The 71,509-nt window shown below is 41.7% G+C and overlaps 2 protein-coding genes and 1 non-coding gene across 11 annotated transcripts; all 3 read left to right on the forward strand.

Moving 5' to 3' along the window:
* The first annotated feature begins 7,270 nt into the window (after positions 1-7,270).
* On the forward strand, positions 7,271-41,940 carry HEMGN (hemogen). Of its 3 annotated transcripts, none has more exons than XM_044264276.1 (6): positions 7,271-7,293; positions 19,973-20,052; positions 29,605-29,730; positions 31,547-31,640; positions 36,699-38,050; positions 41,439-41,940. In XM_044264276.1, exons 3-6 carry the CDS (start codon positions 29,652-29,654, stop codon positions 41,543-41,545), a joined length of 1,632 nt encoding a protein of 543 aa, XP_044120211.1. In that variant the 5' UTR covers positions 7,271-7,293; positions 19,973-20,052; positions 29,605-29,651; the 3' UTR covers positions 41,546-41,940. The 3 variants fall into 3 exon arrangements, with proteins under 3 accessions (XP_044120211.1, XP_044120212.1, XP_044120210.1); XM_044264275.1 differs by lacking the exon at positions 7,271-7,293 and adding an exon at positions 7,993-8,048; XM_044264277.1 differs by lacking the exon at positions 19,973-20,052 and having other exon boundaries at positions 7,276-7,293.
* A 5,226-nt stretch (positions 41,941-47,166) lies between these two features.
* TRMO (tRNA methyltransferase O) lies at positions 47,167-63,854 on the forward strand. Of its 7 annotated transcripts, none has more exons than XM_044265285.1 (5): positions 47,167-47,276; positions 52,752-52,926; positions 55,968-56,125; positions 60,203-60,856; positions 63,402-63,854. In XM_044265285.1, exons 1-5 carry the CDS (start codon positions 47,201-47,203, stop codon positions 63,659-63,661), a joined length of 1,323 nt encoding a protein of 440 aa, XP_044121220.1. In that variant the 5' UTR covers positions 47,167-47,200; the 3' UTR covers positions 63,662-63,854. The 7 variants fall into 7 exon arrangements, with proteins under 7 accessions (XP_044121220.1, XP_044121221.1, XP_044121222.1 ...); XM_044265286.1 differs by lacking the exon at positions 63,402-63,854 and adding an exon at positions 62,958-63,062; XM_044265288.1 differs by lacking the exon at positions 52,752-52,926 and having other exon boundaries at positions 47,196-47,276.
* Positions 58,077-58,183, forward strand: LOC122917862. Its single transcript, XR_006386489.1, has one exon. It is a non-coding gene; the product is annotated as a U6 spliceosomal RNA (small nuclear RNA).
* Positions 63,855-71,509: the final 7,655 nt, after the last annotated feature.

Below are 71,509 nucleotides of genomic sequence, written 5' to 3' on the forward strand. Positions count from 1 at the left end.
AAAACAGCTCGGCAGTTCCTCAAAAAGTGAAACAAAGCCAACAATTTCATTCCTAGCATATACCCAAGATAATGAAAATATATGTGTACACAAAATGTGCACATGAATGTTTATGGTAGCGTTATTCATAATAGCTATAAATTGTAAACAATGCAGATGTCCATAAACTGATGACTGGGTAAACGAAACATGGCATAGCCATACAATGAACTTTTGTTCAGCCATAGGAAGGAATGTGGTACTGCTAGATGCTACAACATGGATGAACCTTAAAAAAATTATGCTAAATGATAAAGCCAAATGCAAAGGCCACGTATGATTCTGTTTATGTGAAATATACAAAACAGACAACTCCACAGAGGCCAAAAGTAGATTCGTGGTTGCCAAGGGCTGGGAGTAATGGGGAGTGAGGGCTAATGAGTATGAGGTTTCTTTTGAAGTAACAGAAATGCTCTGTAATTTGATAATGGTGATGGATTTAATTCATATGCTCCTCGCCATCCCCTCCCAAATCCTTAAAAGGATTTTAAACTAAGGTTGGGGAGGGGCACCTGGGTGGCTCAGCCAGTTAAGCATCTGCCTTAGGCTTAGGTCAAGATCCCAGGTCAAGATCCCAGAGTCCTGGGATCCAGCCACACATTGGGCTCCCTGCTTGGTGGGGAGTCTGCCTCTCCCCAACTTGTGCTCTTGCTCACTCTGAAATAAATAAATAAAATCTTTAAAAAGACAAAGGTGAGGAAATTTTCCCAGAAAGCAGAGCAAAAAGATAAATAGGAAAGAAGGAAAACTAAAATTAAAGGACAACCCAGGTGGTCCCATATTAAATTAATCAGAATTCAAGAAAGAGAGAAGACTAAAATGAAGGGAATTAGTGGAAGTCTACATCCCAAATGGTGAGATACCATTCCAATTCCCCTTCTAGAAGGCTACCAGCTAATCTCCAAAGGCAGGAGATTGGAGAATTCTTTTCAGACGAAGTGACTGATTTAAGAGAAAATATTTTAAATAAGCAGATTTATTTTTCCTTGGCTATATTTCTAATTTCCAAGGGCTTTTTCTTGTTCATTTTTCATCATAGCACTCTGTTTTTATTTCATTGTAACATCTTTTCCTTCTTTTAGGATTTTTTTTAAATTTAAAGATTATTTCACTTGAGAGAGAGAGAATGGGGGGTGCTGGGGGGGAAACAGCAGAGGGAGAAGGAGAAAAATCTCGGGCAGACTCCGGCTGAGCGCAGAGCCCTCCTGGGGTTCAATCCCATAACCCTGAGACTATGACCTGAGCCAAAATCAAGAGTCCGATGCTCAACCAACCGAGACACCCAGGTGCCTTGAAGATTTTTATTTTTAAATAATCTCTACACCCAACAGGACTGAACCTCACAACCCCAAGATCAAGAGTCGCATGTTCCATCACTGAGTCAGCCAGTCGCTCTACTGTAACATCTTTCTATCTTTGAAGAGATAAAGTTGCATTCTCATATCTGAAATGGGTTCATTTTCTCCAAGTTCCTTTTCACTAACTCAGATTTTTGGCTCCTGTGTTAAGAGTCTTTCCTGAGTATCCGATCATTCTTGACTATTCATTCATATTTACAAGAGAGGCACTAAAATGTTGAGTGGAGGGGCTCCTGCATGGCTCAGTCGTTTGGGCGGCTGACTTCAGCTCCTGTAGTAATCCCAGGGTCCTGGAAGTGAGTCCTACATCGGGCTCCTTGCTCCGTGGGGAGCCTGCTTCTCTCTCCCTTCGCCTGCCTGCCTGTCGGCCTCTCCCCCTGCTTGTGCTCTCTCTCTCTTTATCCCTCTCTGTATCAAATAAATAAATAAATAAAAATCTAAAAAATAATAAAATAAAATAAATAAAAAGGTGAGCGGAAACTGTGTGTACCAGTAGGTCTTAAAGACTAATGGGCATCACGCCACGGTGCTCAGGAAGCAAGCTGGCACTTCCACTGCAAGACCCTCAAATGTCAGTATTTTCATTTTCTACAGCTATAAAGGATGAACTTATTGAGCAATAATACAACAGACTGAAAATTTCCAGACTGAAATGGCCCGTGAAGTCACACTGTAACGAGATTTCAGAAAACCAGAAATCCTAAATGTGTCCTAGGAGGAAAAAAAAAGTCATAATGAAAGGATCAAAAGTCAAATGGCATGAGACTTCTCAAGAGAACATGGGAAACCAGAAGACAGTGGAGCAATTGATCCCTTCTGAGGAGAAGTATCCTCTGCTGAGAAGGTAACACACAGCCAAATGATCCCTCAAGATGAGAGAAGACTACACATGTTTTCAGACATTCAAAATCTCAAAATAGTAACCCTTCAGGCACCCTTTCTTAGGAAACTACTGGAGAATCCCCCCCACTGGGGTAGCTGGACAGCACGTATGGAGAGCAACCCAGGATGGATGGAGCAAGAGGTCAGAGGGTTCCAGAAGGGATGCTGGAAAATAAAAGTGAGGATTACCTCCCATGTAACCACACTGAGAGGTCATTTTACAGGCTTCACTGAGAAAGGGAACCAACAAAAAGGGGTCATTCTTAACCCCAGGAAAAAGAAAAAAATTGTATGACAAATACCGGTACGTGGCTGGTCGGAAGCCACGCTAATATAAATAACCAGGACTGAAAGGAGGGGTAGTCAAAACTGGGCAAGAGTGACGGTAGAAGAGAAGGAAATTCCCCTTTCTCATGGTAGGAAGTCAATAGTTAGTGGTCAGGGCACCTGGATGGATCAGCTGATTAAGGATCTGTCTTCAGCTCAGGTCATGAGCCCAGGGTCTTGGGAACCAGCTCCCCACCCACCACCTTCCAGTCAGGCTCCCTGCTCAGGGGGGAACCCACTTCTCCCTCTGCCTCTCCCTCTGTCTCTCCCCGCTGCTCCTGCTCTCTCTCCCTCTCTCAAATAAATAAAGATCCTTAACAAAAAAAAAGTTTAATACAAAAATAGTAATGGTAACAGTTAATGTCTCAAATTAAAAAAATAATAACCTAAAGAGTACTATAACCATATTATTTATGTAAAAGGAGGCCAACACCAGAGGCAACAGCTGAAAAGAACTGGAAAGACTCTCTGGGAAGAATGGGAAGTGAGGTGGGAAGTGTGGGACAGGAGCCCCTGTTTGGGTAAGAGCTCTGTAGTCCTATCTAGAGTTAAAAATCTCTGTCCATGTTTTAACTCTGAAACAAATGAAATTTAAACAGCAAGCAAGCTGGCAGAGATAGCTCCTGGCAGTAGCTGTGGATGCTGAGAAAAGGTGTTCTGGCTGCCTCAGATCTGTTCCCAAAGGGCTGGATGTCCCCAGAGTGGCCAAGAGGACAGACGGTGTGGGAGGCGCTGAGGGGCTAAGGGACTTCATACCATTTCCCAAGTGTCTGTTCAGGGAATGAAAGTGGTAGGATATGAGCTCAGTTTGGGTCAGATTTTCTTAATCCAGCGGCAACATGCACTTTATATTTTTTTAACTTTTTAAAAAAGATTTTATTTATTTATTTGATAGAGATCTCAAGTAGGGGGAAAGGCAGGCAGAGAGAGAGAGGAGGAAGCAGGCTCCCGCTGAGCAGAGAGCCCAATGCGGGGCTCAATCCCAGGATCCTGGGATCGTGGCCTCAGTTGAGGGCAGAGGCTTTAACCCACTGAACCACCCAGGCGCCCCAATACTTTATTATTTTATTTATTTGACAGATAGCAAGACAGAGAACAGAAGGGGGGGTGGGAGAGGGAGAAGCAGGCTCCCCGCTGAGCAGGGAACCCAATGTGGGGCTTGATCCCAGGACACCAAGATCTTGACCCAAGCGGAAGGCAGACGCCTTACAACTGAGCCACCCAGGAGCCTGCAACATGGACTTTAAAAGAAAAGAAATAGGCACTATTGGATGGCTCAGTGGGTTAAGCCTCAGGTCATGATCTCAGGGTCCTGGAATCGAGTCCCACATCGGGGTCTCTGCTAGACAGGGAGCCTGCTTCCCCCTCTCTCTCTGCCTGTCTCTGCCTACTTGTGATCTCTCTGTCAAATAAATAAATAAAATCTTTAAAAAAAAGGAGGGGGGGATGATGCTGAGACCATAGAATTGTTTTTCTGTCCGGTTTGGCATGGTGTTGGGAGATTCCTAATTTCTCCAATTCTTCAGATGTTCTTTACTGAGAAGCTGAGAGAGGGCTGGGACCTCCTAGGAAGCCACTGTTTTCCACCAGACATCCTGGTTCTTCTTGCCACAACAGCCTGAGCAGGTAGGTTTCTCTCACTTGCTCACTTACATTGAAGAATAGTTCCATAGGGTAAAATGGGGAGATGTTAAGCGTACAGTTGGTGAATTTTGACAAAGGTATATATGTGTAAAACCGATACCCCAAAGAAGTTAGAAAGTATGGCTATCCCATTCCCCTGTAACCCCTCCAGTGCCCTATCGGAGGCAACCCTCATCCCAAATTACATTCCCAAGAGATGGTTTTGCCTGTTCTTGAACTTCGTATGAATGAAATCATCTCTCGTGTCTGACTTCTTTCACTCAACATGGTATTTTTGAGATTTATCTGGGTTGCTGGGCGTTCACTTCTTCTAATTAATGAGTCCTATACTAATGTATAAAAATAATAATGCAACTTGTTTACCCATTTTCCGAGAAGTTTCTTCTCTCTGGTGACCAGCCTTGTTCCTGACCTGGAGCATGTTTTTTTATGGCACTTAACAGTGTTTTTTCCACTACGTGGAGTTGAAGGGTAAACAGCTAGCCTTTTTTAAAGACCGGCATAATTTACACACATGCTATTAATGAAACCAGGTGAAAGACATGTTCATTTAGGTTAAGGCTATTTCTGTACCTGGAGGAGGTCAGTTAAAAGCCTGTGACAATAACCTCCGTGTGAGGTAACTCAAGTCCAGATCAAGTTTTTTCGCTGTGAGGGGAGAGAAGGAGGGACAGGCAAGCTGCATATTTCACAGGAAGATTCGACCAGGCTTTGTGTCAGATTAGATGTATGGGATGAAGGAGTGGGATGAAACAAGTCGTATTTCAAGGTGATCATTTATCTGCCCGTTGAGTCCCTCTTTTCTTTACAGGTCGGGCCGATTGGTCCCTCTGCAGGCTCGTCCTATTCGAGAATTTAAGGAACCCTGGTTCAGTGGCTCTTCGCCCCCCAGACCCACTGTACCTTTCATCCTGCTTCTCACAACTAAGTTCTTACCATATACCGTGGCATTTTTTTTCAAGGCATAGTGAGATTGAGAAAAGAACACCGAATTTGGAACCATGTGAACATAATGCTTTTAAAACAAGTAATCTCTAAATGTAATCAAAGAAACTATCTCTATAAATGGTTTTGTACTCTAGGCTCCTGAAAGGGAATGGGTGTAGAGACTGGCTTGCTCCTAGAACCCTGAAGTCCATTAGCCCATTAATCCTGTCACTCTGGGATAGCTGGATGATAGGAAACTATTTCAGCCTAATGACCAAAAGAAAAAAAAAATCACTTGGGTTGCAGTGGGAAGAACTCTGCTCCAAGAGTAAAGAATTCTGGACCCCGATCTTGTCTTTACTGTGTAAGTTAAGTTCTTTCCCCTCTCTGTGTCTTCTGTTGAATGAAGGAACAGGACTGCGTGATCTTTGAGATGCTTCCAGTTCTGACATGCTAGAATATAATGCTAATTTCTAAGCAACAGAGGTTATCAGGATATTTATAAAGGGTTTTCTAGGGGCATCTTTATATCTAAGACAAGATACCTTTTTCCCTTTGATAAACTTAAGTAGATATCCAGAAGTGATGAGTCAAGTGGGGTGTATTCCAGGAAAAGGAAACTGAGTCGTGTTTCAGTAGTACTACTGGTGTAATCCCAATGCTGTTGGCTGTTAAGATCAGGATAAGGGTGTATCGATGATATTTTGTAAAGGTAGGGCACTTTATATGGGTATCAATGAACAGGATCTCAAAGATCATAGCATTCAAATTCTAGGGTGACTCAAACATGAACTTTGGTGCTAAGGAACTCACCTCCTCCTTAGATACTTCATTCCATTTTTATATCACTCAGATCATTAGGAAACTATTCTTTAGATGAGCTGAAATCTTGATTTCACGTAGCTATCAGTCCTAACTTTGCTCTCTGGAGCTACAAACTACACTTGCTTTTTTCTGGCTAAGGTTGCCAACTGCTGAAATGTGGGCCAGTATTGGACTATGTCTTGTGGGCTCTCCATGGCATTTAAAAATACCTCAATTCGTTTCCAATGTGGAAACATCACGAGATTTTTTTTTTTTTTTTTTACATAAACTGCTTCTGGCTCTCTTGAAGGATCAAAATATCTGTAGCATTTCCTTCTCAGGATGATTCTTCCCTTTTTTATCAACAATTCAAAGTTTTGTTCCAGTCCCTATCTTCCCTGCCTCAGCCTATATGCTTTGGGAGAAGCTGATCCCACCCTGGTTCTATAATAGGGCATGCAAATTAGTCCTAATTCATCAGCATAGCCTCACCTCTTGTTACCTTTGTTGATCCAGAAGTGAGGACTGTCTTAGATTGGGTTCCCTGGAAATGGATTTGAGATGGAGAGTAACATGCACAAGGTTTATTAAGGGGTGTTCTTAGGGCATACATCTGTGGGGACGTGAAGACAACAGGACAGATGTGGACAGAGCTGATCAGCTAACTGCAATGTAGTTACAACCGAGGCCTCAGATGATCCCACCAAGGACTTGAGAATGGGGAGGACCCTTCAGAATCGTTCCAAATTGAAGCGTAGGGCCCAGGCTCATCAGCCAGTGGCTAGCCTCAGACAGCACCTTGTGGTCGGGGGGGAGGTATAAAACCTTGGGGGAACTGATTTCCTGAGACCTGGGACTGACTGCAAGAATATTCTCAGCATCTGAGATACTACTATGTCCAGCCTGATGAGGGAAACTGAGCAGAGCTTCACGGTACCCACTTACAGGCTCATGACCCAATCTAGACTAACGGAGGTTTGCTGAGGTCTTTGAGAAAGAGGCTTCCAGAAATGACCTTTCTCTGTCTGGATGTGGGTGAGGACCCCGGGGACTGTCGGTGGCCATCTCACACGGAAATTAGCATCGATGACACAGGTGTTCTGCTAAATCAAACCAACCTTGAAGCTTGAATGACCCGGGACCCTTAGTGTGAGCTTCATGGTTAAGTCCCCGTTTTTCAGCTGTGTTTGGGTGACTTGCAAAAAAAATACTCTTTTTTTTTTCCTGGCCTATAGAAACAAAAACACATACCGCCAATCTGGAGCTGAGTTCCTGGTGGTAACCTGCTAAGTAGCAACTGTCTCCCCCTCAGGTGGGTCACTTGGTTTCCAGTTGTCTGATGCACACCCAGTTCTTCGCGGAGGTAGCAGAAAGCTAAATCCTCATCTTCGAATGGTAGGAGGTCAATATGTAACAGCTAAGGTGGAGAGATGAAGAAATATCAAGGGAAACTGTTTATAAATATGGGGTACACCTCAGAAGCTGGAAGAGTTGGCAGTAGCTGCCTCTGGGCAGATCTATCAGGGCGGTGTGGGACAAGAGCTACAGCTGGTTTTTGAAGGAAGCCTTGACTTGCTCTTTGATTTGAGACTTTATCCCCTGGGGGGCATGCATGCTCTGGGCCATCTTGCATTGCTCCGTGGCTCTCCCCATGTCTTAGTTCTCCGGCCTTCTGCCACCTTTCTCCTGGGTATGGGGCTTTACTTAGTGCTGGTCGAATAATCATCTTGAGCTCCCCTCCCCACTCTTTCTCAGCTTATTCGCTCTCTCACCTTCTGGGAGATCTCTTTCCCTGCTCCTGATCTCTCCCTTTCCGCTCCAGCTCCAGGCTCCACAGGACTGCCTGGCACCTCCCCTGTTCTATCCCTAACTTGCACGGGGAGATAGCCAAGGTCCCCTCCCAGCTCTAACACTGTGAAGTCTGAAAGAGATATGGGAACCTTTTATTTACCTAATACTATTAGCTTTTCCTTCTCTTGTCAGAACAGGCATTTACTGATGAACAACCATGTGCCAAGTTTGAGAGAAGATGCTGTCCTGAGGTTTTACTGTCACATGGCTTTGATTGTGTGTGTGTGTAAGATTTTATTTATTTATTTGACAGAGAAAGAGAGCACAAACAAGGGGGTGTGGCAGGCAGAGGGAGAAGGAAAGGAGAAGGAGAAGCAGGCTCCCTGGTCAACAGGGAGCCTGATATGTGGCTCAATCCCAGGACCCTGGGATCATGACCTGAGATGAAGGCAGATGCTTAACCGACAGCCAGGTGCCCATGACTTTGCTGTTTTAACACCTCTTCATGCCCTAAAGTTTTTGTTACCTCAGGTGAACCATCTATAAAATGTATATAAGGCTAGAAGGATTAAACGAGTCTATGTTTGTAAAGCCTTTTAAAAACTACTTACTATAAAGTTATTAATCAGCACAGCATTTGGAGAACTACAGGGGTGTGGGGTGAGGGGTATGTGTATGTACTGGGCTTTTCGGGTAATGAGAATTACTCCCACTCTTAAGACTCACCCTTTAAGAGAGACAGACATATTAACAAAAAGTGATGTATTGTGAGTAACTGTGATACAGTTCTTTATATCAGGAATATGACCAAAGTACTATAAGAACCCAGACTGGCCATTTCTTCCTGGGGTTGGGGTGCAGGTCCAGGAAGATTTCACCAAGGGAATGTCATTTTAAATAATTTTTAAAAACCCTTTTTTTAAGATTTTATTTATTTGAGAGACAGAGATCACAAGTAGGCAGAGACGCAGGCAGAGAGAGAGGGGGAAGCAGGCTCCCTGCTGAGTGGAGAGCCCAATGCGGGGCTCGATCCCAGGACTCCGAGATCATGACCTGAGCCAAAGGCAGAGACTTTAATCCACTGAGCCACCCAGGCACCCCTCATTTTAGATGGACTTTAAAGAACAAGTACTAACTTTCCAGGTCAACAGAAAAGATAAGGCAAAAGGATAAAGCATTGGGTAAAGTCCAAAGAGATGGTTTAAAAGAGGCTAGCATGTTCAGGGAATAAGAAAAATGTTTCTTTACTTTAAGAATTGTAGCTATTGGGGCACCTGGTCAATTAAGCATCTGACTCTTGATTTCAGCCCAAGTCATGATTTTATGGGTCATGATCTCACAGGTTGTGAGAATAAATACGTAAGTAAATCTTTTTTTTTTTTTAAGATTTTTTAAAGATTTTATTTATTTATTTGACAGAGAGTAGGCAGAGGCAGACAGAGGGAGAGGGAGAAGCAGGATCCCCGCTGAGCAGAGAGCCCGATGTGGGGCTTGATCCCAGGACCTTGAGATCATGATCTGAGCCGAAGGCAGAGGCTTTAACCTACTGAACCACCCAGCAGCCCCTACATAAGTAAATCTTAAAAAAAAAAAAAAAAAAAGAATTGTAGCTATTGAGGCCTTGCAAAGAGGAAAACTTTCAGGACTAGAAACCCCTCAAGTTTCAAAATTCTGGAGAGGAAGAATTTCTCATGTGGTACAATGTGCAAACTTTACTCTCTCTTACTCTATCTCTCTTTTTTTGGTCTTTTAAAAAAATTGTGGTAAAATTCACATAACATAAAGTTCACTATTCTAACTATTTTCAGTGACATAGGACATTCATCACCAGTACTGCTACCTAGTTCCAGAACATTTTCCTCACCCCAAAAGGAAACCCTGTACCCATTAGGCTCTCCCTTTTGACCTCTCATGGTCCCTGGCAACTGCTTATCTGCGTTCTGTCTCCACAGATTTTCTTGTTTGGGACATTTCATAGAAAAGAATCATATAGTATATAGTTGTTCCATACTGTGGAAAAGACAAATAATATCTTATTATTATTATACAAATAATTTGGTCTTATGGACCCCTTGAAAGAGTAGCAGGATCGCAGCGAGGTCTGCAGACCAGACTTTGAGAACTGCCCTCTTAGGTTGTCCAAGGCATGGGGTACTGGGTCATCATTACAGCTTCTATTGTATTTTTTTTAAAAAAAGATTTTATTTATTTATTTGTCAGAGAGAGCGCGAGCGAGTGCGAGCCCAGGCAGAGGGAGAGGCAGGCAGAGAGAGAACCAGCTCCCTGCTGAGCAAGGAGCTCCATGCAGGACTCGATCCCAGAACCCTGGGATCATGACATGAGCTGAAGGCAGCCGCTTAACTGACTGAGGCGCCCGGGTGTCCCTACAGCTTCTCTTCTAGCACAAGGTGGTTATCATGGCCCCATGTCCAACCGGAGACCTTCCCCTCCCAGGTCCTCATCTCCCTTGTAAACTGCCAGCCGTTTTCTGCGCACTTGAGATGAGCAATACAGTAAGAGGTTCACACCTAAACTGCTCAAAGGAACGAAACCACCAGACAGAAACACATTTTTATTAGTAATAAATCTGAGTGTGGTAAACGACGACGACAACAACAACAGCTATACCCCATACTTCCTTCCAATAAAATTCCAATCACTTCCTGCCACTCTCATCACGGTGTATAATCCCAGTAATTTTATCTTTTACCTGTGATGAGAGCTGTCGTGTATTTTTGAATATCAAGCAGCAGCCATCCTATCCGTGGCTAGCCGCTTTCTCCTCCAATGATCACAGCTTATTTTATTCTTCAAGTATTCTTCTCAGAGTAATTAACAGGCTTATTATACAGCATATTCAAATGTTAATGCACATGCCGCACTGATGCTATTGTGAGACCCATTTTGCTTCGGAGCTAAAATTATGTTGCCATTCTGCTTGGTGCTAGAGGTTCTGTGCCTGAAACCTGTTTGCCACATGCAAGGAGCCACAGTTATTTAATTAGAATGCTGAGCTAGAATGAGAAGAGTCTGACACTTAATATAGAACCTGCCAGCTCAACGGGGTCAGCAAGGATGGGGCTTACAGATTTGAATGAGCCACCCGTCACTGGAGAGGCAATCAATATTTGAGCAGACTAGCTCTGGGGCATGTTTAACATCGTTCCTTCGGGGGCTCTACCAAATTCTGCCTCTGCAGGTTACAATGCCAAAAATCACAGTTCAGTTGGGAACATTTTCATCACACTGAGCTGAAGTCGGCTTGAATTTTCACTCTGTTTTTTGCTCTGCCCTCGGGAGCCCCTGAGAATGTGTCTGCTCTCTGTCCTGTGAACGCCCTGCAGAGACTGAGGGTGGTGATCCCATCCCCATGGTCTGTTCTTCTAAGCCTCAGGTGGCTCAGTTCTCATATGATGGGTTACCAGTCCCTTTACCCCTGTGGCTGGTTAATCAATGTTCCCCCCACCATTTTTTTTTTTAAAGTGAGATGCTCAGAACCTGAAACAATGATCCAGTTATGTTCTGATTGCTGTGGAAATGCACAGATCTCTCATAGATATGATTCTGTAGTGCTTTCCTGGAGTATATTACCTTTTTTATTATCCACCACTGATTCATAATCAGCAAAACCCACCAAGCCTTCTGAGCCATGTATTGACATATAAACAATTAGCCATTTAGATCCATTAAATATAGGATCTGAGACTTGTCATCATTCCATTTAATCATGTTAAATTTGGCCTATCAAAAGCTTTTTTTTGAAAATTTTAAAAGACTTTATTTATTTATTTGACAGAGAGAGAAAGATATCGAGAGAGAGAGAGAGAGAGAGAGCACAAGCAGGGGGAGCAGTTGGCAGAGGGAGAGGGAGAAGCAGACTCTCCACCGAGCAATGAGCCCAATATGGGACTTGATTCCAGGACTCTGGGATCATGACCTGAGCCAAAGGTACAGGCTTTAACCAACAGAGCCACCCATGCACCCCGACCTGTTTTTTGAATCTATCCTGAGTCTATCCCTTTCCTCCACAAAGGTAAACAATCTATCAATATTGCTATCTTTACCCAAATCAAAGTTAAAAACGACAGAGAAGGCCTCCGGATGGAGCTCTTGACCTATTACCAGAGACCTTAGATCAAAGTAGTCATTCAATCTATTATAACCCTCCCTCCCACCTTCCTTTTCTTTCAACTGTCCCATCCTCTATCTCAGCTTGTCAGGGAGGGAGAACATCAAAGAATATTCCACATCACTAACTGGCTGGTTCAAGGGACCTGGAAAAGAAACCAAGGAAAAGGAGGAAATGAGACCTGTTGAAGGGCCCAATGTGGCAGGAGAGGATTCTCTGAATCCTACTTTAGCTAGGTCCACACACGTGGTGGGACGAACCGGGGAGGTATTAAGGCGCCAGTCAAATGGAAAATAGTCCAGGGTTCTGTTTTGGTGAGAGAGAGAGGAAATCAATAACCAGGAAGTAGAACCAGTGTTCGAAGCTGGAAGATAGCCAGTTGGTAATCAAAATGGAAGGACTAGGCAAAAGAGAGCAGGGACAGAGGAGGGTCACAAGGAGAATGAAGCTAAGAATGAACATCTCAAAAAGAATCCGAGCTTGTTAAATGCACTCCAGAGCTGTGCTATCCAGGATGGTAGCCACTAGCTACAGGGAATGGTTTACATTTAATGTAATACAAATTAAGTAAAAAATTCAGTTCCTCAGTCACATTAGTCACATTTCAAGGGTTCAATAGCCACATGCTACCATATTGGACAGTTCATCCCTAGAGCACTCTAGGTGCCAAACCAAGAAAGATATGATTTTAGCGCATTTGTGTTTCCTTTGCTTTCCTTCCAGACCCAGCCCAAATATCGATTCTTCTGGAAAATTTCCCCCTGCTTGGTCTGTAACTGTATGCTAGAGACAGTAGAGCATTTTGAGCTATGCGGTTCTTGGTGATTATGCCTAGATCTAGATGGGACTTAGCATGGAGATCCTACACAGTTATTTGCCAATCCTTAATTCAAATGAGGCTCTTTTTCTATTTGGGGAAGGCAACCTCCTTGACAAAGCAATCAGTTTCAGGACTGAGATGTGTGGAGCAGGAGAGAAGAAGGAAGGGAATACTGGCTCAGTCAGCCAGATCTGCCGAATCCTTCTCTGCAGCTAGGAAAAATCATTTATAAAAAAGCTTTTGACCTCCTGTCCGCAAACATTACCTAGGCCATCTTGGCCAGGCAGTCAAGAAGTTGAAGTCAAGTTGATGTAAGATATCTTGTCATCTTACCTGTGGGCCCTCACTAAATTTTCAGTGTGCCTTCTTTCTTTTTTAATTTCCTGTGCCAGAAGCTCTTAGGCTTTTTCATAATAAGGTCTATCAATCCTACCTCCTCAATCTCTCTAGGATCTGTCCCTTCCTTTCAGTACCCTCAGTTAATTTATCTTCTCTCTCCTTTCCCACCCAGCCCCCACACTGTCACCTAAATGCTCTAAGAACCTTACCTGAACATGACATTTCCTCCCTAAAATCCTTTAGTGGCTGCCATGACATCATAAAGCCCTGCTCCTTGGACCCTCACAAGCCTTCTTGTTTCAGGTCTTCCCACTCCCTGATGGGAGCACACACTCCGGCCTTCCCATTACCCAGAACCCATGTGTCCTCCCATAGCTCTGTGCCTTTATACTAGGAGCTTCCCCTGCTTGCAATGCCTCTTCTTTTCCCCTGGGGAATTTCTACACCCCTGTTAAGGTTCTGTTTGAACCTCATCTCCTCTGAGAAGTTGAACCAGAGCCTCAGACAGACTGAAGTGATCCATCGGCTAAGCCCAAGCACCGTTCAGGCTTTGGTCATAACTTGTCTTGTGTATGACACTCATGAGTCTATTTCTCCCACTAATCTGTGAGGTCTCTGGGGAAGGCAGTGCATCTGACTCATCTCTTATCCCCAGTGGCAAGCACGGGCCCTGACGCATCACAAACACTTACTAAATGCCTCTTTTTTTTTTTTAATTTTTTCAATTTATTTATTTTCAGAAAAACAGTATTCATTATTATTTTTTTTTCCCAATTTATTTATTTTCAGAAAAACAGTATTCATTATTTTTTCACCACACCCAGTGCTCCATGCAAGCTGTGCCCTCTATAATACCCACCACCTGGTACCCCAACCTCCCACATTCCCGCCACTTCAAACCCCTCAGATTGTTACTAAATGCCTCTTTTTTTTTTTTTTTAAGATTTTATTTATTTGACACAGAGAGAGAAGTCACAAGTAGGCAGAGAGGCAGGCAGAGAGAGAGAGGGGAGGAAGAAGGCTCCCTGCGGAGCAGAGAGCCCGACGACGTGGGGCTTGATCCCAGGATGTGGGGCTCGATCCCAGGGTCCTGGGATCATGACCTGAGCCGAAGGCAGAGGCTTTAACCCACTGAGCCACCCAGGCGCCCCATTACTAAATGCCTCTTAAAGGGAACAACAGTCTGGGCCATTAGGAGGCTCCACTGTGACTGAAAACCCAGGACTACAAGGCTCCTCTGGGTGGGCTGCTACTGCTGGGTTCTTCAGGGGTCCATAGAGGCCTGCGGACAGGTGGCCCTGGTAGTCGATGTGGGGAGGAGCCAGAAGACCACTGCTAGCCTCCCTGCACACTACCCCTCCCCCATCCCCATCCCAGGCAGCCAGCGCTGTGACCAGCACAAGCCTGTTCCTTGTTTTTTGTGCAAAAGCCCAGGATCCCTGGGTGAATGCTCTTACAGCGTCTGTGGGTCACTCTATGAAAAGAATGAAGAGCAAGGGTGAGAAGCTTCTTGGTAGAACAGAGAGGGATGGAACACTGCCCCTCTTGCACAGCATGGGGGATGTCATTGGTGAGGGATATAGGAGGGAAAGCAACACTCGTCATGTTTTTAAAAGTGCACCATACCTAAGGGTTACCAAGACACTCCCATTTCTCCCATCTTCTTTTGCCTGTTCTCCACGCGGAGAGGCAGGCAGGAGAGATCTGGGGTGGTTATTTATAGACACAGAAACTAATAGCCAGAGAGGTCACACTTTTGAGCAGAGGCCCCTAAATAGGAAATGGCTTTCCCAGGGTCGTGAAGTAACAATCAGAACTATAGCAAATGGGGGTTACTTAAAAAGAACCTACTGGTTTCCTTAACAAAGTGCTTAAAAACAGAAACATTTTCTAGTAAACTGAGTCTATAGAGGGTTTCCAGGCATTTCTTGGGAAATGGGACCAGATGACTTTAAAGATTTCTTCCAGCTATGAGATTCTGTGAAATTTAGTGTTTACTGTGTTCCAGGTTCATGTAACTTCATTAAGCACAATTCTGAGCTCCCTCGTAAATCCCAAAATAAATAGCTCGTCCTCCCAGCCTTGCATCCCTGTCTGACTTACCCAGAAGTCTCACCCTGGTACTTATTTATTCCACCCCCCCAGCCATCAATCTCTTCTTTCCACTCCTTTTACTCCCTACAACATAACAACTCTATTACTCGATCAATGCTTCACTTCCTCTGTCAGAGATAACTAGGATTTAGAGCTAGAGGTGTAGTTTCTATATAAGACTAGAAAGCAGAACTGTCATCATGTATTATTGAGATCTTAATTTAGTTCCCATTAAAGGGGAATTAAACTGACTGGATTAGTGCAGTTCCACTCTATTCTTTCCTCTCAGAGAGATGACTAAATCCATTTCGGTGTCATATTTGGTAGTGGGATATGGGAATGGAGGTTTCCATAAGTCAGAGTAGGTGTGTGGTTTTCTAGAAAGTAAAGTCTGCCTTCATGGGATGGACCAATGAAGTTATTTATGTTCTGTCTGCCAAGGTTCTCCCCAGTCTCCCTGTATGAGAAAGAAGTATTATACACCCATCTGGACTGGGTAAAAACAGCAGCTAATAGCAGTTCTGTGCAAATAGATACCCTATTTATCTTCTGATCCAAGAGCCCAGGCTCTACCCACTGTACCACATGCTGTTCAGGGTGGTAGTGGTTCCTTTGAGTTAATGTTTCCTGAGAGGTGAAGTGCAATGTCCAACTTTAATGATAAAGGCTATATCAATAGTAACACATGACCTCCTATTTCAGATAGAAGAATTATGGGCCATTCTGGGTGTCGCTGGTGGTCTTAGAGGATGGCTCTTCTGTCTGGGTTTGTTTTAGTGTCTCTCTTGATTACCAAGAACGTTCTGCCACTTACTTTAAGAATAAATAGTGCTTCTTGCTGATGGGGGAGGTTGGAAGGTTCACTACAAAGGCTGGGACAGGACTGCCACCATCTTCTATCCCCATGGAGTGTCAGACATTGTTATGTGACTCCCACACGGGAATCTCTCATGGCTGACCAAGGCTGGTTTCCTTAAAATGAGGAGAGAGTACTAACAAGAAAGGGTGACAAGACAACACATATAGAAGCACAAAGGAAGTCTTCATCCTCCAGTTGAACTTGCCCAGGATATGTGCTGATAAAATCAGATTGGAGCATATAACTGAACTCCATCTGTTAAAGGCGCTCACAGCCACTTAAGAGAATGCCAGGCAAGAAAGACCCTGGCAAGACATTTTCTGCCTGCCAGAGTAATTCCTTCTCTTCCTTTCCCAACCTGGCTAAAAATACAACCAACATGTCACTACACACACACACACACACACACACACACACACACACACACACACACGGGGGCGGGGGGGGGGGGGACCTACACACAAAACAAAAAAGCCTACCATTTGTTGAGCAGATTGTGACAGAATATCAATTAGCTAAGTGTTTGGTATGCAAACGTCCCCAGTGCTAACTCACCATAGGAGGGCTTGCGGGGAGGAGGAACAGAGAGTGTCAGTAAATGAGGGAGGAAGGCTGGCTGCCTCCGAAAGAAAGTGCTGGAGCCAAAGCTCTGACTTCATTGGCAGGTGAGAATGGTGCAATTGCCGTAGATGTCCACCTAGTGTCAGCAGTTCTAGCCAGAGCCCCTCTACCCTAATTGGTTCAGGCGATGACTATTTACTGAAAACACACCTGCAAGAGGGCCCTCTGAGTGGGGGTAGGCAGCAGGGGCGTGGCGTGCAGAACCATTCAGAAGGTTGCAGTTCGTCAGCAGGGGTCCCTTTTGGGGCAGGGACAGATCTAGGTTACTTTAACTATAAATTCCAAGTCGGGGGATAGAATCTACTGGAAGCAGGGATTTGAAACTTCCAAATAAATGGAACTAAAGCATCATGTTAGTTTCTTTCTTTCTTTTTTTTTTTTTAAGATTTTATTTATTTATTTGGCAGAGAGAGAGAGATCACAAGTAGGCAGAGAGGCAGGCAGAGAGAGAGGGAAGCAGGCTCCCCACTGAGCAGAGCGCCCAACGTGAGGCTGAACCCAGGACCCTGAAATCATGACCGAACCCAAGGCAGAGGCTTAACCCACTGAGCCACGCCCGCGCCCCATTATATTGGTTTCTAGAATATGTCCGTTGCCAGAATTGCTAAAACTCCACGGGATGAAGAAATAGCAAAAATTTAGGAGAGGCTAGTGTTCAACTAGAGATGTTAATGAGAGTTGCTGATTGAATAATAGTGAGTCAGTAGCAGGCCAGGAGTGAGGTGAGTCTTTTGCTCTGTTCCTTCTGAGTTATAAATCAGCCACCGCAAAGGGCAGTTTGCTTTTCAGATGGATTTGGACATGATCTAGAACTTCTGTAAAATGAGAAGGTTCATTGATTAATTACATAGGCCAGCATTTCCTAGATGTGGTATGCATTCCACTTGGGGAAGTGCAGATAATTAGATGAAATGTTTTTTATTTTCATAGCTTAGTGTCTACTTTAATGTGCCTTGGATGAAATAGAATTTATTACAGCACAAACCTGTGACTGGTTTTCTGCATACAATGGTGATATAACATTTCCATTTGAAACACTTTTAGTAAAGATCTGACTCTTGATCTCAACTCAGGTCTTGATCTCAGGGTGGTGAGTTTAAGGCCCACCTTGGGCTCCACATGGGGCCTGGAGCCTACTTAAAAAAAAAAATGTTTGAAATGCTTTCATTAAAAATCGGTTTATCTGAAGAAAAAATATTAAGCAAATAATAATATAGAAGATGTTATTACAAGAATCTGGCAAAAGTCACAAGTAGGGAATGTAAACAATTGGAAAGTTTGGGAAATACATATTAAACAAGGGAATGACGTAGATTGACCTGTAGACAGGAGAGTTCGGAACACCAGACAAATAAAGGGAAAATGGTAGAACTCTTAAAGGATCCAGGTTCCAGTTCTAACTGCCACTATGCCTGTGTGACACTGGCCTCCCTCTGGATCTCCACTTTCTTACCTTGAAAATAACTCTAACGCCTTGTTCAGCTTTACTATTTAGTGGTTCTATTAGATTATGAGCAATCATAATAACAGCCAGCGTATTAAGGTCATCTGTGAGCTGAATGTTTTCCATAATTTTTCATTTTAAATTTTCGTAATAGTCATGAGAGGTAGGTGTTATGATACCTATTCCATATACAAGGGGATCAAGGGTGGGAGGTGTTAAGTAACTTTCCCTAGGTTGTACACAACCTGATGGGAATAACCTTAGATCAGACTCCAGAGCCTGTGTTTTCTGCTCTTAGCCTTGCTGTGTTCCAAGAGTTAGTTCCTATTCACCCTTCAAAACTAAGCTCAAGATCATCTATTCAAAGAAGTCCTTCTCTTTCCACCTTGGCTAGTGTCCCTCATCCATGTTTTCTTACTGTTCTATGTATGCTGTGTTTTGTTAATTTGCCTTTGTATCTCCAACACCCTGCATTGTTTTGGGCAGAATAAAGAGTCAACAAATGTCAAAAAGAGGGGAAGTATAAGGGAGAGGGAAAAAGAGAAACCAGGAGAGGGAGGGGATTGGAAAAGAAAATATGTTGCTATATTATTTTATTCAATATGAAAGAAGTAGACTTGAGAGGTAAGAGAACAAGGTAATTAAACATACGGTCTTCTAGATCCAGCTGGGACACCTGGGTGGCTCAATAGGTTAAGTGTCTGCTTTCAGCTCGGGTCATGGTCTCAGGGTCCTGGGATCGAGTCCCACATCGGGCTCCCTGCTCAGCAGGGAATCTGCTTCTCCCTCTCTCTCTGCCTTTCCCCCTGCTTGTGCGCTTACTCTCTCTTTAAAAAAAATCTTAAAAAAAACCCTCTAGATCTAAACCACCCAGCTGGGCCACTTACTAGGTGGGTGATTTATGGTGCAAGGTCATGCCTCTTCTTCAGTTTCTTCATCTGTAAAACAAGGACATCAATACTTACTTACCTTAAAGGAAGTTGCAGAAACCAAATGAATTCTATATAAAGTGCTTAGAATAGTGCCTGGTATATGGTAAGCAGGTGCTCAATAAACATTGGTTATTATTATTATTTTTGTGTGTGAAATTACTAAAAGGGGGAAAAACCCACTAGTATAAAGTGAAAAAAAAACCCCATGACACTATTACATACATATAAAACATCTTGATCTTCCCAAATCTGCTTGTTTACCAATGCAGATTCATTCCATGGCAGTTACAAATAAGAATTATAGCCGTGGTGCACAGTGTAATATCCTTATCTTTCCACTTCTATGGCAATATAATTAGTACTCCATATCTATTCTCAGAGCATTTGGAAATATCAATATTAAAATGACCACACTGTGTTATATTCTAATTCAGATTTGCTTGTTATCTCTCACCCTCAATCAGACTGAGTTTCTTGGGGGGAAAGGACTCTTGTTTGATTCTTCTCCATGTCACCAATTCTACGTGAAGAGCCTGGCAGTAAATGTTTGTTATGTGTTTGCCAAATGAATATTGTAGAAAAGATGTATACATGTGAACAATAAAATTAAAACTATTATGTGGTATTTACCATACAAGAAGCTCACCTTAAGTGTGATTACAGTTTGGAAAGAGAGATCACTTCTAGGTACGAAGAGGTAGTAGAACAGAATGGTCAATCTGAACTTAAAGACAGACTGCCTTGGTTTTAAGCCCTAAGTCTAGCACTAATGCGCTTAGATGATCTAGGGATATAACCTAATCTCTTTAAACCAGTAATGTCCTTATCAGTGAAACAGAGATAATATTAGCTGAATGAGATAATGTATATAAAACATTAGGTACCTATTATGTGTTTGTAAAGTAGCTAACATCTCCTCCTCCTCCTCCTCCTCCTCGCCATCATCATCACCATCATCAAAGGCTTTGTGATGGAGGCGCTTACTACCTGGATGGGCAGACACAAGGAAAGAACACTGAACAGCCAGGAGGTGTGAATAAAGGTATTGTGGATGTTAGAAAGAGCCAAGGGCAAACAGAGAGGACCAATGGCACTGTTTACTTAGAATATTGGGTATTTTGGGGAAAGGAATGGGAAAGAAGATCAGGAAGTTGGCTTTAAGGGCCAGGATGAGAAATTAAGTCTTTATCCTGAAAGTGTTACTGATACTTGACAGTATTGTATACAAGGTAGTAACCAGTTCAGAGTGAGCCATAAGGGGAATGTTCTGGCTGTTTCTGCAGGACAGTCTGGGGATAGTGAGGGAAAATGGAAACAGATAATCCACCTAGGAAGCTTTTCCAGTACTTGAGTGAGAAGGTGAGGTCCCTCTCTGGGATGGTGGCATGGGGAAGGATAAGTGGGAATGAACATGTGGGACACTGGGAAGAAGAAACTCATGGAACCGTGTCCCCCAGATGTGAGAAGGAGTGAGGAGACAGAGGGGAAGACAGTGGTGAAGATTTACAACTAGATGACCAGGAGCATGGTGCTATTGTTCTGACAGAAAGAAACCAAAGAGGAAAGTGGCCTGAGGGGGCAGATAGAATTGGTTTTTGTTATGCTAAGTTGGAGGTGCAGTGGGATATTCTGTAATGAATGACATACAAGAGACACTTGAAAACTTGAACTTAGAACTCAGACTGATATTTATTTAGAAGATATATGCACAGAGGTAATAACAGAAGGTCTACAGTTGGATCAACCACCTAAGAAGGGTGGAAGTATACAGAGAAAAGATCAGGGAGTCATCCTTGGGAAATACCTCCCACATTGCAGGGAGTGAAAGAAGCCTGTGAGGAAGGATGAGGAAGAGGAAGAGAGGTGAAAAATATTTCCTCACAGATGCCAAGAGCCAGAGCAGGTTTCAAGGAGGGTGGAAGTGCTGGGAGGGGTCGTGAGCAAGTCTCTCCCTCTCAGAGGTAGAACTGCTGAGGGGCCACGGGACTTGGCCGCTAGGCATCACTGATGAGAGAACGAAATGTGGAAAGAAAAACTAGACTGGAGATGTGAAGGAAGGAAGAAGGGGTGTGGGGAAAAGAAGGTCAACTGAGTATGGTAGGAGTTCAAGAAGTTGGGGAAAGAAAGATGTGATGGCGGCTCAAGGTGGGAGCAGAATTGTTCTTCCCCAGACAAATGACCACTCATGGTTCATCGGGAGGTGCTTATTTGTCTATAACAGTAAGAAGTAGAAATAAACATTGGTGGAAGAGGCCAAAGGACGACCTTTGCCACAAACTAGATTGAAAGGCAGGTTGCCGCCGTTCTAGAACCGTAGACCATGTTATCACTAGGAGTCCTGCAGCATCTGGTTAAGCAGAGACAGAACTCATTTATCACGTATCCACAGACCATGAGGGAGGGAAACCAGAAACTCTCCCTCTCCACTTAGGAAAACAAAGTTTGATCCACTCTTTGAAAAGAATTCGAAAGCTTTGGAAAAGTATCTTAGCAAGGAAGGAACACTAAGAAAAGTACGTGCATGATATCTTCCCTTTCTTGACTTGTGTGCGCAAATGCACTCTAGGAGAATGCCTAGGTGCGTCACGAGACCACTCCCAACAATACCACGAACACCCCCCATGTTTAGGACACTCCTATCCGCACAGTGCTTTTCATTCTACAAAAAGCTCTCAAGATTGGTTTTGTCCACCACAGAATCCAGGTGAAGTTTTACCTTTCCTGTTTTACAAGGGAAAAAGCCAAGGATTAGCAAGAACGCTGCAGTTTCCCCCCAAATTACACCGCCGGGGAGTGGTACTGCTACATACCCTTTGCTCTTTTTCCTGAACATTCTCAAATATCACTCCCATGGTCCTCACAGTATGATGCTCCGGATACAGCATGACAAACCACAGTGTAGCAGGACTCTGATCTCCCCTGGTCTGGGGGCTCTATAATTATCAGTATAGTCTGAAAACACATAACCACATTAGCTTTGGAGCACTTGTACCAGATCATTTTTTTTTTTAAAGACACATTTATTCAGTGTCAGGATCAGACTATTACATTTAGCAATCAACAGCATGGGACCAAAAAAAAATCTACATTAAAACCCTTTGTTGGAATGCTTTACACTTTCCACAGAACAGAAACTGAAATAACCTGTTATACAAATAGTCTTGAATGCAGTCCTAGAGGTTTTTTTTTTTTTTAAAGATTTTATTTATTTATTTGAGAGAGAGAGAGAGAGAGAGGTCACAGGTAGGCAGAGAGGCAGGCAGAGAGAGGGGGGGGAAAAAGGCTCCCCACTGAGCAGAGAGCAGGCCTCAATCCCAGACCCTGAGATCATGACCTGAGCTGAAGGCAGAGGCCTAACCCACTGAGCCACCCAGGCGCCTGCAGTCCTAGAGTTTTTTGCCCATACACATGGGTATTGTCTAAAACATGTCTTCTTTGTAGCAGATAGGCTTTGCCAGCACTGTGCTTGGCTGAGTTCACAAATTTGTTGTAACCTGTAGCTTCCCTGTCACTTCTCTGGCTCTCCGGTCCTGCTAAGCTTTGTTTCCTGGCAGTAATTAAAACCTTCTGCCACTGCCATAGCTACTGCTCCTGCTGGAACCATCATAGCCACCATGGTTTCGTGGTTTGGCAAAGGACTGGCCTGCACCACCAGAGGGGCCAGAGCTTTTGCCTCCAAAATTTCCTCCTTTCATGGGTCCAAAATTTGAGGATTGATCTAATTGCCAAAATCATTATAGCTTCCGCCACCTCCAAAGTTGCATCCGTTATAGCCATCCCCACTGGTACCATATCCACCACCATCTCGACTGCCACCAGAGCCACCTCGACCACTGAAGTTCCCTCCACGACCAAAGTTGTCATTCCCACCAAAACCACCTCCACGACCACCACCAAAGTTTCCAGAAACACTTCGACCTCTTTGGCGAGATGAAGCACACTAGCCATTTCTTGCTGAGATAAGGCTTTCCTTACTTCACAATTGTGGCCATTCACAGTATGGGATTTTTGAATGACAGTCTTATCTACAGTTATGGCCGTCAAACGTTACAAAAGCTAAACCCCTCTTTTTGCCCCTGCCTTGGTCAGTCATGATCTCAATCACTTCGATTTTTCCATACCTTTCAAAATAATCTCTTAGATGATGTGCTTCAGTGTCCTCTTTAATGTCACCAACAGAAGTCTTTTTCACAGTTAAGTGAGCACCAGGTCTTTGAGAATCTTCTCTTGAGACAGCCCTCTTTGGTTCCACAACTCTTCCATCCATCTTGTGTGGCCTTGTGTTCATGGCGGCCCCCACCTCCTCCACAGGTGCCTATGTGACAAACCCAAACCCTCTGGAGCACTTGGTGTTTGGATCTTTCATTACCACACAGTCTTTAAGTGCTCCCCATTGCTCAAAATGGCTCCTCGGACTCTCATTGGTTGTTTCAAAGCCCAGACCTCTGATGATGAAGAGCTTCCACAGCTCTTCAGGCCCCTTGGGAGACTCTGACTTAGACCTGATGGCGGTGGGAGTGGAACTTTAATGATGTGTACTCGGCGGCCTCCATAAGCAGACAAGCTCAGACCATGTTTTTGACGGGATAGTACCTCATGTGCCCTTCTCCCTTCTGACCCCCATCATAAGAGCCCTGAGGCAGAAGTTCTTAGCCATGTTTCCTTCCTCCCCACACCTGCACGGTTCAATCAGCCTTCTGAAAAGCATGAACAGGACCTCAATATTTAAACTTGCTCCAGATGGGTCAGGAGGTGGAAAAGCCATTCTCTCCCTCAATAACTGGTTTGGTCTTGTAGGAAGAAGACCGGGCTCAGAGGCTGAAGGCCCAAGTTCCAGATTTACTCTAGCTCTGTGACCTGAAATCACTCAATACTTACCACCGGTATAAAAATGACCATACATTGGTCTGGAAAATCTGAAAAATGACCATAATTATTTTATGTCTACTGCAAGGATACTGTGAAACACTTGTGAAAGTAGGGAAGGACCTGTGCTGGGTTTAATTTTCTGCTGTGGTTGACTTGAAATTCTTTTTTTTTTTTAAGATTTTATTTTTATTTTTTGAGAGAGAAAGAGAAAGAGAGTGTGTGTGTGTGTGTGCATGAGCAGGGGGAGGGGCAAAGGGACAAGCAGACTCCCCACTGAGCCTGGAGCCTGACATGGGGCTTGATCCCAGGATCCTCAGATCATGATCTGAGCCGAAGTCAGATAATTAACTGACTGAGCCACCCTGGAGCCCCTCGACTGGAAATTCTTAATTTTTGTAGGAGGAGCAATGCCTCTTCGTTGTGCACTAGGAAATGCAAATCATGTAACTTTGTCCTGTCTATATGGCCCCTCTGGGCTGCAGTCTATAATGAATTGAATTGTTAGGAAATAGACAACCCTCAATCTTTCTTCTACTCTACCTATTAGCTAAATTTGACACAATTGATCACTCCCTCCTCCTCTTTCTTTAAAAAAAATTTTTTTAAAGATTTTTTAAAAAATGTATTTGATAGAGAGAGAGAGAGAACACAAGTAGGCAGAGAGGCAGGCAGAGAGAGGTGGGGGGAAGCAGGCTCCCCACTGAGCAGAGAGCCTCACACAGGGCTTGATCCTAGGACCCTGAGAACATGACCTGAGCCGAAGACAGTGGCTTAACCCACTGAGCCACCCAGGCGCCCCCACTCCCTCCTCTTTGAAACATCTTTTCCAAGTGACTTCTGGGACACTATACTTTTCTGGTTTTCCTCTGTTTCGGTGGCTGTTCCTTTGCTGTTTTCTCCCTAATCTGTTTGCACATTACCAGACTAAACTCCTCATCATCTCTGGCAATCTTGCTCCTCCCAGCCTTCCTCATGTATTAACAGTAACTCCATCATTCCAGGTGCTCGGACCAAAACCCTTGCCTTTGTCTTTGACTCTCTCTCACTCCATATCCAATATGGAAGCTGCTCCAGAATCTGACCTCTTCACCACTCCCATCACAGATCAAGGAAGGCTTAATCATAGCTCACTTGGATTATTACAAGACTCTTCTAACTGGTCTCCCTGCTTCTGCTTCCTCCCCTGTCAATAAGAGTCTGTTCTCCACACAGTAGTCAGAAGAATCCTTTAAATATATGTCAGATGACATCAGTCTTCTCTTCAAAACCATCCAATGACTCTCCATCTCAATCAGAGTAGAAATCCCTACAAGGAGCAACAGACTTACTCCTCTGAACCTACTTCCTGCCACCACAGACCATTTGCCCGTGTCCCTTTGCCCGGAATACCCTCCCAGCTATCAGCCTGGCTGGCCCCCTCACCTTTTCAGTTCTGCTCAACTGTCATGTTGAGGCATCTAGGTGGCTTAGTTGTTAAGCATCTGCCTTCGGCTCAGGTCATCCTGAGATCAAGCCCCACATGGGGCTCCCTACTTGGCCGGGAAGCCTGCTTCTCCCTCTCCCTCTGCTTGTGTTTTCTCTCTCACTGTCTCTATCAAATAAATAAATTTTAAAAAAAAAGATAAAAACAAACAAACAAACAAACAAACAGGGGCGCCTGGGTGGCTCAGTGGGTTAATCCTCTGCCTTCTGCTAAGGTCATGATCCCAGGATCCTGGAATCGAGCCCCACATCGGGTTCTCTGCTCAGTGGGGATCCTGCTTCCCCTTCTTTCTCTGTCTGCCTCTCTGCCTACTTGTGATCTCTCTATCTCTCTGTCAAATAAATAAATAAAATCTTAAAAACCAAACCAAACCAAACAAAAAAAACTGTCACTATCGGTCAAGCCTTCCCTGACCATCCTATTTACATAGCAACCGGCATCGACCTCCCCCCTCATTCTTTAGCCTATTGTTCCACGCTCAGTTTTCTCCAAAACACTCATCACTATCTGATATTTTACATTTTTAAAAAATTTGCTTAGTATTTATCTCTCCCCATTAGACCGTAGGCTCTATCCAGACAGGGGTTTTTGTCTTTTAGCTGCCATAGGATGGCATCCAGAACATAGGATGGTGCCAGTGAGTGACACCAGGCAGAGTTCTGGAACAGACGATGGGATTACTATTATTTTTTTTAAAGATTTTATTTATTTATTTGACAGGCAGAGATCACAAGTAGGTGGAGAGGCAGGCAGAGAGAGAGGAGGAAGCAGGCTCCCAGCTGAGCAGAGAGCCCGATGCGGGCCTCAATCCCAGGACCCTGGGATCATGACCTGAGCCGAAGGCAGAGGCTTTAACCCACTGAGCCACCCAGGTGCCCCGGGATTACTATTATTAAGTCACAGTCACCACAGGTCCTTTGAGTGTATAAAATGCCTTCATAGGCTGCAAGCCCTGCATACAGGAGCGTGGGCATTTATGGGGGTGTTCCTGCAACTGCTTCTCACTAGACTATACCGTGGGGATGGAAAGGGGAGTCAGGAGAGGTAACTATCCAAACACCACCCCCAAGAGTCTGACACTTGGAGAGAGGTTTCATGTGTGTTCATATGCAAATAACTCTAGAACCAGGCAGCATTTGTTTAAAAAATAGCCAGCCTTCGATGGCTAGTATCTCACATTCTGGTAATGACCCCAGAGTTTTCTACAGAGAGAAGGGACAATGAACTATGGCTTCGGAACGTCCTGTGTGGCTACATCTGTCCCAGACAAGTTCCTGCTCTGGCCTGCTTATCACATCAAAGACAGCTTGCCTGACTTCCAATCTAGTTTACTCCAAGGTCCCTCCACTGGCCCCCTCCACCCAGTATTGGCCCTACTACTGTTAATTTGAGACCCCGCCCTCTCATGGTCCCTCCGCAGTCTGCTTCTAGATACAGGAACATGAGGCAGGAGTGGAATTAACTTAGGAAGGCTGCAGCAGACCAAAGAATCTATTATTTCCTTACAATAAGGATGTGTATGACTTTCTTGAGCATACAGTGCTCAGAATTCAGGGACTACATCCATCGGTCTTTGCATCCTGACAGTCTTGGTCAACTTTTGGCACAGTACGTGGCATTCCCTAAGGTTTACCAAATCACTGAACTGAACATAATAAGCCCTGAGTAAAGATCATTCTCATTAAGAAGTACTTCCGCATCTTCTGTAAGGTACCCCCGAGATATCTGATAAGGTTATTTAACTGAGCTATCATAAGAAACAACTAGGAAGAATTAAAGCATTTCAATATTTAAGATGCCAGTTTTAAATGATAAACTTTATCATTTACTTTATACTACTTTAAAATTTTATTTTTTAATTTTTTATTTCTTTATAAAATTTTATATAAATATAAAATATTTATAAATATAAATATAAAATAAGTAAAAAATATTTATTAAAATATTTTAATTTTATTTAAATAAATATAAATTTATTTTTAATTAATTAATTTTAAAAAAGATTTTATTTATTTGACAGAGAGAGAGATCACAAGTAGGCAGAGAGGCAGGCCAGGTGGGGGGAGGAAGCAGGCTCCCTGCGGAGCAGAGAGCTCAAAGTGGGGCTCAATCCCAGGACCCTGGGATCATGACCCAAGACAAAGGCAGAGGCTTTAACCCACTGAGCTACCCAGGTGCTCCAAAATATTTTATTTTTTTATTATGTTCAGATAACCAACATATTACTTTAAAATTTTTAAAGTTACTTCAATTTGTATTTGATTTCTTTAAGCCCTATATCTGAAAATCCAAAAATGATCAAGAAGCAAATTGCAAATTACACCTTCCATTCCTTCCAGGACTCCTTTGTAGAAACAGTCTCTGAGGTTATTATGAGTTTTTAGATGTTTTCTGATGAGAAAGACTGGAAAATTTAGAAATGTAAAGCTAAAGCATTAGGATCTGATGACTGAAAACCACATTAATTCTGGGTGCTGGGTATATATGGGTGTTTGTTATGTGATTCTCAATATTTTCCAGTGTGTTTGAAAAACTTGCTTCTCTCGTCTGTTCATACATTTTCATACCCAGACAAGATCAAGCCTGAAAAAGATAAGCTGTTTTATAATCAGTAAGAGGTGCTGTTGGCAATAAGTAAGAAAATTTGGGGCAGGTAAATCATTCCTTCCTTGGCTCTTAGTTTATCCATATATAAAATGGGGGAGGGAACTAGATGGTTTTGTGGGCCCTTCTACTTCCAATGCCATAAGAGTTTAGAAAAGAATGGGGCATCTCTTCACATTTTAAAAGTTTTCTGTTTATAAAGGATTCTTTCCAGATTTCCTGCATTTATTTAGTGCATTTAAAACTGTCTTGGGAGGTACCTGGGTGGTTCAGACAGTTAAGTGTCTGACTTCGAGATCAGGTCATGATCTTGGGGCCCTGGGATTGAGTCCTGTATCTGGCTCCCTGCTCAGCAGGGAGTCTGCTTCTCCCTCTGACTCTCACTCCACTTGTTTTCTCTCTCTCTCTCTCTCTCTCTCTCAAATAAATAAATAAATAAGTCTTTGAAAAACAACACCAACAATGACTTGGTTTACCAAAATCTGGTTAGTATATTTTTAATATTAATAAAAGCAGCTAATACTTGTTAGCAAGTTCAATATGCTGGGCACATAGAAAATGTTTTATACAGAGTATTTGATTTATTCTTCCCAATAACACCATGAGATAGATACCGATATTGTCCCCGTGTGTAGCTAGGTCAGTTGGCCCCCAGGCTATTTAACTGGCCTGAGCATCACTGGAGTTCAAACTTGCTTCAGTGCAATCTGTGACTCTAGAATACTGTTAATCCCGCATTTCTCAGACAGGCTGCTCACATCCGGGTGTGTTCAGTCGTCCTTCCCTACTTCAACAGCCTCCTTGCCTTCTCAAATGGGGTAACCGACCAGGGATGGAGTGAATTACTCTGGTTCCAACTTAATTTCTGTGGCATAACATGGTCATATTTTCATTAAGAAATTCTTTTTGACATTTCCTGGACAAGTAACAGTGGATTTCACTAGTTACTTTGAGTCACTGCAGAATGATCAGGTGAACAGAAAAGAGTTCAGATTTGCTTCAGTTTCCTAATTTTATTCTTTGGCGCTATCATCTAAATTTCACAGCATCTACAGCAAGACTTTACATTATTTTGCAAAGGATTAAGGTAGAAAGAATACCATTTGCAGGAAAAGCATGTAAGTCTAATTTCACCCCTTCATAGTGTTCACATTCATTATCTTCACTTTTTCACAAGAACTGTGTGGGGTGGGCAAGTGAGGAATTATTTACCCACCTTGCATAGAGTCGCAAAAAGGAGGGGTGACTTATTCTAGGACATGGACTGGTTAGGTCCTAGACCTAGGGTTCTTTCTACACTATGTTACTTCCATAGTGTATAAGGGTCCTTCCAAAAAGGACCATCAGACTCAGGCACTTTTCAGGCAGCAGAAATAAATGACTGCTGTGCCAGTGGTTGCGCCACGCCAGGCTGTGGCCATGTAGTTCCCTCTCTAACCAGTAACTATGCTACAGAATGAGGATAGTAGGAATCATGCCCCCTACTCACTCATACCTGTGCAGTGTGATAAAGAAAGTAGAAGTGCCCAACAGCTGTGGTCCAACCAGATAAAACTTTTAGGCGGGAAGTTAAGTGAAAAGTAAACTTGTGTGCCTGTGTCTGTCTAACTGTTAGGTGCTTTTGATATTTTTAAAAAGGTTGCTTGTGGAAGTTAGACCAAATAGCAGGAAGGTATTACAGCAAAATGGATTTGGGAAAGGACCAATCTCGCTTGAAACGCCGTCAGACACCTAATCCTCGTCAAGAAGAGAACCATGTTCCAGGTAATGAAAGAGATCTTCAGAGGTCTCTAGTGGCCACTCAGATGACTTGGTGACTGTTGGGAAGAACTGGGGCTGTGATTATTTTCCTAAATTTTATGGATCTGGCCCCCAAAAAGGACATGATTATGTTCATATAACCTTAGATGGGAGGTATTGGGGTTATATACCTTCTGAGGTGACTTACAGTGCATTGATTCTAATTAAAGTCAGAGAAACATAAGGAGATAACAAGTAAGTTATTAATAATATATTCAAGTGAAAGATAATGAAAATACCCAATACTGGATGGCTGAGGTAAGACAAGTACATGCTTATACTTCTATGGTAGTGTAAATTTGCTATGACTTTTTGGGAAAGAGATCTGGTCTACCTAATGCCCGATCTGTAATAGAGCTAATTCTTTTGACTCACTAATCTTAGTCTTGAGTCTGTTCTAAAGTGACATGTCTCAAAACATTTTGCAGAACCCTAGGCCTTGAGATAGTTTTTAAAAAAATTTTGTGCCCTGCTTCCCCCTCTCTCTCTGCCTGCCTCTCTGCCTACTTGTGATTTCTCTCTGTCAAATAAATAAATAAAATCTTTAAAAAAAAAATTTTTTGTGCCATGGATCTCTTCCACATTCTGATAAACCTATAGACCCCTTTATAAAATAAATATTTTAAATACATAAAATTGATAGGATTCCAGAGGGAACAATTATAAGATACAATAATCAAAATTTAAAAATTGTGATATAGTAATATATATGCTTATTTGTAAATGCATTAAATAACAAGATCATATTAAGGTGAGTCTAAAACCACTGTATCAGATTGAATATATCATCTCAAATAAATTGTACTTTTAGGTATCTGTAACAACTGTATTGTGATAGAAAAAAACTGATTTCTTTTGGTGACAAAGTCAGTTACTGAACAAAAATTGCTGTGGTTTGTCACCTACATTCATAATTGAAGGAAATTTACTTAAACATTGATAAAAATGAAGGTATATTATTCCCCCATCAAAGTTCACTAAGAACTTCTATCCTAAGAACAAAAGGTGCTGTGGTCCAAGGGGCATGATCTGTCTCTTTGGAATCTCAGTGGAAGTTTATAATCACTTTACAGTTCTAAGAAGACCCACTAACTTTCACAAACTTAGATGGCAACAGAACCCTTTTTTGATAACTTTCCAAAGAACTTGGAGAAACATCATCCTAAGGAAAAAATTCAAAAGGAAAGAAGCTGTATGCATGAATGTTCTTATTATAATTTGATCTACAATGGCAAAAAAATTTGCCATAAAATTCCCATAAAATTGGCACAACCAATGCTAGTAGAATGACTGGGCAAACAGGAATACATCAACTTGATTGAAGTTACAATTATGAGGACTATCTCATAGAAAATATATCTGACATAATGTTAGGTTAATAATGATAAAATTATAGTATGCAATCATTACGGATTTATGTAATATAAGGACTAGATGGGTATGAGAAATAAAATGAAAACAGGTTCTAGCATTAAGGATGGCAGAACATGGTTGATTTTTTAAATGTTTCTACAATATGTAAAATTACTTTGAAGAAATTAATGGGTTAATAGCACACTTATGTACTGACTCTTTCGTTTAAAAAGTGTTTACTGAATATTTGCTCCTAGGCATTCTTTGGAGGTCAGTCCAGAGATAAATAAGATATGGTCTTTGTTCCCCAAAAGCTGGGAGCAAACAGACACCTCATGTAGAAGTTCTACCACTGTGCCCTAGGACTCTTGCTGATAAATGCCACAAGTTATCACTACATCCTCTAACTTCCATTTTGATCCTACAGAAGTCACTGGAACTTGGAATTTGCGAAACAGAGAGCAACTCAGAAAAAGGAAAGCTGAAGCACAAGAGAAGCAAAATTTGCAGTGGCATTTTGGGTATAGTATCATTGCGAGGGAAAAGAACTTATATTTGTCCAGTATATGCTTTGGGTCAAGTAGTGCTGACATGATTTTACACACTGTATCTTTCCAACAACCTCAGAAATTGGAGGGGGTGGGGGACTATTCTTATTTTACAAAACAAACAAACCCAAAAAACAAACAAACAAAAAAAACCCCAAGTCTCCAAAGGTTAAATCTCTTGACTAAAATCGCATAGCTAGTGAAGGGTTGGGAAAAGAATTTTATTCCTGTTCTTCTTAAATTAAAGCCCCAGGCAGCTGAATCATATTATAGAGGGGTCTGGTGTTCTACTACCCTGGTAATACAAACATAGAAGCATCTTGTTGGGAGCAGTAGATATCTTGGAGGAGAATGTCGAGCTAGTTTTTCCAAGCTTTCAATTAGTAAAATCCTAATTGCATAAGAGTGCTAACTCTCCATGGAGTAAACCATGGAAACAAGTGATGGAATAGTGTAGAGGTTCTTAAATCTCCAAGCAAAGTCACTTGCCTCCCTTAGGGAGGGAGTCTGAAACCATGATTATAAACGAGGCAGCTTCTAACTATACTCATTTAAAATAGGACTCTGAAGGGCGCCTGGGTGGCTCAGTGGGTGAAGCTGCTGCCTTCGGCTTAGGTCATGATCTCAGGGTCCTAGGATCGAGTCCCGCATCGGGCTCTTTGCTCAGCAGGGAGCCTGCTTCCCTCTACCTCTCTCTCTGCCTGCCTCTCTGTCTACTTGTGATCTCTCTCTGTCAAATAAATAAAATCTTTAAAAAAAAAATAGGACTCTGAAAACAGAGGTACTTGGACATGCTTAGAGATAGAAACAGGGAGCCCAAGGAGCCAGAGTATGAGTTTAGCCCATCTAAGCCAGAGTATCTCAATCTGGGCACTATTGAGGCTGTGGGCAGGGTAAGTCTTTGTGTGGGAGGCTGTTCTGTGCATTGTAGATGGTTTGTAGCTTCTCTGGCATCTAGAAAGTAGTAGCACTCCCTCACCCATGTTGTGACAACCAAAAGTGTTTCCAGACATTGTCAAATGTCTGCTGACATAGGACAGGGGGTGGGGCGTAGGGGGGAAACGAAGGGGCAAAATTGCCCCCAGTTGAAAACCACTGATCTAAACACTTATTATCATCATTCTTATTATTATTAGATTAGCAGTTAGATTTGCATTTCTTCATTGCTGCAAAAATGTTTCTTTTGATGGCAAAGATAAAATAGGTTACATATTGGTAGGCATCATTTAAAAAAAAGTACAATGTAGATGTTTTAGCACTTTTCTGGAGAAAAAGCACCTATCCCCCTGTGGACTGAGTTACCAGCTAGTTTTGCTACAAGGCGAGTTTCTACAGCACCAGTCAGCTCACATGTGATTGGTAAATAGGAGAATGATGTCAGTATAATGTAGAAGTTGTATTGGTTTGAGATTTTGCCTGGTCAAAAGGGAATATAATTAAAACCTTCAGAAAGGGAAAATCTTCAGCTTGGCTGCTGCAAAAGCAGGGTGCATTCAGGCATCCTTCCCCAGAGGATAGGATTAGCCCTGCACTGCTCCCCACATGTAGCTTGCACAACTTCCTTGCCCAGCCTGCTGGCTCAGAGTACCCCCATCATTTGCATGATCTCAGCAGCTGAAAGCCTGCATTTACACTGTTGCTTTTGAGTATTTTCACTCTGTCTCAGGCAGCCTCTAGCCGGGGTAAGCGGCCTGTCTGGACTACTCAAGTCATCTCCTGGGTACCCATTATTTTCGTTGGTGTTGCACAAGGGGTGCCTCTGTGGCTCAGTCAGTTAAGCCCCCTGACTCTTGATCTGGCTCAGGTCTTGATCTCAGGGTTGAGTGTTCAAGTCCCGTGTTAGACCTACTTAATAAAAACAAACAAACAAACAAAAAGGTTGCACAGAATTTGAGTTATTTGCCTTAACTCTATTCCCCCCACCCCAAGCACTGCACTTTGAGTGTATGATTTGCAGAAAGGTTTTCCAGGAGTTATGATTTTCCAGGAATTACAGCAGAAACTTTTGTACTCGAGTCCTATGGCAGGTGACTCAGTTGAAGAATATCCTATTAGCCCCCCTAATTCCATACTTGCCAAGCAAACTTCTGATCGTTACTTGGCTTCTCAAATCCTTGGTACAGAGAAAGAATACATTCGTCTGTTAGTCCAAGCATCCTCTGCTAGGTGACTTTGCTTTTCTCACTGTTTCCTTAAAAACTGGTGTTTAGGCTTATCTATCAGTCTCTCTGAGCTGGTTGATGAGTTCTATCCCAGATAAAGAGAGCTCTTCTCCGTGTGCTGATAGAATTGGGTTTCTGGGCTTGCTGGGTTGCAGGGGGTGGGGCAAGGCTGAAAAAGCCACTGAAGTAGATGACATCTTGGTAAGTCTCTTGGCAGCTGGCTGGCCATGCTCTTGTGACACATCTCTTTACTGCTGAGGGCTGTTTTTACCATAACACACCACACAGTGAAACCTTGGTGGTTCCAGAAAGAAGCAGCAGAGGGTCATGGTTAAGAGCCCTGGCTGTTACAGCCAGAATGGCTAGATCTGAGGCGTGACTCCCCCACTTCTAGCCATTTGACCTTGGACAAGAAAGTGCCTTGGTTTTATCATCTGCAAAATGGAGGTAATAATAGTATCTGTCTCATAAGTGGATGATGTGAAGATTATATGAGATAATAGAATAAGTAAATTACTCAAAACCGTGCCTGGCACATAAGAAGGACTGGGCTTCCTGTATTAATATGAGTACTAATTTATACCTGAATAATTCACTCATCCAAGTTATTATATGCAGTTCTTTTAAAAAAAGATTTATTTATTTATTTTTAGAGAGAGAGAGTGTGCATGAGCGGGGGGAGTGGGTGAGGGGAAGCAGATTCCCTGCTAATCAGGGAGCTCAACATGGGGCTCACTCTCAGGACCCTGAGATCATGACCTGAGCTAAAAACCAAGCATTGGATGCTTAGCCAACTGAGCTACCCAGGAACCCCTATTATATGCAATTCTTACAACTACCACATGAAGTTGGACAGATACCATTTACTCCATTTTACCTATGAAGAAACCAAGGCATAGAGAGCTTAAGTGACTTGTCCGTGATCACATAGCTGACCAGTGACAGAGTCTGGATTAAATTTTAAGCCACATAGATGTATTTGTCTCTTTTGAAAAACTACCAGGAAGAATATGGAACATAACTCAGTATCCCTCAGAGTTGTACCTAACAAATTATTTAGGATTTAATATCTAGGATGAAATGTGTTTCCTGAAAAAGTCACACACAGCATCTTTTAAAAATCTGACAATGAGGACTTCATAAATTATCTTGTGTCCTCTGTTACTTGGAATTAAACTCTATAATGCTGAGGTCTCATCGCATCGTTTTTGCACAACATCTTCTTCTAGATTCCTTTTTTTAAAAAAGATTTTATTTATTTATTTGACAGAGAGATCACAAATAGGCAGAGAGGCAGGCAGAGAGAGAGAGAGGGGAAGCAGGCTCCCTGCTGAGCAGAGAGCCCGAAGTGGGGCTCGATCCCAGGACCCTGAGATCATGACCTGAGCCGAAGGCAGAGGCTTTAACCCACTGAGCCACCCAGGCACTCCTCTTGTATATTACTTTTAGTACTTATTTTTGACTGTCTTATTACATATATAACTTTTATTTTTTTTAAAGATTTTATTTATTTGACAGTGAGAGAAAGATCACAAGTAGGCAGAGAGGCAGGCAGAGAGAGAGGGGGAAGCAGGCTCCCCACCGAGCAGAGAGCTCGATGCGGGGCTCAATTCCAGGACCCGGAGATCATGACCTGAGCTGAAGGCAGAGGCTTATCCCACTGAGCCACCCAGGTGCCCCACATATATAACTTTCAAAACATTGATTTCAAACTAGTTCTTGTGAGGCCACCTTTAAAAAATTTTTAACTATGGAAATCACCAAACATAAATAAAGGTAGAATAGGGTACCCATTTAAGTATGCAAGGAATTATGAACACTGCAGAGATATAAAAGCCCTGGTTTTACCTTGTTTGCTAAAAGAAATAAGAATATTTACTCTCAGAATATCTCCCCAGAAAAAAATGTAAGTATGAGGCAGTCCATGTCCCTCCCCTAAAAGCATGACCCTCGTCATAAATCCTGAACAAGGAAAACATTTCAGCCTGTGATCTCTAAGAGAAGGCTCCGCAGAGCAGGTAGCATAGAACAGAATTTCAATAGGTTTAGAAAAATGATGAAATGTTTATTTATAGCACCTTTTCCTCCCCCAACCCCCCAGCCCATCTGCATTAGCCATCTGTATTTGCTTGTAGTGGCAATAACTAACAATTTGTCATTAACTGCAATTTCCATGCATATCCTTTTATCTTTTAGATCCCTCCTCTAGCTATTACTTTGGAGTAGGTATAATATAGCCACTCATGCCTTTCTACTAGACTTCTTTATTTCCAGAAATGTTTTTGCAGCTTTTGGCCCAGCTTACAGTACATCTCATTTGACATGTATCACAGCGATTAACATTCTGTACACAAGACGCTGAATGAGATAAGCAATTATACATATATTTTCTGTCTGTGGGCTGCACAGGCAAGGAGCTGTGCCTAGATTGCAGATCTAGAAACATAGTTGTATCCGTTTGCGCAGGGCATAGTGGGACTAACTCAGATAGACTCGACCCAAAGAGACATCTGTGTAAACCAGCATGCCAGTCTATTCCTGTACAACAGGAGTAATACACTTTCCATGACCAGTCTTTAAGTATATGGTTTCAAACACACACTCTCTCTCTCCACTCACCAGGAAGATTCTGTGTGAGCCAGGTGTCAGAGACAAAAATTTTCCCCGAGGACATTTCTTCTCTTGCCAACTGAGAACATCTAGCACTTCTCCTTCATTTTACAAACAAGAAGGTTGAGGTCTAGAGAGATTAAGTATTTGTTCATGGTCATATATCACAGTAGGACGAGGGAGACCTGGGACTGTTATCACTAAGGATTTCTTCCAATCCTGTAATCCCATTGCTGACACTAATTCTTATCTTCCCCAGAGAGAAAAAATGCAAGCGGCCAAGGACAGGAAAAGGAAACAAAAGAGGCAGAAAGAGACGACAAAGTACAGAACTGAAGGAGGAACCTCAGTCACAATTTAAAAAAGACACAATGGAGAAATCACTGGTACCTACGGAGAAAGAAACTGAACCACCTAAGAGTATAACTGACGTGCTGTCTCTGCTAGCCTCTCCCAAAAAAGTTATGCCTGAGACACAATTTTCTGCAGTGGATCAAGAAAACATACATCAGGATTATTCTTCTGAGTTACAAGAAACAGTTGTACAAAACCACCCTTCTGAAACATGCCAAGATGTGGCTGAACCTGAAGTCCTCTCTCCTACAATGTACCAGGAAACGGCCGTGATTCAAGGCCATTCTTCCATAATGTGCCCTGATACAGCTGAACCTGAAGACCTCTCTCCTACAACGTGCCAAGAAATGGCCGTGATTCAAGGCCATTCTTCCATAATGTGCCCTGATACAGCTGAACCTGAAGATTTCACTTCTACAATGTGCCAGGAAACAGCTGTACTTCAAAACCATCCTTCCAGAATGTGCCCTGATGCAGCTGAACCTAAAGCCCTCTCCTCTACAATGTGCCAAGAAACAACTGTAGTCAAAGTCCTTCCTTCTAAAACATCTGAAGACATAGCTGACCTGGAAGCATGCTCTCTTGAAGCATTCTCCAAACCAGATATGCCTAAAGGGTATGCTCTTGAGACATACCAAAAGAGAGGTGAACCTGAGGAATACAATTCTGAACCAGAACAAGGAATGGCTGAGATTGAAAGCTTCTTTCCTAAGACACAAGAAATAGCTGTGCCTAAAGACCTTTCTACAAAGACACACCAAGAAACAGTTGAACCTGAACACTTCTCTCATGAAACATATAAAGAAATTGCTGTGCCTAAAGCATTCTCTCATAACACAACCCAAGAAGTGCCTGCTCTTGAGGAATATCCTCCTGAAATACACCAAGAAACACCTGCTCCTGAGGAAGGCTCACCTGAAATATACCAAGAAACACCTGTGCCTGAGGAAGGCTCACCTGAAACATACAAAGAAACACCTGTGCCTGAGGAAGGCTCACCTGAAATATACCAAGAAACACCTAGGCCTGAGGAAGGATCACCTGAGATATGCCAAGAAACACCTGGGCCTGAAGACTATTCACCTGAAATATACCAAGAAACACCTGGGCCTGAAGATCTTTCTACTAAGGCATGTAAAAATAAGGACCTGCCCAAAGAATGCTTTCCAGAACCACATCAAGAAACAGGTGGGCCCCAAGGCCAGGATCCTAAAGCGCACAAGGAGGACACTAAGGATGTTTATACTTTTCCTCGAGGTAGGGTGTTTTATCGGGATAAGTCAGCGATACTGCCACTTAATGGGGTTCCCCATTTATAATTAGAGCACCAACATAGGTATGTCTCCCTTGGAGTGGTGATTTTGTAGCCTGCCTTAACAATCGTAGGGTATCTCCCGTTATTGCAAGGGATACGATTAATGTCATTAGCTAGTTTCCAGTAAAAAATGTTTTTCATCCAACCAATGTCTGTCTGGCACATTTACAAAAAATTAAAAGAAAATCATTGAAAATATAAGTGTGGGGCGCCTGATGGTTCAGTTGGTTAAGTGACTGCCTTCGGCTCAGGTCATGATCCTGGAGTCCTGGGGATCAAGTCCCACATGGGGCTCCCAGCATCGTGGGGAGTCTGCTTCTCCCTCTGACCTTCTCTCTTCTCATGATTTCTCACTCTCACTCTCTCTCAAATAAATAAATAAAATCTCTTAATAATAAAAAAGAAAATATAATTGTTTATAGTAGGTGTTTGATATACCTGGAAAGCATTAGCCAGTAAAGTGAAATGAACCCAATATAAGATGAATTATGTACAAAGTATTTTAAAGAACAGTCAAGTCTAAATTAATAGGAGAATTTCAGGAATACAGTATTCTTGAGAATAAAAATTTCCCAGCAAACTTAAAGCAAGTAAATTCTCAGGGTATAAGGTATGAGGGAATTATAAAGATATAAAATATGATCCTGTTACTGGGGAGCTCATTTTTGTAGGATTTATCAAGTTTTCTAAAAACCCCTTTCTATTTCAATGCCTATTCCTGAAAAGCTTTCTCTTAAGCATAATACTTTTTAAATAATGTGACTGTTCTTCTGTTTGACTTACTCTTCGTACAATACCGTAGACAGTGTTAGCAAAGGTCTGAGTCTCCCAGGCTAGAGTTCTCTCCAGGCGATTGTTTCCTAAAGAAATCCCTCTGGTAGCTTATTTATTCTCTTTCCTAAAAGATGAGTGCAACAAAAGCATGGGTTTAGTTGGGTTCCCACAGGTTTTAAAGAAATACCCTGAAAAAATGGGAGTAAAGAAAAGAAAAAATCAGAGTAAAAAGCAGATAGGGTGAAGCATGGGCCTGTGCTGACAGAAGCCCCTGCTGGAGAAGCAGCTCTCATCCACACAGGGCTCCATTCTAGAAGGTTCATTCTTGCCAAGGTTAATGTGGGAAATTAATTCGTGATTTCTTTTTTGGGGGTTTTGTCTGGTCAAACAAGTGGAAGTATCTACCTTTTTTACTGAGTAGAAAATGTTCATAATAATGAGTTATGAACGTTCATCATGATAAAGGAGAGCAATATGTAAGTGAATGTAGAGTTAAGTCCACTCTAACACCATCTCCTATCTTTGATCCTCATCCTGAAGGTCGTTTTCCTTCATTTTAACAAACAAGATAGTAGGGGAGCCTGGGTGGCTCAGTGGGTTAAGGCCTCTGCCTTCGGCTTAGGTCATGATCCCTAGGGTCCTGGGATCAAGCCCTGCATTGGGCGCTCTGCTCAGCAGGTAGCTACCTGCTTCTCACCCCCTGCACCCGCCTGCCTCTCTGCCTACTTGTGATCTCTCTATATCAAATAAATAAATAAATAAAATCTTAAAAAAAAAAACAAATGAGATAGTAGAATACATTCTGTAACCTGCGTTTTTTCACATAAAATATATATCATGGCCATCTTGATGAAATCTTTTGTAGCAGTTATATGGTATTACATGTGCAATAATTTATTCAGCCAATCTCTGAAATGACGAACACTTACATTACTGCCAAGTTTTACTATTAAAATAGCGTTCAATGGGCATCATTGGAAGTAACATTTATGGGGCACTTTCTATGTGCCAGAAACTATTAAACATTTTGGGTGAATTATTTTATTCAATGTTAAAGCCCTAACAGAAAAACAATATTATCCCCATTTCATAGATTAGGAAACTGAGGCACAGGAAGCTTGTCTGTCCAATTATATTCTTTGGATAAATCTCTAGAAATTGAAATGCTGGGCCAAGAGGTACCCACATTTAATGTTTGGATACATTCTGTCAGACCAGCATCCCAAAATATTGTAGCAATCAACACAAACCAAGAGTTTATATAATGCCTTTCCACTAGGCTCTTGCCCATACTGCATATTATTTTTTTATATGTATATTTATTTATTTGACAGAGAGAGGGATCACAATTAGGCAGAGAGGCAGGCAGAGAGAGAGGGAAAGCAGGCTCCCCGCTGGGCAGGGAGCCCGACGCGGGGCTTGATCCCAGGACCCCGAGATCATGACCCCAGCCAAAGGCAGAGGCCCCACCCACTGAGCCACCCAGGCGCCCCCATACTGCATATTATTACCTTTAAAAAACTTTTCTGGGGCACCTGGGTGCCTCGGTTTGTTGAATGTCTGACTTTTGATTTTGGCTCAGGTCAGGGTCCCGGGATTGAACCCGGTGTCAGTGTCTGCATTCAGCAGGGAGCCTGCTTGAGGATTCTCTCTCTCCCTTTCCCTCTGCCGCTTCCCCTGCTTTTGTCCCCACTTCTCTAAAATAAATAAGTAAATCTTTAAAAAAAAACAAACAACCTTTTCCTATGTGTTAGGCTTAAAAAAATAAAACTAAAAAACCCAATTGTTTTAATTTCTATTTTTTAAAATGATGACTACTGCTACTAGGCATTAATATTATCATGAATTTGAATTTCATGACTATAATAAATTTGAATTTTTTTCTTTTGAGAATTGCGTTTGAATTCCTGTTCTATTTTTTTTTTTAAGATTTCATTTATTTACTTGACAGATCACAAGTAGGCAGAGAGACAGGCAGAGAGATAGGAGGAAGCAGGCTCCCCACTGAGCAGAGAGCCTGATGTGGGGCTCGATCCTAGCACCCCGAGATCATGACCTGAGCCAAAGGCAGAGGCCTAACCCACTGAGCCACCTAGGCGCCCGTTTCCTGTTCTATTTTAAATTTGATCTTTTGGATTGATTTTAAAGATCCTTATATCATAGTTATTAAGCTTTCACCTACATATAAGTTATAAATATTTCCCCTGTTGTTTTTGGTTTAACTTTATTTATAGTGGTTTTTGTCATCTACATGATAAAATTTTAATTTTTAGTTATTCAAAACTGTCATGATTTTAATATTTAGTTTTTCAAACCAGTCATTCTTTTCCTTTATGTTTTCTGTCCTCTATTCTGCTTAGAAAGGCCTTTCTTAACACTAAGAGTATAAAAAACACTTTATTGTTTCTACAAAACTTATGGTATTTTAATATTTAAAACTTTTATTTATTTGAAATTTGCTTTTGTGCAAGGTGTGAGGCAGAGTTTTTTTTTCCCCGAGATACTTAATTGTTTCAATACCATTTATTGAACCTATTTCCATATTTTATTTTACAGAAATGAGAGAAAAACCCAAAGCGGAAGAACCAGAGACACCAGCAATTGCAAATGTTCCTCAAGAAATTCATCCAGAAAATGACGTCTTTAGTTATGTTTTGTTTTAACAATGCTCAACCATCAATAGTTGTCCAACAAAATACACATCTTAATATATTACATGTGTGATTTTTTCAAAACACTGTAGATCTCTACAATACTCATTAATATTTTTACGTTGTTTTCTTTTTTTCATGTATAGACTCTGAGAGAATGAAGGTATTTTTTTCAGGCTCTGTTACATAGATGATATCCTGCTAGTGTGTGCGTGTTGTGTGTGTGTGTGTGTGTGTGTGTGTATACATATATGCATATTGGGGTGAGGATAGTGGTGGGGGAGAGAGAGAAACGGGAAAGGAATGGCTGAATAATTGATCAACCATCAAGAACCTTTAATTCTTCTATATTTTATTTATTTTTTCCTTGGTTAATTCTTAAAAGTTGAGAAAATAGGGGCACCTGGGTGGCTCAGTGGGTTAAGCCACTGCCTTCAGCTCAGGTCATGATCTCAGGGTCCTGGGATCGAGTCCCGCATCGGGCTCTCTGCTCGGCAGGGAGCCTGCTTCCTCCTCTCTCTCTCTGCCTGCCTCTCTGCCTACTTGTGATCTCTTTCTCTGTCAAATAAAGAATAAATAAAACTTAAAAAAAAAAAAAGAAAAACCAAATCTCTCTTTAAAAAAAAAAAGTTGGGAAAATATTGTTTGAACACTTAAAATCTGGGGGAGTAATAGTTTTCTTGTAAACTTTGTTCACTTATCCATGTAACAATAGCATCAACATTTTATTCAGACTTTGGTAGTCTTTTTAAGTTAATTTTAACAATTATTCTGGGACTCCTTCCAAGATATTTTGAGGGGATGAGTGATAAACGCAGTTTCCTGGAGTGTTTGAATTTTGATTTTCTTTTTCCTTTTTAAATATTGTATTTGTGCAAAATGTACATTAAATCTTTATTACATGTTTCACCGTTTGGACAGCATCCTGATAAGCGCCGCGAGGATTAGAACACCTATAACACATAGGCCTTACCCTCCGGGGGTTTAATCTTGTCTCGTGGAGGGAATAAAACAGAACACAAATAACAGTAATGCTAGTGTCGTTTGAAGAGTAGACACAATAGAGGAAACACTCACCTTTTTTTTTTTTTTTTTCTGGAGCGACCTGAAAAAAATCACATCTTCGAGGAGTCTTGAAAGGCGGAAAAGATTTGTACTGTAGGTGAGGATTGTGGCCTCACTGTATGTGACACAGAGAAGGATGAATTCAGCATATATTCAAGGGAACTGCATACAAACTACAGTTAATGCACGGTCTGTGTGGAACAGCAGGCTAATAGGCTGAAAGTCTCATAACAGAGTGGACAATTTTGCACATCTAAGAAGTATGTGTTGGGTAATGTGGAACGAAGTAAGACTTTTGAACAATGCGGTTTTAGTATTTTAAGACTTTCTATCTTATAATGGTCAGGGTTAGCTGAAAATTATAAGAGACTGGGGGCATGAATAGGAATTATTTTGTGTGGGAAGATATCTGAACACCCCCTCCCCCCAGTATTTTGGCGGGGGCGCTGTTTGCAGTTTTCCATCTGTTATTACAGAAGACTCAAAGGAAGGGGATTTTTGCAGGTAAGGGTTTAGTTCAGCAAGGACGCGATTGTATAAGCTCCCCATATAGGTATAGAGGCACTGTACTAAGCTAGACAGCTAAGAACAAGACAGAATCCCAGTCTCATATAGGTATAGAGGCACTGTACTAAGCTAGACAGCTAAGAACAAGACAGAATCCCAGTCTCATAAGCATCACGGTGTAGAAAGAGCTTCTCAACGCTCTAACGTCCATTAGAACCACTGGGGAAGATTTCCAAATCACAGCTGTCAAGACACCTCCCCAGGGATTCTGATTTACCTGTCTAGGATGGCATCCAGGCATAGATACATTAATTCTTTTTAAAGATTTTATTTGTAAGAGGGAGAGCGAGAAAGCGAGCACAGGCAGGCAGAGGCAGAGGGAGAAGCAGGCTCCCTGCTGAGCAAGGAGCCCAATGTGGGACTCGATCCCAGGACACTGGGATCATGACCTGAGCCGAAGGCAGCTGCTTCACCAACTGAGCCACCCAGGCGTCCCGATACATTAATTTTTAAGTAGTTTTCTTTTGTTTTAAATATTGTTTGAGAAATAATTTTAGAAATTACAGAAGACTCAGGGTGCCTGGGTAACTCGGTGGGTTAAGCCACTGCCTTCAGCTCAGGTCATGATTTCAGGATCCTGGGATTGAGTCCCACATTGGGTTCTCTGCTCTGCTCAGGTCATGATTTCAGGATCCTGGGATCGAGCCCCACATTGGGCTCTCTGCTCAGCAGGGAGCCTGTTTCCCCTGCCCTCTCTCTCTGCCTGCCTCTCTGCCTACTTGTGATCTCTATCTAATGAATAAAATCTTTAAAAGAAAAATTATAGAATACATGATAGTACAGAAGCTCCTGTATACCTCTCACAAATTTATCCTAATGTTAACAAGCTCTGTAACCATGGTCCATTCATCAAACCTTAAGAAATTAAGACAGTGATGTTACTGTTATCTGGATTTCATTAGTTTTTCTACTAATGCCCTTTTTTCTGGTTTCAGGATCCAAAATGGGATACAACAGTGCATTTAGGGTATTTGAAAAGCTCCCCTGGTGATCCTAAAGTGCAGCTACAGTTAATGGCCACTGATATAGTGGGCAGTCACAATGCCGTTTCCCTTCTGTTTGCGCACACTCTCCCATGAACATTACATTTTTTTCTTCTAGAGATATGTTCATCGTATAGGGATTTACTCACACCCCATCATATTACTCCAGTGACATACTGAAGGCAGCGTAACCGTATAATAGTCATTTACATCTGGAAGACATTTCAGAATTTATGTTTTCATAAACACTTTTTTATTTGCATATGAGTGTGAAATGGGAGGGGCAATGATCATTGTTCCAGTTTTATAGATGAGGGAATAGCCTCAGAGATGCTGGGTACTCACCTAAAGTCACATCTAACTTCTTCAGTGCTTTTCACGCTAGGTCTAATCCTAAGAAATTTTGTCTCAATCCACCTGCCAGAGTGGGTCAACATTAGAGGAAAAAGACTAAATGGAAGTTTCATGTTCTAAGAGAGTTGCATTAAAATGAACCATAAGATACTTGCATAGGTACAATTCACAGGGGCATAACGGTGAAAAAGATGGGGAAGTAGATGGAATGAGGACTATGGTACATTAGAAGGAGAGGGATCTTCTCTTTTTACCTCTTAGGATCCTTTCTGCTCATCCTCTTACCTTGCTCCCTGTATACATACAAAATCTGCTTTCTCATCATTCTCATTCAAACACCAGTGTGCATCTAAACATTTTCCAGTTTTCTTCCTTGGCTTTGAACCTTGAGGTCACAGAATCAAAAGTTTTGTAAACATCTACCCCTACTTTGTGCTACTTTCCTCTCGTGGTAGGTACAATAGTGATTCTTCAAAAATCCATGAATCCTATGCTTTTAAATCTAAAATGATGCATGAGAAGTCCCAAAGGTTTAATTGCCTTTCAAAGGGATCCTTCATCCAAATGGAAGGTTAAGAACCATTATAAGAAGTGGTGTCTCTCCAAGTGTAGGCTGATGATCACCTGTATTAGAATCATTTAGGCTTTTTTAAAGGCAGATTCCTAGGTCTCACCTCCAAAGAAACAGTTGCCTTATAAACTATAAATAATCAGATATAACTCTAGAAAGGGTAATAAAAAGCCTCAGATCGCATAATAAAGTTGCTATATATTTAAGTTCCTGTTTTCCATAAAAAGAAAATTTACCTTTGAAATTTGGATGTAGCAAGCTACTTCATCAGTGTCTCCAAATCTGCTTTGCATCACAGTACTTGTCACACTCGGTAATGCATTATTTTTCGTGATTATCTTTAGATAATGATATCTAGTGTCAAGAGGGCAAATACCTCTCTTTTCCCCACACTCCTCTGTCAACAAATTAAGCGAGACATCACTTTTAATACCACCATCTAGTGGCAAACACAGCTATTACAGCCCCAGTTTTATAAAGTGTGTATAGCTCAATTGTTTTCAAACTTGTTTCTGCAAGTGCACATATTAATGGCATTTCTCCTGGAAACAGATTAACAGATTAAATTTTCATGGACATAGGATTCATATATGGATTTGATCAATTTTAAAGTGCGTGTTTTATTTTTATTATTTTCTTAAGATTTTATTTATTGGAGAGAGGGACAGAGAGAGAGCCGGAGCAGGGAGGAGAGGGAGAAGCAGGCTTCCCGCTGAGTGCAGAACCCTTACACCGAACTAGATCCCAAGACCCTGGGATCATGACCTGAGCTGCAGGCAGATGCTTAACTGACTGAGACACCTAGGTGCCCCAAAGTGTGTATTTTACACAACTTTCTCCTTAAATCTTTGGGTGTTGCCAGTTATTTTCTACTAGTGATCTTACATAACGCCATGAGAAATGAGAAGGTTTAGCAACAGATTTTCATGGTTGAGCTTTTAAAGTCTGTGGACTTGTATGCTTCTGGATATTTCATATTGCAAGCCCTATGTTCCCCGACCCCAAACAGGATAAAAAACCCAGAAACAGAATTTTATGTACAGAGAAACTTGATATAGGGGAGAGATGACTTTACAAATAAGTAGGTGAAAGGGTAGTATCGCTGCAAGGATAGCTGGTCTTCTCATCGGATGAAATCAGGATTCTTGTTGGCTCTCAACCTTTCACAGCTTGCCCAGAAACAACGATCACAATCTCCCCCATGTACATAGCATATTAACTCTGAATTTCATTCTTGCTTCAGTTCCCATAGGGTCTGGAGCACAGAAAAGTCCGGACTCCTTAACTCCTACTCCAGTGTGACGCTCCCCATCCATTAGACGTGAAATCAAGTTTAGTTAGGGCTCCTTGCTGACAAAACATCATTTTTATTGCGGAAAAGTCGGGAGTATACAGAAGTATAATCATGTGTATTCCCACCACTCAAGAATTTCTAATTTCCCAGGGCGCCTGCGTGGCTCAGTGGGTTAATCCTCTGTCTTTGGCTCAGGTCATGATCCCAGGGTCCCGGGATTGAGCCCCTCAGTCGTGCTCTCCGCTCAGCGGGGCTGCCCTCTTCCTGCCTCTCTGCCTACTTGTGATCTCACTCTTTCTCTGTGTGTCAAATAAATAAATAAAATCTTTAAAAAAAATTTTTTTGTGGGCACCCATAAGCTACAAGGATCTTCTTTAAAAAAAAAAAAATTCTGATTTCCTAACATCCCATCGTTATGCTAAGTGGTTAACTGCATAAACACATCCTTTGTCTTTAAAAAGCAGTGTCATTCATTGGTCACGTAGATTGTTTATATCAATGTTTGAGAGAGACATCGGAGTGCGTAAATCTACATCGCAGTGTACCCCTTCACAAGCGCGGGAATTCGGAGTCGCCGACTGGCAGGGAATCGCAGCGGGTCAGCGCGAAGGATCAGAATCAGGTCCGGAAGAGAAATAGAAGCCAGGAAATAGAAAACGAAACCCCACCACTGCCACATGCAGCGCCCGCCTAGTGCGCGTCCCACTACCGCGCACGCGCCAGGCGCTGGGCTCGCGCCACCCCGCCAGGACCGCTACTGCGCAGGCACCCAGCTCGGAGACCGGAAGCGGAAGGCCTGTCGCGGCCAGTCGACACCTCAGTGAGCAGTCGCCATGCGTGTGTTGGAAGAGCCGGGGCCTCAGCCCACAGAGACCGGGTGTGGGTGCGTGAAGCCGGCTCTGGAAACAGGTAACTTCTGAGAAACCAGCGATTCCGCACCCAAAAGAGGCCCGGGCGCAGGCCCCTGACCTGACTTCGGAACGGGATGTAAAATGCGACAACGTGAACCCAAGTGGGTCGTTGCAGTTCTTGCGAAGCCACGGATCACGTGCACTAGCGACCACGTGATTTTACTGAGGCGAGCGGCATGATGTTATCTGTTCCGTTTCTGGTAGCTGCGGTTGCGTTGGGCTTGGCACCGTGGCTGGAACAGGCACGTGCAGTGTAACAGCCTTTCTCACAGAGTTTTTGCTCACGTAGGAGAGACAGGATGTGAACGCTGGTGTACGCGGGTTAGGAATTAATAAATACCCCCGAGAGAGGCATCCTGTTGTAGGAAGTGAGACGGGAGATGTGGAAAAGTTCAGGGGCGGAGAGGAGAGACAGGAAATCTTTTTAAACTGGGCCCGGAATGTTGGGCGTGAGTTTATTTTCACCTCATTATATAGAGCCGAATATTAACATTAGAAATTAGAAGACGCAAATGGAAGAAAAAGTCTGCCATCACCCAGAGAAAACCGCTGTTAATATCCTGGTGCCTACCTTACATACTTGTTTCTGCGCATGCAGAAACAACTAGAAAATGAACTATGAATTAAGAATTATGAATTGAAGAATTAAGAAACAACTAGAAAATGAATTATGTGACCCCACTGTCTTATAACTTCTTTCTAAAACTTAAATTTCATATAAATGGGTGGCCATTAATAGTTTTAAGGGATTGCATAGTACTTTGCTTTAGAGATGTGTTCTGATTAACCAATTTCTTATTGTTGGGCTTTTAGGTTACTGCCAGTTTTCATTGTGAAGAAAATTCTTAAGACTGAAATGTTTGTGCATGTTATAAAAGTTTAACTTAGATTGAATTTACTAAAAGGACTGTTGCTTGTAGAAGGTTGAGCTCATTTAAAAAAAATTGTTGCACAGTGCCAGATTACAGGCCTAATATTTTCATAGGCAGGAAGGAGCAGGGCTTAGAGGTCTACATAACACCAGACTGGGGAACTATAAATTTGAAATAGTGGATGGAGCAAGGAGGTTGATTGGATTCAGATTGTAGAGAACCTTGAATACCAGGTTAAGAAATAGAATGTCTGTTAACAGAAAAGTGAAAATTTTAGTTAGAGGTAGCATATAATTAAGGAACTCAGGGTCTGGAGTACTGGTGTAGTGTATTTTAAGAAGGGGAGGGACCTGTGAATTATAGCAAGGGTAATTTTAGGGTCTGGGCAGGAGGGTCATAAGGACCTGAACTTTCTGTCAGCACTAAAACATACAGATAAACTTTGTGTACAAAAACTCTGCATTAATAACTTGTTGGGTTTTCTCGTATTACACAGTTAGTACAATTGCAGTATTGTTAAAACGAGAGAAATGCCTAAGTAAGAGCTTGGAAAACTACGTTTTGCGGAGCACTTTGCATGGCACTAGGTACTTTGCATATTTTTCTCATGATGTTGAAACATATTGTGAGGTTCTCCCCAACCAACTGTTAATTCTGCTGTGATAAGAATTCTTGTTTCTTTAACCCAAGCTTAGCTCAATGTCTGGCAGTTGTAGAATATTGGAATGTTTGCTAAACAAATGAAAACAAGACACAGGGATCCCATCTTAACTAGGTGAGGGGTCTTTTTTGGGCCATTTTTCTTTATGGCATTTTAATGAAGACCAGAGAATTGTTTGGCCTTAGTTTCTTCATCTCTAAATTGTTTACCATCTTTATTCCACAGAAACATGGATGAGGATAAACAAAAGAATGCCTGTAAACATATTTGGGAAAATATTTTAAAGTCATCAAACACATACACAATATGGAAGGGTCTTAGAATTGTAATACCGAGAAAGAAAAAGCAATTCTGAGAAGATAACATGCAGTTTAATCCCAGTTTTTATGGAATTCAAAACAAAATAAATATTATCTAGGCATGTGCATGTGATAAAATTATATTAAAGGTAGTGAGTGATAAAGATCCCATTCAGGCACCTGTTTATCTCAGGGAGAAAGGATGGGTTGCCATAGGAGAGAAGCAACATAAAAAGATACATTTTGTTGGTAAAGCTCTAGTTCTTGGAATGGGTGGGTGAGTACACAGGATTTCATAGTGTTACGCTCTGTTATACATTTATTATATGTAATATTTTATATGTAGCCAATAAAACAGTTTTTATAAGTGAAAAGTAATGAAAGGTACTGTGAGGGACAACACCAGGCCTATAATCTTACCACTTGTGCTGGTAGGTAGATTTAATTAATGGAAGCTGAAAATAAAATGATGGTCTAGAGTGTCTGTATGTCATCTCTTAAAAGAAGTTAGTAAATTTCATGAAATGTGGAAAAGAAAGTTACTTGTAAATTCAAAATGCTAGTTGTGGATATCTTGAACTTTAAACCTAATTGGTGCTGCCTTGCCAAGTTTTTGTCTTTTGAAAGGAGTTACTACTTAGGAAGAAAAAAGAAGAGGATTTCTGATGATTTAAAAAATTTTGAATATTATACAAATTACAAAGTATAAAAATAGTCCAGAAATCTCACTATCCATTTTTACCATATTACCATGTCCATTTTACCAAAATGTTAACATTTTGGTGAAATATCCTTTCAGATAGCTTTCTAAACATATACAGGTACATATTTAAATAGGTAAATGTATAAACAAATGTTCTTAAATGAGATATTCTTTCAATTTTTCACTTTCCTTTTTTTCTTTTTTTTAAAGATTTTATTTATTTACTTGAGAAAGAGAGCATGAGAGGGGAGAGGGTCAGAGGGAGAAGCAGACTCCCTGCTGAGCATGGAGTCCAATATGGTACTCGATCACTGTGGGACTTGATCCCTGGACTCCAGGATCATGACCTGAGTTGAAGGCAGTCACTTAAACAACTGAGCCACCTAGGTGCCCACTTTTTTTTTAAAAAAGATTTTATTTATTTATTTGACAGAGAGATCATAAGTAGGCAGAGAGGCAGACAGAGAGAGAGGGGAAAGCAGGCTTCCCGCCGAGCAGAGAGCCCGATGTGGGTCTTGATCCCAGGACCCTGAGATCATGACCTGAGCTGAAGGCAGAGGCCAAACCAACTGATCCACCCAGGTGCCCCTCACTTTCCATTTTAACCAGTTTAGACTTAAGCAATCCTTTTTTTTCCAAGTGACATGAATTTTTTGAGTACCTACCCCCTTACATGCAATGTACTAGGCCGAGAACGTAGCAGTGAACAAGGTAGAAATACTCTTGCCCACATGGAGCTTACATTCTAGGGGCAGACAGCTACTAGACCAAGCCTAACCTGAAATCTGTTCTGTCTGTAGATATTTTAGTAGTATGATTATGATCCCATGCACTCCCTTTATTGCTTAAACTACTTTGTTTCATATATTCTGTTCCTTTTTTTTTTTTTTAAGATTTTTATTTATTTACTCGACAGAGAATAAGCAGGGAGAGCAGCAGGCAGAGGGAAAAGAAGCAAGCTTCCCGTTAAGCAAGGGGCCCGAAGCGGGGCTTGATCCCAGGGATCCTGACCTGAGCTGAAGGCAAATGCTTAACTGACTGAACCACCCAGTTTTGTTCTTTTTAGTTGAATATATGCTTATTTGGAACATGTTTCCCCCACTATCTGAAAGTAGGTCATTCCTATGAAATTTTTTGTAACCTGAAATGGCGTAATGTGAAGAAGCAATTACCATTAATTTATGTGGAAAAATTGTTGAATGTTCCCAGACCCAAAAAATGACCTCTCTTAGGCTTTTCTGTTACTTCAGGACACCTATTGTTAGTTGATGCACAAAATAAATTAAGATAAAGCACAGATGTTCACAGACACAGTTCAAAGCTCTGGTGGCTTGATGCTCAGATGCTGAGTGTAGTTCCTGGGGAGAAGGACCTGGGTGGGGCTGATCTCACTGCTTGGGGTGCACCCTGCATCTGTAACAGCTTGCTGCAAAACAAATGCTGAGCGCTTTCCACTTTAGCCTTTTTTTTTTTTTTTTTTTTGGTAAAATCAGTCATTCTCTTTGGATTTCTTTTGATTAGCAAAAACAGGTACTGAGGTAGGTCTTTCACAAACACACAGTGGTTTACACGCAAGCTTGTGAAAAGCATGAGGTTGTCTGTATACAATCTCTGTCTCCTTATCTTTTGTTATTTGCCTGATCTTTCACACTCCAGCCAATCAAAATAACTTGTTCTCTGCATGTGCTGTAACACTTGTCATTAAACTTTGTGCATATTATTCCCTTTTTTTATTTAAAAAAATTTTTTTAAAGAATTCATTTATTCTTGGGGTGCGTGAGTGGCTCAGTCATTAAGGGTCTGCCTTTGGCTCCGGTCGTGATCCCAGGATGCTGGGATCCAGCCCCACATTGGGCTTTCTGCTCAGCGGGAAGCCTGCTTCTCCCTTTCCAACTCCCCTTTCTTGTGATCCCTTTCTTGCTGTGTTTCTCTTTGTCAAATAAATAAAGCCTTTAAAAACAAAAAAACAAAAAGTTCATTTTTGTTTTGTTTAAAAACAAAAAGTTCATTTATTCTTTAGAGTGTGCACACAAGCGTGAGCAGAGGAAGGGGCAGGGGAGGGGGAGGGAGAGGGAGAGAATGTCCATGCTTGGCACAGAGCCCAACTTGCAGCTCAATCTCATAACCCTGATCAGATCATGACCTGAGCAGAAAGCAAGAGTTGAGATGCTTAACTGACTGAGTCACTCAGGTGCCCCAATTCCCTCTATTTTAAATGCTCTTTTATTTTTATTTATTTATTTGACACACAGAGACAGGTTACACGTAGGCAGAGAGGAGGCAGAGAGAGAGGGGGAAGCAGGCTGCCCGCCGAGCAGAGAGCCCAATGCAGGGCTCGATCCCAGGACCCTGAGACCATGACCTGAGCTGAAGGCAGAGGCCAACCCACTGAGCCATGCAGGCGCCCCTAAATACTCTTAGTTCTGACCAAAGTCACATACCTTAGTAATGGTAACATTGAATTTGAGTTATGGTCATAGTAGAACTTCTGAGAATTTCTCTTGTCTTTTTTTTTTTAAAAAGATTTTATTTATTTATTTGACAGAGATCACAAGTAGGCAGAGAGGCAGGCAGAGAGAGAGAGGGAAGCAGGTTCCCTGCTGAGCTGAGAGCCCAATGCAGGGCTCCCTCCCAGGACCCTAAGATCATGACCTGAGCCGAAGGCAGAGTCTTAGTCCACTGAGCCACCCAGGTGCCTCGAGCCCCCTGTCTTTCTTAGACCTTTACTCTCTCTGGCTGTCAAAAGGGATATAATAATATGTGTGTGGTGATGATATATTTATTTATATGTATTCATGACATATGAATCATTTTTAATAGTTGCGTAACACTTGGTAGATGATAAAATTATGAAATCAGTGCATTAAAAAAAACATGTTTTCCTACATCTCTATTTGACATTTTGACTAATGATTTCTTACCTACTTTTCTTCTGTAGGGAATCTTTTAACTGAGCCAATTGGCTACTTGGAATCCTGTTTCTCAGCCAAGAATGGTACTCCAAGGCAGCCGTCTATTTGTAGCCATTCACGGGCTTGTTTGAGAATTAGAAAGAGCATCTTTAATAATCCTGAACATTCCTTGATGGGTTTAGAACAGTTTTCTCATGTGTGGTAAGTTGTTTTATGGTTAGAAGTGGGTCTTCGGGTAAGAACCTGCTCTTGAGTAAAGTACTCCCATCGAAGGCAACCTTAGAGTCTGCCCTCCAGACCACACTTAGCTGTTGCGTGCAATTCCTGTTGCATATTCACACACGTGACTGTAGGCATAACTTGGGCATTCTCACGGAAGCTTGGGATCCACTGAGGGGACTCGTTCCATTTGCAGTTGGTCCCTATTGTGATAATGCCTTCTGTTGAGTTGTACTCTATGGACCTTCGTAATTCTGCCTGTAAGTCATTATTCTATCCTCTGGACCAGGGTCAGCAAGCTACAGGCCATGGACCAAATCCATCTACCCCTCCATCTTTTTTTTTTCCCCATCTTTGTAAATAAGTTTATGGGAACACAGCCACTCCCATTCGCTTCTATATTGTGTGTGGCTGCTTTTGTGGTACAGTGGCAGAGTTGAATGGTTACAACAGACGTGTTGGCATGTAAATTCAAATACTTAGCGTATTACCCTTTACAGGAAAAGTTTGCAGACTCTGCTCTAGACCATTAACAATTAAGTTTGTTCTTGCTAAGAGACAAAAGAGACTTTAGAAATCTGAATACTCTAAATGAAGTGTTACATATATTAGCACCTGTGTTATACTAGTGTTACTGTCACTTGGAATTCTTTCTCTATCCATTCTTACCCACTCCAGCATCACCAGTATGACTTGGTCTGATTTTACTGGGGAAGACCTAAAATGAAGTATTTATTCTGAGATAGCTTATGTTTTTGTTAATTTGGAGATGTGGGTCGAGTAAAAGGAACATGTGTCTGACCTAGTTTGTATGATCTTGGTTAAATTAATTAAATTAAGAACATTGCTGATATATAAAAAAAATGGGTCCAGATCTATATAAAGAGATTTTTTGTATCCCTCCTATTTGTCTTCTCTCTCATCCTTAGCCCCAGCACTCTTCAGAGATTTTTATTGTTAATAGCTTGGTTACATGCTACCAGACCTTTTCTTTTTCTTTTTCTTTTTTAATAGGTATAGAAGCATAAACATACACACCGGGATAGGTGTTTGTTTTAAACAATGGATTATGTTTTCTTCATTTAACAGTGTATATTATGACAGTGCATACAGATTTCTTCTTTTTGCTTTAATGGCTGTCTCTAACTGCAAAATATAGATATGACATGATCTGACCACTCTTTTGTTAATGGATAGATATTTTACTATTATAGTAATGCTGTAGCAAACCTTCTTAGACACAGATCTTGGCACATGTACATTTTCACAAATAAGTATCAGAAATGGTTATATTGAGCTAGAGGGTGTGCATATTTATAATTTTGGAGGGCTACTGCAAACTGCTCTAAAAAGCTTAATTTGTGTATCGTAAGTGTATGAAAATGACCTTTTCCTTACATTCTTGCTAACACTGTTTATGTTCCAGTTTTTCTGCATTTTGTCAGACAGGGAAAAACAAGATTTTTTTTTCAAAGATTTTATTTATTTACTTGACACAGAGAGGGAGAGAGAGAGAGAGAGAGATCGAGATCACAAGTAGGCAGAGAGACAGGCAAAGAGAGAGGGGAAAGCAGGTTCCCCGCTGAGCAGATAGCCCGATGCGGGGCTCGATCCCAGGATCCTGAGATCATGACCGGAACCAAAGGCAGAGGCCCAACCCACTGAGCCACCCAGGTGCCCCCAAAACAAGATATTTTTAAAAGATTTTGTTTATTATTTGAGAGAGAGAGTGAGCATGCACACGCATGGTTAGAGGTGCAGAGGGAGAGAATCCTAAGCGGGGATTGATCTCACCACCTTGAGATCATGACCTGAGCTGAAATCAAGAGTCAGATGCTCAACCGACTGAGCCATCCAGGTAGGTGACCTGAGAAAAACAGTATTTTATTTTTCAGTTAAATTTCTTAATTATTAGTGAGGTTCAACATCTTTTCATTTGATTGCTGTTATTTCTTACGCTTTTGTCAATTCATGTTCTTTGCTTAATTTCTTTCTTTTTTAAATATTTTATTTATTTGTTTGACCAACAGAGATCACAAGTAGGCAGAGAGGCAGGCAGAGAGAGAGGGGGAAGCAGGCTCCCTGAGCAGAGAGCCCAATTCGGGACTCGATCCCAGGACCCTGAGATCATGACCTGAGCTGAAGACAGAGGCTTAACCTACTGAGCCACCCAGGCACCCCTCTTTCTTTTTTTAAAAGATTTTATTTATTTATTTGACAGAGAGTGACATAGCGAGAGAAGGAACACAAGCAGGGAGAGTGGGAGAAGGAGAAGCAGGCTCTCCACCAAGAAGGGAGCCCAATATGGGACTCAATCCCAGGACTCTGGGATCATAACCTGAACCGAAGGTAGATGCCTAACAACTGAGCCACCCAGGTGCCCCATCTTTGCTTAATTTCTTATAACGAGTTCCCCTTTGTGATTTGTAGGAATAGTTTATATACCACAGATATTAACCCTTTATCTATTGCACAATGTAGCAAACGTTTTCTCCTGGGATAACATTTTATAGTCATAAATTTAATGATTTAATGAGTTTGAATCTGTTATTGTTTCTCTTTATGGTTTCCTGCTTTTCTGTTTTATTTAGGAAGACCCAGTGAAGTTATTTAACATTTCTTAAATGTTAAATGCCTCATTCTTAAAATGGAGGTTAAATTACAAGTCCTGGGCTTGTTAAGAGAGTTAAATAAGTATAAAAATGTGTAGCAGACTGCCTGGCAAATAGCAGGCTTTTACTTCGTAAATAATGCTTATTCAGGCTCTTGACAAATACTTGTAAAAATTCCTGCAACATACCGGTAATTGTGTTAGGATATAGAGATAAGACGCTGCCTTCCTTCAAGGAATGAGAATGGCATTATTTTTTTTCCCCACTGATTACATTTTAGTACCGTTAAAAAGCATTCTTTCAGCTTTAACTTGTGGGATTAAAGATTAAAGTTTTTTTCCCTCATAAAATTATTATGATAAATTCATTAGTATTCTTTCCTTACTTGGTGGTTTGGTTTATTTTCCATAGGATTTTGTTTGTTTTTCACAAAAATGGTCATTTGAGCTGTAAGGCAAAAGTGCAGCCTCCTAGGCTGAATGGCATAAAGACTGGAGTTTTCTCCACAAGGAGCCCACATCGTCCCAATGCAATAGGACTGACCCTGGCCAAACTGGAAAAGGTAGAAGGTAACAAATTTCATTTCTACTTTTATCTTTTTTACTTCTCTAAAAGAAGTCTTATAAAACAAACATAGTATTAACTGGCTGTTATTCGGAGGAGTACCAGTGGTGTTAACCCCTGGGGATTACCAGGCATGGAAGAAGAAAAGACTAAAAAGAATGTCACCCTTTGGAATCAGCTCTCATAGGATGCTCAGAGTTTGATTATATCATCCCATATATTAGAATCTATTACGTTATTAAAAAATAATTAAATTAGTAACCAAATTTTCTCTGACTTAGAATATAGTAAATACAAAATTAATCAACAATAATTGGACACTTTCAGAATTAACAGAGAATAACTGCTTGTATGTGTAGATATGGTAAACATGTAGGGTGATGGTGTATTATTTCTTCCTTGCACTTTGAGGAGATGAACATGCGCTGTGGTTGTAGTACACCTGTTAACTCTGACGTGTGTGGCAGAGGGTCTGCTATGAATTGCAGTATAATAACATTTAAACACCTGTCAGATTGTGGAAGTACCTGTGTAGAATACCAGGTTCATTTTAACTGTGTATTCAGATATAGCCTAGTTACTGGGCCATACATTTTTTTGAAACATCCATGGTGGTTTTTTTGTTTGTTTGTTTGTTTGTTTTTTTCTTGTTTTTTTTTTTCATGGTGGTTTTTTTTTTTTTTTTTTTTTTAAAGATTTTATTTATTTATTTGACAGAGAGAAATCACAAGTAGATGGAGAGGCAGGCAGAGAGAGAGAGAGAGGGAAGCAGGCTCCCTGCCGAGCAGAGAGCCCGATGCGGGACTTGATCCCAGGACCCTGAGATCATGACCTGAGCCGAAAGCAGCGGCTTAACCCACTGAGCCACCCAGGCGCCCTCATGGTGGTTTTTTTTTTGAAGTATAATTGACATATTAGTTTCAAGCGTACAGTATGGTTCAATATTTATATACATTGTGAAATCATCACCGCAATAAGTCTAGATATTATTTGTCACCATATAGTTTAAAATATTTTTTCAAAGTGTGAACTTTGAGGATCTACTCTCAACAACTTTCAAATATATGATACAATATTACTGACTATGCTGTACGTGACATCTCTAAGACTTACTTATTGTATCATTGGGAGTTTGTATCTCCTGATCCCTTTGACCCATTTCATTTATCTCCCTACTCTGTTCCCTCTGGCCACCAGTGATCTGTTCTCTGTATCTTTGAGTTTTGGTTTGTTTTGTTTGTTAGTAAAGCATCTCGTTCTTGAATCACTCTGACTAACAATAAGCACATTTGTTGGAGAGGCAGAAGACTGGAGGTCAGGAGTCCATTCTAGGCTTTAGCTTCCCGGTTTGTAAAGTGGGTGAAGGAGTAGGACCTGCCCTCTCTGGGACTACATAGTATTTTTTTTTTTAATTTTTAAAATTTTTTTAGGATCTTAAGAGACAAAAGCTGTGAGTACTTTTCAGGCTACTTAGTGCTAAATAGGTAAGATCAGTTATTTTGTTTGTTTTTTGCCAGAACTTGAACTCCGTCCCCTGGGTTGTATTCAGCCCAGCCTTGGATAGGTTTTCCAATAAAATTCTGAAGGCAGTCCAACTTGAGCTTTGTCAATTTGTGATAGCCAACCAGTACTGAACTTTTTTTTTTTTAAGATTTTATTTCTTTATTTGACAGAGATCACAATTAGGCAGAGAGGCAGGCAGAGAGAGAGGAAGGGAAGCCAGCTCTCTGCTCAGCAGAGAGCCTGATGCAGGGCTCGATCTCAGGACCCTGGGATCATGACCTGAGCCGAAGGCAGAGGCTATAACCCACTGAGCCACCCAGGTGTCCTAGTACTGAACATTTTATTGTCATTTGTGCATCCCACACATATTTTCTGAGCACTGTGTATATGCCAGGCATTGTTCTAGGTGCTGAGGGTATAGTGGTAAACAAATTAGATAAAAATCCATGCATTGTGCTCACTTCAGCAGCACATATGCTAAAATTGGAACCATGCAGCGATGATTAGCATGGTCCCTGCACAAGGATGGCACACAAATTCATGAAGTGCTCTGTATTTTTTCAGGTTTTAATATATCCTGTTATGATGTCATCATTTGCAGTTCTCATTATTAAACTATTGTGTGTCACCAAAAACAATAGATAAAATAAAAATTTACACACACACACACACACACACACAATCAATCAATCCCTGCATTGAAGAAGAACTTAAAATTCTCATGGGGGAGCTCAAATTAGAAATGTAAAAGGCAAACGAAATAACACTGTAGACATTCTTACAAGTAAGTGTTGTGGTGACTACTAGTGTTTGCATGGTGCTTTACAGTTTATAAAGCATGTTGGTGTGCGTTATCTCTCTGTGGCTGTTTGGGTTTGATAGGGTAGCAATCCTCCTCCTATGGATGAGGAAGCTGAGGATCTTTAATGTTTGATAATACGCCTAATAGCATCCAGCCAGGGGGTTGTGTAAGTCTAAATCCCATGAACTTTTATGTATACTACAATGCTTTCTTCCTTCTGCAGACATTGTTGGGCATATCCGTTTGTTAGGAAGTCCAAAGTCATTATTCCAAAGTTCCAGGCTCATTCGTAGTGAGCATGTTTTAGAAATCAGTCCTCTCTTAGTCTTGTTTTTCTTTAATGGAGACAGAATGGAATGTGATCATATGCAATTTTTTGATTCTCATTTGGCCAATTTCCCAAGAATCAAGTTAGTAGAATCTGCACCCGTAGCAGGCACTGGACATGCAGCTGTATAAGTGAGACAAAAGACCTGTTAATATTTGGCAGTGGTGACTTTTGTTCTGTTTAAGTGTTTGAGTCTTGATGGATGTGTTGATTTCCATTGCTGTGTAACAAATTACCATACACTTTATTGGCTTTTTTTTATTTCTTTAAAGATTTTATTTATTGAGAGAGAGAGAGAGAGAGAGCACGAGTGGAGGGGAGGGGCAGAAGGAGTGGGAGAAGCAGACTCCCCACTGAGCAGGGAGCCTGATACCAGGCTTGATCCCGGGATCTTGGGATCATGACCTGAGCCCAAAGGCAGACACTTATCTGACTGAGCCACCCAGACACCCCTTCTTAGTTTAAACAACACACATTTATTATCTCTTTGAAATATTACTATGTTTCATAATAATTAGTTTAGAAATATGGGAACAGCTAAGCCAGTCCTCTGCTTAGGATCTTACCAGGCTGCTAATAAGGTGTGATCTAGGTGAGTTCTTATGTGGAGGCTCAACTGGGGAATAATTTGCTTCCAGGCTCACTCATGTTGTTGGCAGAATTCACTTCCTTATAGTTGTGGAACTGAGAGCCACAGTTGCTTGCTGGTTGTTGGCTGGTGGCTGCCCTCAGCTCCTAAAGGCTTCTGCAGTGCCTTGCCATTTGGGCTTTCTCAGGGTGGTTGCTTACTTCATCAAGCCCACCAGGAGAATATCTCGAGTGAATCTGCCTGCAGGCACAGGAGTCTTAGATAATTTAACACAGTCATTGGAGTGATATCAAATCACACTCAAAAGATGGGGATTATCCAAGGGTGTGAACACCAGGAGGTGTGCATTCTGGGGGCCACTTTCGTGTATATTTGCCACAGTGGAAATCCTCATCGATCCCACAGAGATATACTGAAGACTCTGCTATGCCTGAAACAGTTAGAAGCCCCAGTGATGCAAAAATGAGTCAGTGTTCAAGGCCTACCCACACTGTCTAGGGAGAGAGACGACTAGGTCATTGCCAGACCATATGCAAAGGGGTGTAGTAGAGGTTTTTACGTAGGTTTCTCTGTGGAACACAGAGGAAATAGTGCTTATGTGTGGAAGAGCCAGAAAGGCTCTGTAGGCGAGGTTTCGTAGAGGAGCCCTAAAGAGCATGTAGGAGTTTCACAGGTGAAGAAGAGGATGGGTTTCCAGGCAGAATGAAAAGGGTGTGTTGCCACCAGGTATAAGAAAACCTGGTGTATAAGAGAATTGTGAGTAAGCTTGGTGAGGCATAAGCAGATGATGTTGGTTCTTAATTGTTTGCACCGTTCTTCATTGTTACGATTTCTAAGAGGATGTGTTTTTCACATTATAGGTGGAGCTATATATCTTTCTGGAATTGACATGATTCATGGCACACCTGTCCTAGACATAAAGCCCTACATAGCTGAGTATGACTCCCCACAAAATTTGATTGAGCCTCTACAGGACTTTAATTTACAGAATAACCAATATAAATCCCAAAACACATCCCAGTCTGATGGCAAGACTGACCACTGTGACCAGCGACAGCTCTCAAGGTGTGATAAACCACAAGCCTGTAGTCACACTAAGGAAAAACCTAAATGTGAAGATGGAACTTCAGGAGCAAACTGTATGAAACATGATAACTCGACAAAAATCCAGCAAAACTCCCCTCAGCCCAGGGAGATAGCAGCAGATTTGGGTGTAGAATCAAGAAGTGATCAGAGTCTGAGTGTGGCAGAAGAACAAATTGGCTCAAATTGCCCAGGGAAGAGCTCTTCAGAGGAAGGTACAGAAAAGAGGCTAAAGAGAGGGAAGGAAGCAGTGGTCGCACAAGGAAACAGTGTGGAGATGCAGCCGGTGGTTCCTCAGTGTCCTTCCAGGATGGCTGGTGCAGCCCACCGCAGCGCGGTCCCTGACTGGGTTAGAGAGGCCCCTGTGGCCCCCTTGGAAGTCCGCTTCACTCCTCACGCAGAGACGGACCTCGAACACCTCAGTTCAGAAGGTGAGCCAGGTACCCTCTGTCTTTTAGTTTGGAATGAGAGCTTTAGCCAAATTTGGTATTTCTGAGGGCAGTTATATAGAGGATTTGTCAGTATGACTAGTTATACGAACTGTAGGAGTATAAAATTCTGTTTGGGCAACAGCACCATCTGACGATGAGCCTTCTTCAGCACAGTGAGTCCCAGACACTCAGTGAAGTGTTTGCTGAGAATGGCTCCTGCCTCATGAGGTGGCGCATGATTTAGGGCCTCTTGTCAGGCTGTTACAGTAGTTCCTGGAGTTTTCAAACAGCGTTCAGAAGCTAAATTGTGCTCATTCTATACTTGGATTAAGTTTTTTCATGTTTTACTCTCTGACTAGAGAAATATCCCACCTTATTCTGTCAGACGGCTGATAGCTCTCCCTGTGGCACGGAGCCTAGGATTAGAAGGGAAGTCTCTTAGCACAGTAATTGTCCCTGTAAAAAGTCCCAGCACTGGAGACGTGCCCTTTACTGTAGAAGAGAGGCCACAGGGCTTTTACTTGGACTCGTTTACTTTAACACACAGTCTGTAACAGATGCCGTCCCCTGGTTCCCCAGCCCATAGCAGATGTGAGGCAGCAGTCTAGAAGGAAGGTGGCTGCAGTGAGCCCATAAGAACAGCCAGTTAGTTGCCAAGGACATGTCTGATTTCATGTGCCACCCCACGGTGTGTTTCTTATTCTTTCTGAAGGCTTTATGTTTAAACAAAGCGTCTGATTTTTAAATTGAGCTCTTTATTTTAAAAGTTTTGTTTATGAAAGTTGTTTCCTCATTGTATACAGAGGAAGGTCAGTTTTAAAGGGATTTTGTGAAAGAACAAAAAAGCAGTGTTGCTCAGAAGATACTTTAATATATTTTTACTTACCCTTTCGCCTGCAGTTAGCAGTGATTGCTTCTTACTTTGGAAAGTTTTATCTTTTTCAAACTATAGTGCTGGGTGTCTGAGAGGTTATAATGTGCCTTGTTGATTTGAAAAAAACACTAAAAAGAGAAATTAAATGTAACTATAAAACAGGGACTGATTTGGACCAGCAGAATTTGGAGTAAATACAGAAATAAGAAATGACCCTGTCAGAACCTTTAGAGTCTAAAAAAGATAAAAGATACTGAAATGGTGGCCGTGTGTTGGTGGTAGGAGTGGGGGGATTGGCACTGGAATGGAGTGCTTATGGACACATGACAGGGAAAAGGATTATGACTTGGGGAGCAGGGAGAAAATTTGGGAGTACTTCCTGGAGGAAAAAGTATTTGAGCTGAGCCTGGAAGAATAAGTAGGCAGAGAAGTGATGGAAGGGCACCTGTGCCAAATGGACAGCTGTGCAAAGTCCTGAAGCTGTTACCAGGTACACTATTAGTGAAGAGTGTGAGGTTTCTGGAATTACTCTTTTTTGAGTGGCCTTGGAGTCATTTCTTGAGCCATGCAGTAAAGGAATCTTAGCACTGCGTAACTGGTCCTTGATGGGATTTTTTTTTTTATAAGGATTCCACATGATCAGCAGTTGAATTCGTCCTTGGTTTTTGACCAAAGATCGAACTTTATGATCTGAACTTACTACCCAAGTGATTCTGGCTGTTTTCTAAAAACTGAATTTACTTTCAAAAGAATAAAAAGATCCACCACCACTCCAGATGGTATTTTGAACAGGAACAACATTGTTTAAAGCACATGCCTTCCTGGAAGGGCCTTTATTTGGATGTATGTTATGTTGTAGCTATTAAAAATTAAGTCACAGTTAATGGCAGGGGGGTGGGAGGTTGGGGTACCAGGTGGTGGGTATTATAGAGGGCACGGCTTGCATGGAGCACTGGGTGTGGTGAAAAAATAATGAATACTGTTTTTCTGAAAATAAATAAATTGGAAAAAAAAATTAAGTCACAGTTAATTTTTTATTTAAGTTTTGTTCATACTGTATTTTTAAAAATTAAAATACATCCATGATGACACAGATGTAGGAAGTTTTGCCACTTAATAGGGTGTACGTCTGTTTACCTGTACATCCTCACCTTGGTGGTTTGGGGTGGCTTGTTCTCTAGTGATGGTATTTAACTTTCTCAGAGTATCTATACTACTTTTTTTCAGGAATCTCCCAAGTCCTCGTTCCTTAGGGAGTGTGGTGTTACTTTAACTAGGGCTGTGACACCAGCTCTCTGAGACACCATCCCTTGCTTATGGCTGGTGCTCTGGATATAGGTGGGTTTAGTCTTCTTTCTTGTGGCTTTCTGAAAGTGCTGGGACTGTCATGCATTTCCCTGACCATGCCTCCATTCTGAGAAGAAATGGAATGACAAGAAATCAAATCAGAGTCGACATTGAACATAGAAGGTTTTGTTCAGTGAATGAAAATTTGGGGCACGCGTAAGTTTAATCTAATGAAACCACTTGAAAGCAACATTCTCTGTAACAACTGAGTAGATTGCCAAACCCAGTTCATTTCAAGTGATAGTGTATTCAGTGTGATACTCCACATTGAAGTTGACTGTACTGAAATTTGACCAGCATTAAGTTGTATTCTTCTCATTGCAGATGGCAGTCAGCCTTCATTTAAGTATTTCCAATCAGCAGAGGAAGCAAGGCATGCCATTGAGGCTGTGCTGTCAGCCGACCCTCGGTCTGTGTATCGACGGAAGCTCTGCCAGGACCGCCTTTTCTACTTTACTGTAGACATAGCACATATCACTTGCTGGTTTGGTGATGGCTTTGCAGAGGTTCTAAGGATCAAGCCTGCTTCAGAGTCTATTCAGATGACTGACCCCGAGGAGTCCTTGGTATCTCTGGGATCATAAGTAGTGTCCGTCATGTGTTTAAAACAGCCTAATTGACTTTGGATGTGGCTGTTGCATTAACTATACAAGCTAATGGTGTGCCTTCTTTGCAGAAAGAAGCAACACTCAGTGATCTCACTGCTTTGATTGTTAATGGTTGTTCAAAGTATTTATTTGAAAAACATTTTTAATAAACAGATAAAAGAGAAATTTCCATATACTTTTCATTTGGTTAATATTGAAGAATCCAAAGGTGATAATATCGCAGTAATTTCTGAAAGAGGCTGAATGTTTTTGGCACTTGGTGAAACTAGGCAGAGATCATTCTAGCAGGAACTTATAAGCTCAGGGGATCTGTTCAACAGTTCATATTGGTTTTCCTGTCTGGAAAAGCTTGACCTCTCTCTTTCATTATAAATCATAACTGAATTGGGATGCCTGGCTGGCTCAGTAGGTTAAGCATCTGCTTTCAGCCCAGGTCATGATCACAGAGTCCTGGGATTGAGCCCCATTTTGGGCTCCTTGCTCAGCAGGGAACCTGTTCTCTCTCTTCTTCCGCCTGCCGGTCCCCCTGCCTGTCAAATAAATAAAATCTTAAAAAAAAAATCAAGCTGAGTTAACAGTGTCTTAGGAAAATAGCAGATCAAAAACAAGTGGTTATTTAAGGTCTTTAGAAATTAAACACCTGTGTTTTGTAGACTTTGTCATAAACACATTTGTATGTATATGTATACATATACTTAATCCTGATTCCAAAGTAGGGACTCTGATGTTTCTTTGGATGTCTTTGTATCAGAAAAGAAAGTCAAAGTCCCAGAAGTCGAAGAAAATAACTTAATTACTGGTTTATTTCTTACTTGTTTTATGAGTATTTACTAAAAAACTATTAATGGGTTAGGTTTTGGTGATAAAGTCAGATAAAAACAGGTTGTAGTTCTTGTTGTTGTAAGTCATAGTTAGGGGAGGAGGAAGATATGGAGCATGTTACTGTGTTACAGTTAGATAAATATAGTAATTAAGTCTGTATGTGGTTCCTTTGTAGTACAATGTAGTCAGCAGTAGTAAGAATGTATTGCCTATAGGTGATTTTGATGATGTGATCTGAGATAGCTGAAGATTTATGATCAGCGTAACCAAATTAGACACCTGTCAGCATGAGAGGCTTTCCTAATCACAACTGTAAATCTTAATAGCTGATTGATCATGGTTTTGAAATGAGCCCTGCTGCCTGTAGATACTTGCATGGAGTCATTTGTGGCTGAGGACACTGTACTCTTGAACCGAACTGGATTGTCTTTGAGGTTACTTAGAACCTCTTAGGGAAATATCTTTTTTTTAAAAGATTTATTTATTTATTTGACAGAGAGAGCAAGAAAGCACACACAGTGGGAGTGGCAGAGGCAGAGGGAGAGGGAGAAGTAGGCTCCCCACTGAGCAGGGAGCCCAGTGTGGGGCTGGATCCCAGAACCCCAGGATCATGACCTGAGCCGAAGGCAGACACTTAACCAACTGAGTCACCCAGGAGCTCCGTAGGGAAATATCTTTAATTTGATTTTTAAAAGCTCTTTATTTTGGGCGCCTGGGTGGCTCAGTGGGTTAAGCCGCTGCCTTCGGCTCAGGTCATGATCCTGGGGTCCTGAGATCGAGCCCGCATTGGGCTCTCTGCTCAGCAGGGAGCCTGCTTCCTCCTCTCTCTCTGCCTGCTTGTCATCTCTCGCTGTCAAATAAATAAATAAAAAATCTTAAAAAAAAAAAAAGCTCTTTATTTTGAGGTAATTATAGATTCACAGGAAGTTGCAAAAATAATGTAGAGGCCATGGGTACACTTCACCTAGCTTCTTCCTATGGTAACTTACATAAACTGTAGTAGAACGTTAGAACTAGGAAGTTGACATTGGCATGATCTACCCTTTATTTTGATTTTGACGTCTTTTCTCTTAAAATTATTTTGAGATTAAATCAGGGCTTGAAGCACAGTATGTTTCACTTCAATATTGAAAAATTTCAATTTCAACTTAATACTGAAAAAAAATCTGAGGATGACACCAACTAGCCTTAACAGGACTGTTCAGTTGTTTGGAATTTTAACATACATTCTCAGGATTTTAGAACTAAAATCCTAAGTATTTAGTTCTCTGCCCACTCACCAGTCAGTGATGATCCTTCATGCCTGCCCTTTGTAGTTCCTTATGTATGATTACTCATTATTATTACTCGTGCTCATTATTAATTGTTCTTCCTTTCTATAAGGTAAAATCTGTTCTCTGATGACTCTGCCCTCTAGTGGGGCTGCATAACATAAGGCTTGTCTTGCTTCCATGCTAGTCTGTCAGATATCATTCCTGCTCCGTACCCTTCCGTCCTTTCTCTCCGGTGAGCCACCCCCATTTCCTTCAGCTCTTTCCCATTCAGCATGATGTTAAGTCTCTCCCATCCCCAGTTTTTGAATCTCCTGTGTGAGCTTTTCTCTCTATGCATGTATTTTTATTTTTATTTTTTTTTAAGATTTTATTTATTTATTTGACAGAGAGAGATCACAGTAGACAGAGAGGCAGGCAGAGAGCGAGAGGGAAGCAGGCTCCCTGCTGAGCAGGGAGCCCGATGCGGGACTCGATCCCAGGACCCTGAGATCATGACCAGAGCCAAAGGCAGCGGCTTAACCTACTGAGCCACCCAGGCGCCCTCTTTGCATGTATTTTTAGTTATGAGGAAATTTGGATCTTTAAGTCATGAACTTCCATCCCTCAGAAAGACAAATAGTTTGAAGTAAGTCTTATATTCCTTTTTGTTGCGGGAACTTGTCCAGAAGAAGAAAGAGACACAATACTCTACCCTGCATAAATGTTACCTGAATTTTAGCCTTTGCTTTTTGGTGCCAGTAGGGGGAGCCCTTGACAACTGATTATTTTCACTAGCTGGGAAATAAATTCCAGGAGTTCTAGCTATTTGGGTAATTTTGGCTTTCAGCCCACTTACCCCAGCTTTCCAGAACAGTAACTTCCACAAGATGCTTCCACTGATGCTTGTCAATCATGTATAGGGAGAGATTAGAGGATGAGTGCCATTTATTAAATTTTTAAATTGTAGCTTGGCTTAAGGGCTAGGATGGATTATTTTAGCATGTGGAGGCTGTGCACAACCAGACAGACTCATTAGCCAAACCCGTGAGCATGTATATACAAGGCATTCCCTCTGTTCATGTATTTGCGACTTTTTTCTTTAGAAAGAAGAGAGTAGAGTTGAAGATACCAATCAACCTCTTGTTGGTAGTTTTTCTTTTGGTCCCAAAGAAGGTAGGTGAAGACTCAGTAAGAGTGAAATCTGTATCAGTTACTGAACTTCTGTTACGTCCTTGGCCCCGGGCTATATGCTTTTCATACATTGATCAGAGGTTAAGTATCATGCTGAAGCTCACACAGCTGGTCAGCCGTGCACTGAGGATTTCAGCCCACTGAGTCTGGTCCCAGAGTTGGCTCCCATCCCATCGTGGTTCTGCGGTCTCCCCTGTGCAGATGCAGATGCTCAGCAAACCATGCTGGTTTATTTGAAGGTCAGCAGTGTCATGTGTTTAATAAGTGCAGGACACTTAGAGTGATGTTCATGGGAGTCTAAGCACTAAATACAGAACAGGGGGAGGAATACAAGTAGAAATGCCTATTCCTACCAGGTCTCTGGAACCTCCTGCAAAGCAGTGTGGGAGATGTGGAGAGTACTGAATTTGGCCTCAGAAACTTCAAGTGCTGTTTTCTGCTCTGCCCTTTGCTAGCTGTGTGACCCTGGGCAAGTTACCACACCCATCTCCAAATCCCTGACTTTTTAGAGTTGTTACGAGGATAATACTTGGGAAAATATTTTCTAAACTCTTCAGTGGTGTACAAATGTAGGTAATATTTTTACTATGCCTGTCATCATTGACACCCTTTTTTTGCCACTGTGCTCTGGCTCACCTGCCTGGACAAGAAGTCAAGAAGACTCAGAGGAACTAACGGGTCCTTAAAATACAAGGTATGGATAGTCTCTGTTTTCTTTTTTTATTACAGAATTTTTTTTTGAAAGGACCCCTTTTAGCAAGTTATAGGATGCTTTGCTAAAGGAAATATCACAGAATGCCGCTGCATTAAGGACCCTGTTGACATGAAGCCACATGCCCAGGGCAGCATCTTCCCTCCACCCGGCCTCCCCTTCTCAGATTGCATGTATGTCATGAACTGCCTTCTTTGCCTGTGTATAAAATCAGCCCGTCAACCCCTTTCTCACCCGTGATTCTCTTTAGTCATCTTTTTGACCTTCTTTCCTGTTTCAGCCCAGATGCTTCAGAAATAACTCTGCATTTCTTTTATAAGAAGATAAAAGTGTAGTCATGTTATGAAGTTATTCTCTGTGACAGAAAAGAGGCAAGTCATAAGGCTTAAAGCTCAATGAAATGAGACCAGGATTTTCTGTTATTGTTAAAATAAGGCTCCTAATACAGGTAGTCACCAGATGACTCTCCAGCATCCTCTCTATTCTACTCTCTGCCTCTTCTCCACCTTTGTAGGTTACAGCAGGTACAGCTGACAGAGGATTCAAGGCTAGGTCAGTGCATGTGTCTGTGAAAAGGTATAAGAAAAGTCTTTTCAGTGTCCACAGGAGGTAGAAATTCAATGGTCCACTCTTTTGTTGATGGAAGGAGCCACTTACTTATCCAGTGAACTCACACCACACTAACCAATCAAATTTGAATCCAGGTGTGTTTATGTTGTGTTGACAAAAAAGGTAGGATCGGATGTAACATGATGTTATCTATCTCTGCTGCCTTGTAGATTCTCACTTGAGAATTCTATTCAGATTCTTCACTAATTCATGCAATTTGAGATACATAAAACTTTTTTATTCAGTATTAACAGTTTTAAAGTTACCCACATGCTAAGCACTGAAGAACTGTATTAACTTCTTCACATTGGTAGAGATGTTATGGTTTACAGAGCAATTTAAAGTATATTATCTTGGGAAGCCTGGGTGGTTCATTCTGTTAAGCATCTGCCTTTGGTTCAGGTTACGATCCCAGGGTCTGGGGATGGAGTCTCGCATGGGGCTTCTTGCTCAGCAGGGAGCCTGCTTCAACCTCTGCCTTGCTGCACACCCCTGTGTGCTCTCTCTCTGACAAGTTAATGGATAAAATCTTTTAAAAAAATAATAATACAACAAAAGACAGTATCTCTTTTCATATCTTAGCAACCCATTGCTTCTGAGAGCTAAGCTTGGCACCTAACTGCTATTTAGAACAAGGGTCAGCAAGCTATAATCCGAAGGCCAAGTTTGGCCCACATCCCGTTTTTGTATAGCCTAAGAGTTAAGACTGGTTTTTACATTCTAAAAAGATTGTAAATAAAATAAACAAACAAAAAAAACGGAGAAGAACACGGAACAGACTATGGCCTGTAGAGATGAAAATACTTATTACCTGGCCCTTTGTAGAAAAAGTTTGTTGATCCAGATTTAAAACATTATTCCTCTGAAAAAGTGTTTTGAGTTTCAGAAAGGTTATTTACAAATTGAGTTTTTAGGTTATCATATGCTTCTAAATCAAGGACTATCTGTGTTTTTGAAAGTATCTAGTCATAGGGCCATGTGAAAAAACTTAGAAATGACCTAAATAATAAGTATGTATTAAAACATCCTATTCATTTGTGTAAAATGAAGTTATAGAAATCCGTGTATACACACATGTAGAAAATTTCTGGGATGATAAATAAAAATATTGTTAACAGTTGATTCTGGAGGTTGGTCTCTAGGGGCTCATTGAGGAAGGGAACTTTATTCTCTTCAGTATGCTGTGGATTTTTAAAGTGATGAACACACATTTTTGTATGTGAAGCATGAGGAGAGCAAAAGGTCCTATCTTAAATAAGTTAGATTTATGTATCAAAATACGTAACTACATGTACCCCCCCACCCCCAGTCTGGTAAATAGAGTTAGAGACATTTTTGTTTTTTTTCTGGAGCATCACATGTGGATCATAAAACCAGAAACAGACCAGGTTTCACATATCAGCTGTGGAGCTGAGCCAGTTTGAGGCAGGTAAACTGGCTGAGCCTAGACGAGGGTGCACTGACTTTTTCTGTTCTTCCAGAGAGAGGGTTTTGGATAAGACAAAGTGCCTCCAGGCAAAAAACAGGCGCTGTGCGAATGGCGTTGCTGGCACGGGGCTGAGCCATGGAGAGCGCCTTAGTTCTGTTATTCACCAAGCCTATGCAGTCCATCCAATCTGGACTAAGGGATGGGTCTCTGCTTGTAGGATCCATTCACTCGTCAGTTCCACCCACTGGAGCATTATTTAGTAAGCTCACAGACCATGTGACTGGTGGAGATTGCTGTTCCTGCATCCCCAGAGCTGGCCCTTACCCACTATTGGAATGGAAACTCGGTCAGCAAGAAAGGAGAAGCTTGGAGCTGGAGATCAGCTGTGTCCCTGGGTAAGGGGGCTGTGCTGAGGTGGAGGTGGGGCCGACTTGGAGGAAGGACAGTCTGGCATGTTGGCAGGTGGCAGAGCAGAGCCCATGAGTTGTGGGTGGAGTGGGGCTGTTCAACTGATTTAGAGGCTCAGGCTCTTGCCTGGATTGGGAGAGGAGTTGAGGTCTGAGAGAACTGGCAGAGCCAAGGCAGGACCGAATCCCAGAGGATTCGGTTATCCAGGTACCCTCTCATATTAGAACTGGAGATTTTTCTTTTTTAGTTCTTTGCCTAATTTCCTATCTTTGCCAAGATAAAAGGTCACATTCAAAGATACCTTTAATAGATAGTCAGACATGAGTATAGAGTGTTAGCAAATGTCTATAAGGGGAAAACAATTGACATAAAATTAGGGAAGCCAAGCACAAAATATCCACTGGTTCATAAGGTGGGAGAAACTTGGTCATCAGAGCTTACCTCTTCCTCTTCTTGGGAATCCTTCTACTACCACATGAACAAGCCTAGGTTAGGCTACTGGATAATTAGAAATAAATGGCTGCGTCTCAGCTGACACTGAACCAGTCACCATGCATGTAAATAAAGATATCCTACATCATCTAGGTCTGAGTTGTTCTAGACCAGAAAAACGGCCCAGCCAATACAAAGAAACATGAGAGGAAAATAATGTTATTTCAAGCACTAATTTTAGGGTTTGTTACAAAAACTAACTTTATATTATTTATAATTTATAATATTTAGCTACCACACTTATTTTTTCAAGATTTTATTTATTTATTTGACAGATCACAAGTAGGCAGAGAGGCAGGTAGAGAGGGATGGGGGAAGCAGGCTCCCTGCTGAGCAGAGAGCCCGATGCGGGGCTTGAGTCCAGGACCCTGGGATCATGACCTGAACCGAAGGCAGAGGCTTTAACCCACTGAGCCGCCCAGGTGCCCCTAGCTACCACACTCTTGAAGGGAGCAGTAGAAATCTGGTTTATCTAACAGAGGTTAACATGAAAAAAGTTCCTTGAATAGGAAGGGGTCTCTCGGGTAGGATAGATTTTTGTGATAAAGGTAATATTTCAAGCTCTATGGATCAGGTGGAGCTTTACATGGTTAACTCATTATAAGGAAAGATGATGATGTTTCCATTGTACATATGAGCAAACTGAGGCTCAGGGACATTTAATTACTTTATAGCTAGGAAGGGATATAAGTCCCTTAGGATATAAATCCAGAGTCTCGTCAAACTGCAGAACCAGCATTCTTAAATACTAACTTCAAAGTTTCCAGCCAGGAGAATCTACAAATGGCAGTTCCATTAAAAAAAAGAAGAAGGAGAAAGAGAAAGAGAAAAAGAAGAAAAGAAAACTAAAACCGAGTTCATCAACTCTTTCAAATCACATCTCTGATTTCTGGATAAACATAGTGTGA

This window comes from Neovison vison, chromosome 9, assembly GCF_020171115.1.
Source record: "Neovison vison isolate M4711 chromosome 9, ASM_NN_V1, whole genome shotgun sequence".
NCBI lineage: Eukaryota > Metazoa > Chordata > Mammalia > Carnivora > Mustelidae > Neogale > Neogale vison.

What these genes read in the sequence shown, in the direction of transcription:
- TRMO (XM_044265285.1), top strand. Translation starts at nt 47,201, where the DNA reads ATGCGTGTGTTGGAAGAGCCGGGGCCTCAGCCCACAGAGACCGGGTGT. An exon ending in GAACAGTTTTCTCATGTGTG is followed by an intron (nt 52,927 to 55,967) that starts GTAAGTTGTTTT and finishes TATTTTCCATAG; the next exon opens with GATTTTGTTTGTTTTTCACA. An exon ending in CAAACTGGAAAAGGTAGAAG is followed by an intron (nt 56,126 to 60,202) that starts GTAACAAATTTC and finishes TTCACATTATAG; the next exon opens with GTGGAGCTATATATCTTTCT.
- HEMGN (XM_044264276.1), top strand. Translation starts at nt 29,652, where the DNA reads ATGGATTTGGGAAAGGACCAATCTCGCTTGAAACGCCGTCAGACACCT. An exon ending in AATTTGCAGTGGCATTTTGG is followed by an intron (nt 31,641 to 36,698) that starts GTATAGTATCAT and finishes TATCTTCCCCAG; the next exon opens with AGAGAAAAAATGCAAGCGGC. An exon ending in TGTTTATACTTTTCCTCGAG is followed by an intron (nt 38,051 to 41,438) that starts GTAGGGTGTTTT and finishes TTTATTTTACAG; the next exon opens with AAATGAGAGAAAAACCCAAA.